This window comes from Melitaea cinxia, chromosome 22 (genome assembly GCF_905220565.1).
Source record: "Melitaea cinxia chromosome 22, ilMelCinx1.1, whole genome shotgun sequence".
In the NCBI taxonomy this organism is placed as follows: Eukaryota; Metazoa; Arthropoda; class Insecta; order Lepidoptera; family Nymphalidae; genus Melitaea; species Melitaea cinxia.
The window spans coordinates 11,940,792-12,012,880 of record NC_059415.1 but is presented as its reverse complement, the minus strand read 5'-3'; the positions used below and the strand labels follow the sequence as shown (position 1 = coordinate 12,012,880).

Sequence of the window (72,089 nt, the reverse complement as noted above, 5' to 3'; positions counted from 1 at the left end):
CTTTAATTTATCGGTCATCGGTGTGAAGTGTTTATAAACTGTGAGTGCAATAGACAATCAGTGATGTGACAGAACGTTAGGTATATAAGACAGTGATTTGACATTTGAACCCTCTTTCCCATACTTCTTCTCGTCGTACGAAGTGTTTGCATAATAATGTAATTTTGTAATACAGCAATCTATTCTCTCAAATCTTTCATTTTCTTCATTTCAACAAACAACAATGCAATAAATACAAGCAACAAACAATACAACGAAACATTTGGCGCCCGAACAGGGACTTCAAAACAAGATCCAAGGAACACATGGCCGACGTCTTCTGCCGAGCAGTGATGCACCTCGCAGCATGATAAGATAAGTGCCCTATATTCATCCAAACCCATGATTCCCAATCCTAATCAATCCTATTTTTAATAATCATGATTACCAATCCTAAATCCTAATCCATCCTAATCTCTTAAATTTATATTTCCATTTCTACTATTTCCATTTATATTTCAAAATTAGCATTCCGCTATTGCAAATTTACAATGATTTTTGGTTTAATTTCTTAATTGCCATACTACAATAAACAAACACGTGTTCTTATATTCAATTTTCTTGTTCGAATTTCTTCATTTAATACAAATTTACAATAATGTTTTTCAACTTAACCTCTAAATTTCTTTCATCAATGCATTACAATTAATATTTCACAATAACTTCTTATTCCAAATTTATTTCATTAAGACATTAAATTTAATATTTTATAACAGTAGTTTTCAATTTACTTGCATATTATTTTTATTCTAAATTTACTTAATAAATTAAATTTAATGTTTTATATTACTAGTTTAACCGCTTCAGATTTTTATTTCTTTACTTCAAGGTGTCACACCTAATACAAATGTTTTCCATACACTAATACAAATGTTTTCCATACATTAATACAAATGTTTATTCAATACTTCATTCAATTTAATTACATTTAACTTTTTCTAAATTCCATTACTTAATACAAATTAAACTTAATATTTTATTATATTAGATTTCGAGTCAACAGCATCAAATTTTTTATACAACTACGATAATACAAATGTTTATTCAATACTTAATTCAATTTAATTACATTTAACTTTTTCTAAATTCCCTTACTTGATACAACATTAACTTAACAACATAATTCAATTCATTTCAAAAATTAATTCAATTCATTTCAAAATTAATTCAATTCTAAAGGCCTTGAGCCTCAATCCTATTTATTGTGCGATGCTTAGACGATTTGGCCGACTATTTCAGCGTTGCGGTACATGAAGCGCACCAACGTGGTTGGGGCTTCTGCCATCTTGTCTTGCCGCTTCGCGCCGGTCTTCTATGTGTCGTCGATTGAGGAGCTTCAGCTAAGACATTTGCATCATTTCATTTTATTTTCTTTCTTTTTGAGGTGTCTTGTAATTAATTAACTTAAATTCAATAGTAGTTTATATTATTCTAGTTCATATTCATATTCAAATTCAAATAACTTTAGTATTCATCCAGTTCATATTCAAACAACTTTAGTATTAATCCAGTTCATATTCAAACAACTTTAGTATTAATCCAGTTCATATTCAAATAACTTTAGTATTATTCATATTCATATACAAATAATTTTAGTATTATTCTAGTTCATACAGTTTCCTATTTTCAATAATTACAAAAAATATTTTCTATCTATATTTTTCACAATGTCCGAACCTTCAGTATCAACTATGAACAAAGAATCCGGGATAAAGGTTTTAATTGTAAAGCGCAGTTCTATAAAAGGACAAATTACTAAATTCAAAAACTATTTAGACAAGATTACAAGGCAATCTCAACTGACGGGTATCGAAGTCGCTGAGCTTTCACTGAAGCTCAGTCGCTTTGAGAATCTGTCCGCTAAATACGATGAGCTGCAAACTCAAATTGAACTGATAAATGCTGACAATTTAGACGAAGAGCTCGATGAGCGTGAACGCATTGAGCAGGATTTCATATTATGTACCGCGATGGCAAAAAATATCATTGAAGAACAAAATGAATTAAAGAATTTAGAACAGGATAAGAGACGCCGTGAGTCCTTATTCCAGGATGCTCAATGTGGTCGCGATCATAATAATGAAAATTGTATAACCTTGCCGCAAATACAAATTGCAAAGTTTGATGGTTCGTTCTTCCGTTGGTTAGAATTTCGAGATACTTTTAATAATTTAGTTCACAACAATAGCCGCATTTCATTAATTCAAAAGTTTCATTATTTAATTTCTTATTTGGAAGGCGATGCAGCTCGGGTAATTTCAAACATTGAGGTTTCCGCAGCCAACTATAATAGCGCTTATCAATTACTTTATGAACGTTACAATAACAAAAGATTACTTGTAAATTATCACATTAAATCATTATTCAATATTGAAAAAATAAACCGCGAATCGGACACTTCATTACGCTCTTTAGTCGATCATGTTTCAAAAAATTTACGTGCTTTAGCTAACCTAGGTCAGCCTACTGATCACTGGGACACGTTAATTATACATTTGGTTTCATCTAAACTCGATACGCAAACACTTGTTAAATGGGAAGAGCAACGCAATAGTTTAGGTGAAATCCCTAGTTTAACCGAATTCAATAAATTTTTGATTGATAGGGCTTATATTCTTGAATGTACGCGTCACAATAAGAATGATCAAGGTTCTAGTTTTCATAATAACATTTCAACAAATAGCAATAGTAAAATGCAACATTCAAGGCCTGTCAATTATCATCATAATCATTATAATCATCACAATCATCACATCAAGCGTGATCGACTAATTTCAAATTCATTTATTGCTACAAATCAAAAGGACAATAGCACTTTGTCTAGGTGTATTGTCTGCAATCAAAATCATAGGATTTATGATTGCCAAATATTCATATCTAAATCCAGAGAGGATAAATTAAACGATATTTCCAAGTACAAATTATGTATTAATTGTTTAAGGCAGGGTCACCCTTTAGTCGAATGTCGATTAGGGCCATGCAAGATATGCAAGAAACAACATAATACTTTATTACATCCACTTGACACGCCAAAGGTCAACAGTGCCTCTAGTGAGGTCTCTGAAACTATAACAAATTTTGCAAACAAAAATTCAAATAAAGTTTTATTGACTACTGCCCAAGTATACATTTTGAATCCAATCACTAAAGAGCCTCTTAAGGTACGGGCCTTGTTGGATTCAGGCAGTCAGTCATCCTTCATTACAAAATCTCTTCAACAGAAACTTGCAATTAATTCAAATCCAATTTCTACAAATGTTATTGGTATCGGTCACTCAGATAAACAAACAAAAGAAAGCTGTGTGATCCAATTAAAATCCATTTATAATAATTATAAGACTAAATTAAATTGTCTTGTGCTTGATAGGCTGATTGGGAGTCTGCCTAAGGCACCTATAAATATACAACAATTAAACATACCATCGCACTTGCATTTAGCTGACCCCAATTTCAATCAGCCAGCTCCTATTGATATACTAATAGGAGCCGATCTTTTCTGGCAACTTTTGAAAAACGAACGTATTTCTTTAGGTGCAAACAAGCCTACATTACAATATTCCAGTTTCGGTTGGTTGATTGGTGGTCCTATTTCATATCAAGCTAAACAAGTAATTTGCAATCATTCAGTTATCAATGATAACCTCCCAAATAAAAACAAAATTAACAATTTAATAACAAAATTTAGGAAGCTAGAAAAGCTTCACCAAAAAACAATTCAAAGCGAAAAGGAATTAGCCTGTGAGAACCACTTTCGGTCTCACACTTCACGGCTTCCTTCTGGCAGGTCTAGTGTCAGACTTCCATTACGCAATTCACCTGATTGTCTAGGTGAAACATATAACTTAGCAAAAAGGCGATTATTCAATTTAGAAAAACGTTTCAAAAAATATACTTCATTAAAATCTCAATACATACATTTCATGAGAGAATATCAAAATTTAGGCCATCCGTCGGAATCTACAGTTGCTTTACCAGATCCTTCTTATTTTTGTAATCATGCTGTCTTTAAAACATTTAATTAATCTACTAAGCTTAGGGTCATATTTGATAGTTCCGCTTTCTCTTCTTCTGGTTTTTCAATCAATGTTTGCTAATGGTTGGATAACACAACATTCAGGATTCTCTTTTCTCCATATTAATTCGAGTTAGTTACGGTCGATTTATGGAGAGAAGATGAGTCCCTAACATTCAAAGCAATTCCACTAATACTGTCACTTGCGGTACCGCAAGTGCCAGCTATTTAAGTACGCGATGTCTAGGCCAGTTAGGAGATGAATGCGACGATAGTTTTATCAAAATTATTATACAAAAGGATTTTTATGTAGATGACCTATCTAAAGATGCCTTCATCATGATTTTGCATAGATTTGTTTCGCGCCGCGGTAGGCCAGCGGACATCTATTCCAATAGCAAACGCAATTTTGTAGGAGCGGCAAGAGAGCTCAGTAAATTCACCGATATACAAAACATCGCGTTAACTGAATTTACAGCTCAGCAAGACATCAAAATTTAAAATTCATTCTGTCTTACGCTCCTCACTTCGGCGACATATGGGAGGCCGGTGTGACCGGCAAAACATCATATCAACAATGCATCACACAAACAAACATATATATAATACATAAACGAGTCACGGGAATTTTCATTTAACTTTGAAGAAATTTTAACTTTTAAGGCAATTTTAACTTTGTTTGCACGAGTGGAGGCTATTTTGAATAGTCGTCCCTTGCGCCCATTATCCATGTTCCCTTGACGATTTCCTTTCCTTTCCCCAGGGCACTTCTTAATCAGAAGACTACTAAATGAGCTGCCGGCTCGCGCCTTGGAGAGTGAAAGGGAGCCACAATTAAAACGCTACGCACGTCTCAAGCAAATCATACAACAAAATGAAGACAAGACTAAGCTTAAGGTTGGAGACTTGGTGCTCCTCAGCGAAGACTCACTGCCGCCTTTATATTGGTGTACTGGATGCCAGTAGCCAGACTATATCCGGGGCCAGACGGGAGCTCTCGCGTTCGGCCCACTACAGGCTGTTATCGCCGCCCTCTGGTTCGCCACCCCCCCTTACTCAACGATCAAGACACAAAGTTGAAGAATATTGATTCTTCAACGGGGGGAGTATGTTAAGGAACGTCTCACATCTTGCGTTGCAACTCTTGGTTCACATCGTGTGGTCCGCACTTTAATTTATCGGTCATCGGTGTGAAGTGTTTATAAACTGTGAGTGCAATAGACAATCAGTGATGTGACAGAACGTTAGGTATATAAGACAGTGATTTGACATTTGAACCCTCTTTCCCATACTTCTTCTCGTCGTACGAAGTGTTTGCATAATAATGTAATTTTGTAATACAGCAATCTATTCTCTCAAATCTTTCATTTTCTTCATTTCAACAAACAACAATGCAATAAATACAAGCAACAAACAATACAACGAAACAACATGTTTTTTTATTTGACTTAATAGTTTGAATTATTATTATTATTTTGTTTGATTTATTTTATTTTACGGTATTTGTTATTTTATAAAATATTAAATTTTCTAAATACATTTATGTACTTAATAAAAAGCAATCAACAAAATTAAAAAAAAAACAATAATTAGAAAATATATATAAAATTCAACATATTTTTTTTTCGAATTGTGTTGCTTCTATACTATCCGATGCCAACGCGGCGGCGTTGTGTGTTTGTTAGTTTAGAAATCGTGCGAAAATACACGATTATCCAATACTGAGAAGTATTGGATAAAACATCACGAAATATCACAAGGAGGGTTTTATTTCGTGTCACTATGTGTGGGTACATTACAATTACATTAATTACACACCCCCCGCCCTAATTATTAAACTGAAACCCAATGTTAAAAATGATTGTTTTGTTTCAGATCGCAAAGAAAATAGGTACGAAAGTGGAAGAAATTCTCGGAGATCTCTACGATATAGACAGACTGACGGCTCACTTCTAGTTATAACCAGATCACTTTGTATATATTATAAGTTAAAGTATTGATAAAATACATTTGAGTCGTTTTATTTACCTCAATATATTTATTATAAAAAATAAAAATAAAGAATTCCCTTATTTATTTTAAACTTTATTCAAATCGGCAGAAATAAATATTTGCACCAATATAAATATCAATACGGAGGGGAATCGAACCCGCGACTGAAAGACCGCTTTCAGGCGGCTACATGTAACACTTCACTTAAGCAACTGTACAACCTGTAACAGAAATGTAATAATAAAATAACACTGAATAATATTGAACGCAAATAAAATAATATATTAATGGTATTTGTTTGTTGTTGTTGTATTGTAAAGAATATAGCCACCCCTCTCTTTCCGCGGGTGTCGTAAGAGGCGACTAAGAGATAACACAGTTCCACTACCACCTTGGAACTTTAAAAGCTGACCGATGGCGGTGGTAGCGGTCTAATAGTTTTACTTCAGTCAGTCAGTTCAGCCTATTGCAGTCCACTGCTGGACATAAATTATCTCCAAGTTCGCGCCAGACATCCCGGATTGCCGCAATCCTCATCCAGCCTACACCGACAATCTTACGTAGATCGTCGGTCTAACGGGCCGGAGGACGTCCCACACTGCGTTTGCCAAGACCCGGTCTGCACGCCAGGACACGTCTGCTCTACATAATCTAATTTTAATTAGTTTGGTCGTAAAAAAATAATTATAACTAACTATAACATTTTTCAAATTTGGCGGAAATCGGAAAAAGTACGTACACATATACACACACACACACACACACTGGTAGAATAACACTGATTCAAAGAAACGGGGATATTGCTATAGGTATATAATTATAAAATCATTATACAATATGCCTACTGTTGTCACCAGTGGAGACAATAAGGGCGAGGAGTTATCTCATTAAAAAAATTTTATTTTTTATATTTATGTCACTAGGTCGGCAAACAAGCGTACGGCTCACCTGATGGTAAGCGATTACCGTAGCTTATAGACGCCTGCAACACCAGAAGCATCGCAAGCGCGTTGCCGACCCAATCCCAATCACCCCAGGAGCTCTGGTCACCTTACCAACAGGAACACAATACTGCTTGAAAACAGTATTATTTAGCTGTGATCTTCTGTAAGGTCGAGGTACTACCCCAGTCGGGCTGCTCCATATTTTGAGCAGGAAATTCCTGCTGTGCCCTACCTCAGTTAAAAATTTTAGCACTGCTACTCCAAGGTCCAAGTGTTTCGACTACAAACGGCACAATGATATAATTTGGAATTAGTAACGAATTTTTTTTTGAATTTGTGCCGATATCTCATTTCCGCTGCGCTTAAATTAATAAAATAATAAATAATATTGAAATCACATTCATTGTTTACACTAAAAGATTAAAGATACCTAAATTCCTTTTTATAATATAAACATGACTTACCATTATATTACTACAATTTTACTTACAATACATTTACGCTTCAGCCTGTAATATCCCACTACTGGGCATAGGCCTCTTTCCCCATGTAGGAGAAGGATCAGAGCTTAATCCACCACGCTGCTCCAATGCGGGTTGGCGGATATATTCCCTACTATGAGTAACGATCGCTTTCAGGTGTACATTATAACAACCGGGACCGACGGCTTAACGTGCTCTCCGAGGCACGGTGGGGAGACCCACAAGGACTGCACAAACACCCAGACCACGGCAAACACCTGTATGGCCAATACAAATGTTTGTCATGTGCGGGAATCGAACCCGCAACCGCCAGCGCAAAAGGTACAATCCATGGCTGTGACCTGCTGCGCCAACGCGGCGTCACAATACATTTAGGTATATAATTAAAATGATAAAAAATACTAAGCCACTACTTTTACAAAGTTACAGTCTTAAAATTTAGAACGCTCCGGAGAAGCGGAAATTGAAATGTTTTTGTCTTACCGATCAGATCTTGATTAGACAAGACAATTGCTAAGAACAATACCAAGCTACCGTGTACCGACAAACCGACAACGTTATTAAACTATTGGAAGCAGAGAGCGTTCGTATACACGGTTTAATGAAAACAGTTTTAAAAGACTTCAAAAAAGGCAGAAGTTTTCAACTCAACAGTGTATATTTTTTTATTTTTGGTACCTCATAAGTCTACTGGTGGTACTGAATGTGATGATTTTTTTAAAATATTTTACAGTCACAGTAGGATTAAAACGGATTTTATGTATGCTACCATGGCTGTCCGCTTGTTAGCTTCTGTCTATGTAATTAAAATAAAACAAACATTTTGAAATTCTCGATTCAATTAGGCTTTAAGATCACTTTAAATTTGTCTAAAAATTTTCATCTAAAATTTTGTAATAAATTAATTATTGTTAATATGAATGTATGGTTAATATTTAAGACTATTTCATTGTCATATTAATTTAATTAAAAAAAAAACAGTTATTATTTTAATTCGATTTTAATAAATCCTTGATTAAAAATAACTATAAATATAAAACAGTTATTTTGCGAACCGTACTTCATCTGTCGAAATATAGTTCCGGTAAAAGTTATATATTGTTTCTTATGTAAAGCGCATTAGGGACTCTTTTATTTTTCTTTTGATAAGTATTTACTTATGCAACTCGGCTGCAGGTGGTCGTTATGTATGTAATACATAATCAGTGATTGTATCAAATTTTAAAATAAGTCATCTTTACAATCTAGACTTATAATATAAGTAGACCGATTTGATTTTTTGTTTGTAATCGATACACTCAAAAACTACTTGGTTTATTTGATAATTTTTTTAATTAGGAGAATAAGTACGTTATCACTGAATGACATTTAAATTTTTAATTATTAGAAAAGGAAACAGTCAAAATTGTTTCGTCAACGTGAGCTAAGCTACGACGCAAAGCTAGCGTATAATACAGTGCAATCTCAGGCGACGAACGGGGGTGCGTAGGAGCTACTTAATGCGCCACCAGTAACGCCCCTGTGGTCTTGTCGGGCCGGGATGGGAAGCCGGTCCTGCTAGACATGGCGTCGTCGGGATTGTTTAGAGGTGAGCCGGACATTCCCCATGGAGGAGAAGTCTGGTCTTTTCGCCGAGGCCAGCCTGTCGCTGGAGGGATCCTGTTGCCTGCAGATCCGGGACCCTCCAATTAAAGCGGCTGAAGGCTCCCGCAGGTGTTTGGTCGGTATTAGTACCCCCAAGTGCTGTAGCCGACATACGGTCTAGGAATTTCCACCCGGGCGTCCTGGATATCACCCGTAAATGGGTTCCCCTGCAATACCAAAATAATAATAAAGTGCAACAGCAAGTAAAATTTAAAAAAGGCAAGGATTTTTTTTAAACGGAACGTGATCAATAACACCTACAGAACCCCTCATTTGAAGTAACGCAGTTAGGAGTCAAAGATCCTACGTAATTACTGGCTGACCCCGCAAACGTTGTTTATCTGTATATGTTATTAATCCCCTTAATCCCCCCCGTTAACTTAGGGGTATGAAAAATAGATGTTGGCCGATTCTCAGACCTACCCGATATATACAAAATTTCATAAAAATCGGTCAAGCCGTTTCGGAGGAGTATTGTAACTAACCTTGTGACATGAGAATTTTATCTATCACTAACTAACCCCGCAAACGTTGTTTTGCCATATATGTTATTAACCCCCTAATCGCCCCCCGCCCTTATAACTTAGGGGGTATGAAAAATAAATGTTATTCGATTCTCAGACCTACCCGATATGCACACAAAATTTCATGAGAATCGGTCAAGCCGTTTCGGAGGAGTTTAACTACAAACACCGCGACACGAGAATTTTATATGTTATATAATACAGGCATTAGTTGCTTACCTTAGAAACAGACGATCGTGTATGCATGTTACAGATATTCATTTCTTTATTTTATCAGTTTTTATGTACTTTTAGCTATAGTAAACATTTTATCAATAAAGAAAGTACATTCGTGTCTAACTATTTTTTTCTATCTTTTATCTTATCTACCTTTTTGTATATCTTGGGAAATCAAGAGTTAAAGAGACAGTGAACGAATAGTATTTCTGTATTCAATGAAGGGGTGAATAGTGTTAGAAGTTTTAGAGTGCTATTCCCTCCCCTCACATAAGTTGAATGTTACAAAAACTACACAGATGAGATATACAGAATTTTAAAATTTGCAAAATTGGTCACAACAGTTTTTATTAAATTTCGCTTTGAAAATTAAATTATTTTTAATGATTACTAAATTTTATTCTCCGAAGTCAAACGTTGGCTTTTGTTACTGTATATATTTTTTTTTACTTGTATAGAGGTATATATTTTTTTAGAATGACATATAAATAATGCGTAAATTAAAAAAATATGTATACAAAAACCCGACAGCGTAAAAAAAAACTCCAAATAGAAACTGAAAAGAAAAAAATAGTGTGTGTACTTATGTACGCACGTAAGAAGTTATATTTCATTGGTTAGCTAACTTCACGTTGCTAACTTTTTCTTCGTTGACTAGCTAACTTCAGGTGTCGGTTTTTTTCGTAACGGTGTGCGCGCGCATCGTAAAAATTTACTCTCACAATTTTTCCCTAACACGCCTAAAACAGTATAACTTCAAAAACTTTTTATATTTAAACTTAAAATCCTCATGTTGGGACCGGAAATTTGACACTTACGTTACGGAGACAATATAATAACGTATGATATTATTTATGACTGATCTGGATCTATTTAGTTATACCTATATGTTATTTTAACTTTTTTGATAGCTTACAGCTTAAAATAACTATATCTAATACTAAATAAAAAACTTAAAGCTAATAACAAGCTACCTCATATATTTGTATTTAAGTTTATTCATAAATTAGTGCTTTATCAGAAACAGTTTAATAAAATATTTTTCTTCAATAACTTTAGACTAGCTCGTTGGCGCAGTTTGTAGTGGAAATAGTTGAGGGTTCGATGCCCACCCAGAGTCTGGGTGTAATATATATATTTATTTTTCAACTAGCTGTGGCCGCGACTTCGTCCTCGTGGAATTTAACAAAATAGTTGTCGCAGCCTAAGTTACTCCAGTCTCAGTATCTGCCAGTGAAAGTCCCGTCAAAATCGGTCTAGCCGTTTCAGAGATTAGCCGGAACAAACCGGCAGACAGACAGACAGACAAAAATTCTACAAAATGTTATTTTGGTACGTGTACCGTGTATGAATTTAGTAAAAAAACGGTTATTTTAATATTACAAACAGACACTCCAATTTTATTTATTTGTTTAGATATATAAATGTATTATTTATAAATACCTATGTTTATCAGAAATTTTCAAGCATTAACTTGCTTACTTTAGGAACAGACGACCGTGTCGTTGTGTTGATATTTATGTAATGACTTCAACTCTCTAAATAACTTCTCTTTATAATTATGTCTTACATGAAATAAAAGTTAGAAAATCGGTTGTAAATACACATTGTATAAATGTTGGTAATTTGGAGCAAAGATATAAAAAGATAATAATGAGCTGTGGCTTGGATTTTTCATGGCTAATAACTCAAATTAGTCTGTGAATATTTGACATTTCTGTCACACTTTTGATTGTTGTTACAGCATTTTAGCGATAGAATCATTATTAAAAATCTATAGCCTTTTCACGGGTGTTCGATAAACTTTATCCTATAGATAAGTTACGACAACAATTTATCAGCATACCTAGTTTTTGCTACTAAAATCTATTCGATCTTTGTCTTATAGTACGGAACGAAGATTATATAAAACCTGCACTTGACCAATTTTTTCTCTCTCATTGTAAGAATGTTCACGCAACGAAGTTATTTGCACCGTCTATTCATTAATGTACTGTATTGAGATCGAAAGTTTGCAGTTTTGTTTTTGTACGAACGTTTTTGTAACATTATGTATGGACAAATAAATATTGAATTGGTTTATAATTAAATCGGATGATTTGTTTGATAACTTTTGTTACATAACATATTAATGTTAATTAATTTTAAAACAGTACATTCAAATTGAGACTCAACATATTAATGTTGAGTCTCAATTTGAATGTACAATGCGATATTTTCTGTATTTGTAAACAGCTTTTGAAATTCATCATTACAGCCTATACAGTCCACTGCTGGACATAGGCCTCCACAAGTTGACGCCAAAAATAACGTGAACTCATGTGTTTTGCCCATAGTCACCACGCTGGGCAGGCGGGTTGGTGACCGTAGTACTGGCTTTGTCGCACCGAAGACGCTGCTGCCCGTCTTCGGCCTGTGTATTTCAAAGCCAGCAGTTGGATGGTTATCCCGCCATCGGTCGGCTTCTTAAGTTCCACGGTGGTTGTGGAACCCTGTTATCCCTTAGTCGCCTCTTACGACACCTACGGGAAGAGAGGGGGTGGCTAAATTCTTTAGTGCCGTAGCCACACAGCACAACTTTGAACTTTGAACACACACGCTTTTGAAATTACCTATTATTGATTCACTAAACAAATATGATCTTAATTTGTAAAATGTCAGTTCATGTGTTTTCGAAGTCTACTTCAAGAACGTAATTGTCGCTTTTCATTTTTAATGCATTTTTAAGACGGTTTTGATTGAGAAAATGTTACTTTTTTCTGTAGCAATAGATATTACCAAAGATTATTTTTAGAGTCCATTGGAGTCATGAAATAAAATGAAAACATTTATTTCCTCATAAGGTGATATAAACACTCAACGAAAGTAAAAAAAAAATGATATTTACAAAAATAATAATACAAATAAGAAAATAAAAAAATTCGACAATGATAAAAGAAAGTTAAGGTAGCAAGAAAATCAAACAATAAAATAAAAATTTATATCTTAACATTGGGTATATTACAAACTTAAGTAATATAACCAGTGTTATGTGCAACCTTAACTTAGTCAAAATAATCAACATATTAAGTTATTTAAAATTCTAATGTCTCGGTAGACTACCTTCCTATTATGTCCTCGGCTTTATTAAATATTACAATAAATAAGATAAACTAATGTCCCTAGTGTAGGGCGAGAGAAAAAAAAGCCGGAGGAAAAAACTCTTGGTACCCTTAAAAATTTAAAGTCATATACAAGACAAAAAGTTATAGTATGCCCATGAAATGATCAGGACAAACACAAGACAGCCAATAGTGTATGTTGAAACCACCACATGTCACCTGCTTACAATATTTTAACTACATCTATTTACAGATTGAGATCAAAGACATAGCCTGGTCGAGCTTTATTCAATCCCATGCCTTTTCATCATTAAGATATTCATTGATGTTATAATAAGCTTTGCTACATAAAGTTCGCTTAGTAATTTTTTTAAACTTCAGTGAAGGCAGAGATTGAAGCGCAGCCGGAATCTTATTGTATAATAAGATAGACATTCCTATAAAGTAACTACTTTTTTTCCTGAGCCGGCATTTAGGAAATATTAATTTGTGGTCGTTCCTGAGTGTTACATCATGTGAGGCATGTCGATCACTATGACTAACAAATAAATGCCTATTTTTTCCCTATGTACATTATATTTTCATAAATATACTGCAATTTAAAGGTCAGGATGTTGATCTCTTTAAATTTCTCTTTCAGATATTCTTTACATCCCATTTTGTAAATATAACGGATAGCCCTTTTCTGCAGAATAAAACTGACATTAATATCAGCCGCATTGCCCCATAGCAAATGCCATAAGACATTATACTATGGAAGTAGCTGAAGTAAACTAATCTAGCTGTATCGACATCTGTTAATAACCTTATTCTTTTAACCGCGTACGCTGCAGAACTCAGTCTATCCGTCAACTGACAGATATGGAGTCCCCACAGCAACTTTGAATCAATGGTGATTACTAGAAAAACGGTTGAGTTAACTAAGTTGAATTTACCACCATTGAGTTTTGGATGCATATCAATTTGTTTTACATTTGGAGCAGAAAATTTGATGCAATTAGTTTTTTACTATTGAGAAGTAAGTTATTCACACTAAACCAGAGCACCAGTTCAGAGAGAGCATTGTTTACATCATCATAGTTGGTTTCTTGTCTACGTAATTTAAATATTAATGAAGTATCGTCAGCAAACAATACAATCTCATGCTTCTTCTCTACTAAATACGGTAGGTCGTTTATGTATATTAAACACAAGAATGGACCAAGAATTGAGCCTTGTGGGACCCCCATCTGTATATGAGACCCAGACAACTTAGTACCATTTACTTCAACCCTCTGAGTTCTATCACTAAGATAAGAACTCAGAAGTTTTAGTGCGGTATTTTTAATGACACAGTGACAAAGTTTCCTGATTAATGTGTTATGATGAACACAGTCAAATGCTTTAGATAAATCACAAATTACACCTAAAGCATCACGCGACTCCTCCCAAGCATTGACTATCGAAGTAAAAAGCTCAACATCAGCCTAAGTTGTTGAGCGTCCTTTAGTGAACTGCTTATTATGTAAGAGACTCCTTAAGCATTGATTTTATAATGTCCCCGGTACAAAAAAAAAAATATGAGGAGTACAATCTACTGAACGAATGACCTCGTTACGTTTTTGTGCGCAACCTATTCTGAACACCTTTCACTTTTCAGGCGTGAGTATTATGATGTCATACGCCATCTATCGAAACCCTATTGGGTTCCGATAGATGGCGTTATTTGATTCGTTTATTTACCATTTGATATGGTATTAATCTTTTTCTTAGACTAGGGAGTGTTTTTGTGCTTTTTTGTGTCATATGTCATGTGTGAGCTGACACACACACTTTTTTTATTTTTTAATAAGGCTAGATTATTCAAAATATTTGAAGTTTACTTGAAAAAAGACATTTTTGATTTTTAATTTTTACTGGAAAATATTTTAGACGTTTTATTTTATTTAAACTTATTAAAATGTTACTAACTAATCTAGGTATTAGTAGTTGAATTATACTGACCTTAGTTTTGTACATATAATAACGCAATATGTAGAGAAATATCTACATTTAAATTAGGGTTTTGCAAATATTTTATTATTATTTTTTTTACAAAGGTGGCAAATATGCGTATTGTTCCATGAAGTTATGGGTACCATAGTCATAGTATCCTTGGATCTCTGGCCACCTTACTCTCCGCAGTAACACAACACTGCTTGAATGCAGTATTATTTAGCTGTGATCTTCTGTAAGGTCGAGGTACTTCCCCAGTCGGCCTGCAAAAGATTTTGAGCAGGATGTTTCCTGCTGTGCCTTACTGGTATATCGATTTATGGTACAACAAATAATTTATAGTTTTTTACTAACATTTTCTAACGTTATAAAAATATATAATAAACAAATGTAGCCAAATTTTTATTTAGAGTCATTTCGCTTTATTTAGCATACTATATCTATACAAATAAATAAAATTTGAGTGTCTGTTTGTAATATTGAAATAACCGCTTTTTACTAAACTAACTGTCAATCATTATTATTTATTATGTACGCATTTAAGCTGTTACAACTGCTTTTAAATGTAAAATTTATTCACTCATTAGGATTAATCGTTTTCAAATATAATATTGGATACACCTGAAATTTATAATTTAAAATATTACGCTTCAAGCCGTAAGATCCTCCTGCTTAGCATAGGCCTCTTTCCCCAAGTAGGAGAAAGAGCAGAGCTTAATCCACCACGCTGCTCTATTGCGGGTTGGCGGATATATTCCCCACTATGAGTAACGATCGCTATCAGGTGTACATGATAACAACCAGGAGAGACAGCTTAACGTGCTCTCCCAAGCGCGGTGGGGAGATCCACAAGGATTAAAAATCAGACCGAAAATAAATATTTGTATAAACACAAATATTCACTCGGAGCGGGAATGGAACCGTCGGTCTTTTACGCGTCGCCGACATGACAAACGCACCATTACACCAGAGCGGTCGTCATTAATCGTTTCAGCCTGTAATATCCCACTACTGGGCATAGGCCTCTTTCTCCATGTAGGAGAAGGATCAGAGCTTAATCCACCACGCTGCTCCAATGCGGGTTAGTATATATATTCCCTACTATGAGTTACGATCGGTATCAGGTGTACATGATAACAACCGGAACCGACGGCTTATCGTGCTCTCTGAGGCACGGTGGGGAGACCCACGAGGACTGCACAAACAGCCAGACCACGGCAAACACCTGTATGGCCAATACAAATGTTTGTCATGTGCGGGGATCGAACCCGCAACCGCCAGCGTAACAGGTACAATCCATGGCTGTGACCGTTGCGCCAACGCGGCGTCTATCAAGAGCGGTCGTCATTAAATATTACTTTAGTCAAAATCAAAATTAAAAATTACTTTAGGTAGGTTTCAAAAGCACTTTTGAATCGCCATTTTATAAAATGTATGTACACAATATATAAATAAAAACTAAACGCCGCAATATACGTACGCTATCATATCATAAAAAATGGCAATCCGAATTTCGTCGGTTCACCTAACAAATAAATAAAATTGGAGTGTCTGTTTATAACATTAAAATAATCGCTTTTTGCTAAATGCATATGGATGTATACACGGTACATATAACAAAATGACATTTTTTAAAAATTTTGTCTGTCTCTCTGTCTGTCTCTTTGTTCCGGCTAATCTCTGAAACGGCTGGACCGATTTTGACGGGACTTTCACTAGCAGATAGCTGATGTAACGTAGGCAACGTTTATTTTAGTAATATTTTTATTTTGTAACTCTGCAAGCTGAACAAGATTTTTTTTAATAATACGCGAACAAAGTCGCGGTTACAGTTAATTCTAAATATAACTTTTATTTAAAATATAATAATTATGTTGTTTCATTTATTACAAAAATTAAGTTAAAAAAAAAAAACAAACAAAATAAAGCATGTATAGAAATGTAAGTATGCGTTGAATTCAATGCTTTTAAAAAAAAATTCAGCATGAGTTAATGACATAACAACCACAGACACCTGTAATATAACAGACAATACAATATCCATTTTCAATTAAAATTACCCATACAGTAATAAAAACCCAGAAATACTTATAAATACAAACGGAAAACATACCAAGTTATGATGGTGAGATGAAAAAAAAAAATTGGAGCGCTCTAAAATGTCTGAACCTGTCACTTTAGTATAAAATGGCGCGTAGGTTCTTGTTACACCACAGTTACTTTAACGTTCTGATACAAACCATCAAAATGTTCACTCTTGGAACATATGTGAGTGTTTAAAGTATATACATATATGTATAATATTTATATAAATAAAAATTAATCACCGAAATGTATGCACAAGCATAACTTTCGAACGAGCGCACTAAATCGGATTTTTTTGTGTTCCTTATTGGATATGGTGTAAAATAAAATTGAAAACATCGGTATTACGAAAAAAAAAAAAAAAAAAAAATATAATTTACATTTCTGTACGAAGTTCGCTAGTTTTTAATAAATTAAATCTGTGGTGTTACGTGAAACGCGTGCGGTGAAATTCATGTGTTACAATTATGAATATTCAATTCATTGCCAGAATTTATTATATTGATTTCAATGAATTTCATTTAAATACTTAATTAAAACGGTTAAATCGGGCGGTAGTTTAATTCTTTTTATTCGTTTTTAGAGATTTATCGTTTTTATATTTTAATTTCTCGTAAACAAACCGTTAATTGCAGAATTTAAACTGTACAAAAAAAAAAAACTCAGATTCATATTACAGCTTTAAGTTCCTTGTACTAAAATTAAAGCATTAAGTATATTGCAAAAATATTGTACATACTTGTAGTTTAACATAATTTTAATTTAGAGTCAAAATCAAGAGGTTATTAATAAGTAAACGACATACTACAATAGGCTAATTTTCCCTTTAGCATTAGGAATTTATCAAATCTTTGCGATTATATGTCAAAATGAAAGGAATCACAAGGCATAGTAAAAGAGATTTAAGTAAAAAAAAATCGCGATGCTTAAGTCAAAAAAAAAAAATACTATATATTTTAAAAAAATATTAGTAAATTCCATGATATTTTTCTTCACAACACAAATCGGTTATCTATAAACGTCTAATCGCGTTAATAATCTATTTTCTAATAATTCTCCATCGCTTACAGTTCTTAGCCGTCATGGCGATGACAACAATGGCTGATCAACAACAATGGACGCCGTACAACACAAACCTCCAAGCTTCCGTACAACAACAGGATCAACAGGTGAATTAGAATCATATGTCAAAAAGAATATATTTTTAAATCCTGCTTAGGTCTGCATTACAGATTTCGCTTCAGCCTGTAATATCCCACTACTGGGCATAGGCCTCTTTCCTCATGTAGGAGAACTTAAGTAAGGAGGCTTAACAGATTTAGTGTATCCTAATTTAGTCTAGATTGTAGTTTATATTATCAATAGCTGAAGCAACGCCGTTAATAACGTTGTCGCTTTGCAAATATGCAAGTCTGATGACACTGATGTGTAAAAATGATAACACAATGTCAAGTGTTAAGGGGCTACACTACCTCAGCTCGAATTCAGATTTCACCCGTACTGACACACATGAGAATTGAGAACTCTTGGTTGTTCATCGCGCGAATTACATTTATTTTCTCCCCACAAACATTATCAATAGTTATTTTTTTAAAAACGCAATATAAAATGTTTTTCATACTTATTTCAATTAGGGGAACACCGGGCAAGATGGGGTAGTTAAGGTTTTAAAGCTCCAGAAATCGTAGGGGTACATGGTTTCATTATCATATTTATTCTTAATCAGGCTTGTAGTTATCAATCTTACATATTAAATTTAAATCAGGAACACAGCACCACAGAACTGTTAATAATATAACAAAATGTAAAATATGACATATCACCCCATCATGCCCGATAGGTCGGGTAAGATGGGGTGGGCCTAATGGGCAAGATGGGGTATAGCCATTCTCTCGACTATTCAGGAGTGCAGAACTCGCAAATGAATGTTGCTTCGGCATCATTATCATCCATTCCTGTGCAGCCATAATGTAACCATTTACCACAAGAAGAATAAGCAATCCAACCTTTCTTTGAGTCGAAATATAACCCTGTAGAATGTAGGCATGGAGTTTTCGGTTTCAACGTCACTCGTTTCAGAAAACGACTGTCTAATACGTTTCTTTGGATTATATTTCTTTGAGTCTTGAAATAGGGTTTGTTTCTTTTTCTGTTTTCGCTCCTTTTTTCTCTGTCTGATTTCCTTGTTTTGCTTTTTTAACTTTTCTGTCACATTTTTTTTAAAAAAATTCTTCTAACTTAACTCTTAACAACTTCTGTTTATAGGGTGAAAAGGTTATGATAGTAGTTTTACCGCGTTTTTTCGTCACTTTTAATGTCTTCTTGGTCACTTGAAGAGACAATAGTTGCTTTGGGCTGGCTAATGCACTAAATTAGGCCAATAAGAAAATCTAGGGGAAGGACTGAAATTTAAATATGTGTTAATTTCAGTTGCACTAGCTGTCACAATTGTTGAAGTAGCAGGATCTGTAACAACAACTGCAGTGCTCGTTGATGTTTTTGTAAGAGGTGCTGCCACAGTATCTACAGTTAAAAAAAAAACGATTTCTATGTCTAGTAAATAATCCATCAAGCTCATCCTCTTCTTCTTTTTGCGAAAATACTGGTACCCAAAGGTACCTATACATTCTTTTTTAGCCTTTTTTCATTCCAATGTAGTTTGTGGGACTAAGAAAAATTTTGCAGCCAACCTATATCCCATTTCTCGCTTCAAAACAACTTCTATCGCCTTATTCAGTGCTTCCTTTGACCGTTTTCCTCTTCCTGAGTTTCTTTTATAAACATATATGACTTTTTTTAAATATAAACCATCCTAAAACAATATATAAAAAAATATAAATAATCAAAATCGTGTCAGGCAATATGGGGTATCAGATACCACCCCATCTTGCCCGTTGATTCCTTTCAAAATTAATATTCAAACAAAAAAAAATTGAATAATGTTTCATAACAAAACAAGTTATTACCCGTTACTGCAATGTACTGTAGATAGAATTAACCGAGGTGCCGCTTAAAATTCACCAAATACAAGTTCCATGCCCTACGAAACGTACATATAAGAAATTTTAATACGAACAAACGAAATCTACTTTTCGACGATAACTAAAACAAATGAATAGCCGCTGTGTTAGTACTCGTGTGACTAAGAGCTGTCGTGGCGGCCAGTAGCGAGATGGTAGAGCGAATGAGATTGATCAATTTAAATCACCTGAAAAGTCTGATGCCCCGTCTTACCCACCACCCCGTCTTGCCCGGTGTTCCCCTACCATGCTTAATCCCAAGTCCATAACTTCTATATTTACTGAGATAATAAGGTTTTAATACAAAAATAGAGGTATCTTTGCGATTTTTTTGTATCGAGAAAATTTTATGGAATCGTGTTTTCGAAACATATGAAAGATAGTTTATGTCCTGAACTTTACCATACATAAATTTCAAACTTAAATATTCAGTAGTTTGGAAGATATGGACATCCCGCCGAGTGGAAAATAAGCAATTTGAGGTAGCATACACTCTTAAGTAAGTGTTACTAAAATGAAGAAAAGCAAAGGACAAAACACCCCGAGGAACACTTGCAGTTATAGGAGAAACGAATGATTGTTTCCCATCAACATCCTTACAGAATACCTAGATCACAGCTAAATAATATTGCTTTTAAGCAGTATTGTGTTCCTGTGGTGAGTAAGGTGGCCAGAGCTGCGGGTGAGGCTTACGATGCTTCTGGTGTTACAGGCGTCGAAAGACGGTAAACGCTTGCCGTCATTTGGTCATCTTGCTTTCTGACCTAGTGATGTATTAAAAAATTTAATAGCTATTCTCTACTAAAGTTAAATTCGTTTTTCCATTTTACTCGCTAACCCTAAAAATAACATAAGAGAAGTATTCCAGCTATTTAATAACTGGGAATGGAATTTGAATTGATTTCAAAAATATGAAATCTTGCTCAAACTGTTCTATTAAATAAAAAAACATATAAAACGCGAATCTATTTGCCATACGATGAGTTCTGTACTATTTATTTTTAGTTTTTTCCACCTTGTGACCATTTTCTTGTTATGATGCTTTAATTAGTTTTGTTAACCATTAAAAAAAATTATAACACGAACATCGTTAATTATTTTGTTAATTATCAACAATTCTACATATTTTACTTATTGTAAGGACTTCCAGATATATCGAAATATGGCAAATAAAATAGAATATAATATCTAGTATTAAAAATATTAAAAAAGTCAAGTAGCTTTAAATTTTTTTTTATTATTGTAAATTTTTTAAAACTTTGTTTTTAAAATAACTGCTATAATACCTGCTACTTTGAACTCAGAATATGGTACATGGATATATATGGTAGGCTATGTAGAAGAAGCGTAATTTCTGAACGTTTACTGATAGTGTTACACAGCTTTATTATTCAACAACGATACTCTAAAACGCATGATTTTCTTGTAAATATAGGTATACAAATTTTAACGCCGAATGAAAACGCCGATCGTAAAGTGGCTTACGTCGTGGGTACGAAACGGTAAAATCATTTTTATTACGAGCTACAGGTGCTGTTTTAGATTCATAATTTCTATATTTATTACTTTACTCGTTGAGAGAAACCAGTTTTTTTTTGTATATTTTCCTTCCATTACCAAAGAACGTAAAAAATGATATTTTTATGTGATGAAAGAATAATAAGGTTGAAAGTATGTATTGCTTTTTACCTCAATGTGTATTTAAAAAAAAAAAAAAAAAACATATGGTAGTCATGCACTGGAGATTAACCTTTGTTAATATTCAGTGTCATAATTTTTTTAAAAATATATTTGCCTAAATTGTTGTTTTAAAGTTAAAGATAAAAAAAATTACCCAAATGAGGGAATGTTGTGGAAATAGTAAATGATAAGAGATTGATATTTTTTTTCCAGAGACGTGTCAACAGTTCATTTTATAATAATATACAAATACACACTTGTAGGTTTAGAGAGTACGCAGTTTTATCAAGTGTTTTTGTTGATGGTAATAATTAGAGTTACGAATTAAATGGTTAAAGCGGATTGATCGCATAATTATAATTTTCGGCTTAATAAATATCTACATAGCTAAAAGCAGGGCCATCAGCCAATTCTGTAATGTATAATTACGCCCTATAATCACTCAGACAAAATCACGTTACCATTTTTGTATTCTATAAAACGTATAATAAATCTGTAATAGTTTTTTTACAACAGTTTATATCATAGCAATCGAATGACATAACATTTACAATATTGAACTCCGATTAAATAACAGTTATTTAATAAAAAAAAGGTGCAAAAAATAACTCTAAAATTGTATCGTCGGTGCTCCGCTAACTATCCGTAAAGCGGAAGTGATGTGCGCCCATTTCGTTCTTTTTCGCGCTTTTAATAAACTGGCACAGAATAAATAAAAAGTAGTTTACTTTCGCGAAACGATCGCTAGTTGGTTGAAACTTTTTCGGTTATTCTGTTAAAAAGTTCGAAATATGAATTTAGTTATTTTCTATTTTAATTCTTACTAATGTTTTAAAAATGTTTAATTCGTGTATTTTGAAGAATTGTTTCGATATATGTAACACGTTAGTTTATGTACACACTGTTTGACTATTATGAATGCGAGTTTGATTGTCTTAAAATGAAAAATGAAAAAGTTTGGATAGATGCTTAGTCAATGATGATAGAACGGATGAATGGATCTCGATGTATGCACAAAGATGGATCTGGAATAGCTCAATGGTAATTATTTTTCCGGAAAAACGTACTCAAGTAATAGATTTACAAACAAAGTGGCGAACAAAAGCTAGTAGTAAATAAAATTGTATACTTTTAAACATTCTGTTCTAAAGTTTAAATAAACTTTTAATTTGATTTCTTAGGCAGACAACGCTGTAGACATCCACTAGTATTTTAACATAAAAAATAAAGTCAGACGTGATCGAGTAACAACAGTGATTACATCGTAGACAATCCAATTTTTTATGTAGTAGAATTTTTTGAGTGAGTTCCGCTATTGTCTATGTAATATTAGTATTTCTAAGAGTAATAAGAATACTTTTCTAGGTTAATGTAAGATAAATTGCTTCTCAATATAACCCTTATATATCATCATACTGGCGTAGTGTTTAGATTAACTGGCTGGTACTTTACTGGTCACGGGTTCGGTCAACAATGGTATCTAAATCTTTATTTATTTTATAGGTAGCTAAGACATTGTGTTGTGTGCATTTTTCAAACCCCCAACACAGTATTCACTTCCTACCATTCTTCCTTTATTATGTACTAGCTGCTGCCCGCAACGTCGTCTGCGTGAACGCTAAACAGCACCAAAAATACCTACGATTATACCTTTTAAAATAACATTCATTAACCCGTTTCTTCTTTACATTTCATATTTACAGAAAAATCTCATAGGTGGCGCTGCTTTAAAATTGTCTTGTCTACTTATATTTATTTAATAATGTTTATCGGCCTAAGTTAGTTATATTGCGTGATATTTATAGTGTGAAGCTAGCTTATAGCATGGTTATTATTAACATAATAACAACAACATTCACTTATGCGTCGTTAGATAACGCGTTGTCATAGAATGCGTTGAAGAAATAAAGGCACACTTCTCGTTCCCCGTAAGCGATAGCGTGATAATATGTAGTCTATATGTTGACCCGACTTCTTAATAATATTCGTGCCAAATTTGAAGTAAATGCACGCAGTACCTTTTGAGTTTATCCCGGACAGAAATTCTAAAAACCATAGTTTTGGCTTCGGTATCGATTATAGATCACACCCCAAGTATTCTTTTTAAAAAATATTCAATGTACAGACATACTACAGTACAGTACATGAATTTCCTACCATTTTATTATATGTATAGATTTACTTATTTTTATTGTCACCGTTGTTTGTTTTTTTTTACATCGATAAGTTAAAAAAATAATACAATCGATTTGAGAACCTCCATCTTTTTTGAAGTCGGTTAAAAAAGTCTAAGTATCGGTTAAGATAATTTTAACAAGTATGTTTTCTTTACAGTATCAACCAAGCGAGCTCTCCGGTGGCTTTGATTTTAGTGGAGGATATGGCGGTCAAGTGGGGTATGGTGGTCATGAAGAATCTGGTGGACATGGGGGCTTCGGAAGCTTCGGAGGCCACGACCTGCAATCCCACTCCTATCCCGTCCACCAACACGTCGACGAAGAAAACCCAGAACCGATCAAACATTACAAAGAGGTCGTCGTCCCTATCCCAAAGAACGTCGAATTCAAAGTCAACCAGCCCATCCTGATCCCAGTACCCCATCCCATCCCGATCCAAGTACCTGTCCCTAAGGCAGTAGTTATCCCTATCATAAAGGAGGTATCCATCCCGGTTGAGAAATCCGTCCCATATCCAGTTGAGAAGACTGTCCATGTTCCTAAAATTAAGGAAGTGCCTTTCGAAGTCGTCAAGCACGTCATTGTTCCCGTGGTAAAACCTATACCTTTCAAAGTACCAGTTTATGAAACAATTATTCACTCTAAAAAGGGATCGCACAAGATTCGCTAATTAGTGTATTGTTGTTATTTATTTTGTTGTTTTGTAAACAAATGTTGTTATATCTCTTTTTACAATATATTTGTCTGTACTAACTATTTATCCTGATTATCCTGGTGCAAGCGTAGCATGTTTCGAATGTTGACGATTTTTCATTTGTTGTTTTTGTTGTTGTCGTTTGTGTAGTATGATTGTGTTGTAAATATTGTTGACTAGTTCATAAGTGGTTAATAAAATTGTTTATATACACTACTTACATTTATTTTGAACGATTTATAAATAACCCAAGAAACGCTTAAATGTTACCTAAATGTAATAAAATTTTAACCAGCCTATGTTTAGGAAAATCGATTTATATTATGTAATTATTAGAGAAATACAAAGTAAAGTAATTATATGCTTTGTGTATATGTTTTTTAGAACATCACACAAAATTTGTACTATGAAATCGTATCTATGCGGTCTCCAGATTTATAATCCATCTTAGTAACTTTTTAACTTAAAACCTGAAGCAGTTTTCCTCTTGATAGACCATGTCAAAGAAGCGTTATTATCTACTTTAAAAATATTGTAATGAAATGGTAAGGAAGTCGTAATTCGTAATTAAATCCTAGAAAAAAGTCTGTTTGTCCAAACATCGTGTCTTATACATAAGCAGAACACTAACTATTAAACCCAACTGGGTCAAATCACGGTTTGATTAGTTCATTATAACATTTTACTGAACACTTAGCAGGAAATATCCTGCTCAAAATCTTTTGCAGGCCAACTGGGGAAGTACCTCGACCTTACAGAAGGTCACAGCTAAATAATATTGCTTTCAAGCAGTGTTGTGTACCTGTTGATGAGTAAGATGACCAGAGCTCCTGGGGTTAATTGGGGGTAGGGTTGGCAACGCACTTGCAAAGTTGCAATGCTTCTGGTGGTGCAGGCGTCTATAAAGTATAGTAATCGCTTACTATCAGGTGAGCAGTACGCTTGTTTGCCGTCCTAGTTGTATATAAAAGAAGATTTATTTGTATTTAAATGTAAGACTATTTCTGTCGTCGGCGCCTTGTTAAAATATATAGCAAGATGGCAATGTTATACATTGCTATTAGTCACAACGTGCCGCAGTGTAACAAGAAATAATAAATACTAAAATATTGTTACGTACACAAATTCTTTTATCATTTCATTGTAAAAGATCTTTAAAACTTAGCAACGGATTTTGATGCGGTTTTCTTTAGTAAATAGAGTGATTCCAGAGAAAGGTTTATACAAAAGTATAATACATGCATAATATACTAGAGGAACACTGATAGTTTTTGCAACCGTGTGAAGCCGGGGCGAGTCGCTAGTTTTAGATAAATTTCACTTCACTCGCAAGCCGCGATGAAATGCGAAAAAGTTGTTTCAGTATAATATAATTGAAGGAAAGGATAAATTACAAGGAATTTGATAAATTACTAACTGTTCTTATTCGTAACTTGGTTAAAGCAGTTATTCGATTAAAATTCAATATAATTCAAGCAGTTATTTTACTCTCGGAAACGGAAGTTGTTTTCAATAAAAAACAAAAACAAATTATAACGATCGTGTAATAACTTCGTAATGTAAATTACAAAACTCTTAAACAAAGTTTCATCTCTCCTTTCACTCCTTAACATTGGAATTTTCAATAAACGAGTGTTTAACAATAATTTAAGGAATATTGGGTTTCCGTATAAACTTTCATTGCTTTACGAGTAATATTACAAAAAAACCCTTCCTTAGTGCATGGAGTCGTCGGAGTAGAGCAACAGGATCGGAACTAAATGGTCAAGGGTTCTAAGCCGAAGGCCAGAAAATTTGACATTTTCATGCAGGTACTTATTATGTAAGAATAGCATTTCGGGGAATTCTGTATGTTTCAGAGAATAATTTGAAGCTTGCCAACTTGTAACTGGTTTTATTTGTAACTAGCTGTGCCAGCCCGCGACTTCGTCCGCGTGGAATTTTACAAAAAAATTTCGACCAGCCCGTTGGCGCAGTTTGTAGTGACCTTGCTTTCTGCTCCGAGGGTTGTGGGTTCGATTCCCACCCTGAGTCTGGCTGTAATATAAATATTTATTTATATATGTATTATTTATAAGTATGTTTATTAAAAAAAAATATGTAGCTATACTTGTATATTTTACTGTTCACACTTTTTTCATAAAGGGGGCCTTATATGAAAAACGATTGTTAAGGACTAAACTCGAAAAAGGAACAAAAACAATAATAATAATTGTATACATGACTATCCCGGTAGGATGGCGGCAAGAGTCAGAGTGAAATAACTCTATGTTTATCAACTGTCACCTCAAAAAGAGACATTAAGCTGCCTACCTTTGGAACACACGATCGTGTAACTAAGTTCATCACAAAAAAAAGAATATGTCAACATAAATTTGCAATTACCATTTTAAAGTAATGGGACTTTGAATAATTAAATATTTATTAATATTGCAGGTCATTCACCCTCTTTGTTGTGATAATCTTTTCGTATGATTGCGGGATTTCATTTCTCTGGAATTTCCCACGTATTTTACGACATTGACTTCGTGATAAATTTTAAATATATTTAAAAATAGCAGATGAAAAAGAGAAAATGTTTAATTCAAAAAAAAAAAAAATTAGTTTTAATTTTCTTCAATCAGTTAAGCGAGAATTTTCTACGTCGAATAAGTAAAGATAATAATGACCTTATCCTAAAATTTTGTTTCGTTGATTTTCTCTATAAAGTCCCACTGCTAAGTTGCGTCAGAACTTTCGACTAGGTGGACCGATTTTCATAATTTGTTTTTGAACGAAATGTGTTGATCTGATGAGTACTTTTCGAGTAATATTTGATAACGCGCATTTACTTGACTATTTTTTCGTCTATGAACGTTGTATATAGCTTTTCGATGTAATTGAATCCGTTTTTTTTTTTCGTTTGTAACACAATTAGATATGTAAATCTCAATGTGCTATAAAGTATTAAATAAAGAGATTCCAAAATAGGTGAGTATACATAATTAAAACAGTGCTGATGGAATTGTATTGCTCTATGTATAAATAAATCACAATTACTCAGATTCTCGTGATAATGAACCACGTACTTAGTTCTGTAACGGTATCTCGCGAATTTAGCATAATGAGAATGTTTATATAGTTAATGTTGTAATTAGTCAAGAATATCTTTCTTGGAAAGTTAGTAATACTTTTTTTTAACCGACTAGAAGAGACAATGTGTGATGCAATGTTCACACAATCTTTTGACTATCGTATATGGAGTTTGCAGAGCCAGACCTAAGGGGGAGGGGGATACGAACCTCATAGCCTTCAATTGAAAGAAAAATTCGTAAGTATTTTAGAAATATTTAAATAATAAGATTTATAATTGAAATCAAATATCATTATATGGAATCAGCTGTCACCTACGGTATTTTCGAACCAATACGACCTAGAGACTTTTAAAAAAAAAGACATTTGAAAGGCCGGCAACACGCCTGCTAATACTCTGATGTAGCGGGTGTCTAGAGACTTTAAAAAAAAAGACATTTGAAAGGCCGGCAACACGCCTGCTAATACTCTGATGTAGCGGGTGCCTATGGATGTTGCTTTTAATTACCACCAGGTGAGCTCCATATTTTGAGCAGGAATTTCCTGCTCAAAATATGGAGCAGCCCGACTGGGGTAGTACCTCGACCTTACAGAAGAGCACAGCTAAATAATACTGTTTTCAAGCAGTATTGTATTCCTGTTGGTGAGTAAGGTGACCAGAGCTCCTGGAGGGGATTGGGGATTGGGTCGGCAACGCGCTTGCGATGCTTCTGGTGTTGCAGGCGTCTATAAGCTACGGTAATGTCTTACCATCAGGTAAGCTGTACGCTTGTTTGTCAACCTAGTGGTATAAAAAAAAGAGCTAACTGTCCGTTTGCCTCCTACTCTATAAAAAAAAGATTATAAAGGCCTAATATTACGATATTTATACAGAAAACAGTCAGTCGTTATACTCAGACTTCAAAGATAGTTACATCAAAGTTTCGTAAATCTTTATTCGCTAGCAGCCGACAAATTACGACTTTTAATCAAATTTAAAATTGTCGCTTTCGTATTCAAAGAACGAAATAAGATCAGACGTTTGAGCAATTAGATTGAATCTGAACGGTATTATGTCTCCGATCGAACGATTTATAGATAAAGATAGATAGGGTAGATTTGTTTTATCTTGTAAACGAAAGACAGAGCGCAGATCTTCAAAAGATAAAATTAAACCTCAGTAATGTGAAACTATAAAGGTACTTTATATAATTCAAATTTAATCAAAGTTCAAGATGGTATCTTAAAATAGATACTAAGAATAATAAAGCTGGGATTAGATCTCTACATAAAGTTGTGTTCAGTTTCAATTATATATAACTAAATAGAGATTTGTAAAATTGTGATCTAAAAGTAAGTACAGTCACTAATCCAAAGCTTCTAATTGACTGACTGACTCAATAAGCTTTTAAATATTAGGATATTTATTAGTATTAATATTGAATATTTATTTGTAGGTTAAGTTATGGATTGTAGTTAGACATTTTATTTCATTTTGATTTAAATTTTATACAATACTAGTGGCGTAGCGAGCTTAACTCGCGCCCGGGGCATAACACCGGGGCATATTTTGTTTTGCGGACCATTTAGCGCCCCTTTGTGAGTAACGCCCGGGGCATGATGCCCCCTGCCCCACACCCTCGCTACGCCACTGAACAATGCTAATGTTAAATTTGCTCAAGGTGATAAAGAACATAAAAATAATTAAACATCATTTTCATGACTAGTATGGATTCGTTGTGTCACCCATTGTTACATAAACGATTTGAACACCATATTTGTTGTGTCTTTGTTTTTTATTGATCCTGTAACTTTTATTTGCTAGTGACTATTTAGACTTGAAACTAACGACAGGTCGAATCTGTTTCAAACATGAAGTTAAATTCCATTTTAAAGTTAATAATAAAACTGTTGGTCCTAATGATACTAATCGTGATGCTACTGATAATAGTGATGTTCTTATGCAGTACGAAGTATTGGCGAGATGTGCATAACTATATAAACGCAAATATAACGATAACGCACATCCCTAAGAGATCGGAAATGGAAAATTGGACGATTGTCGAAGAAACAACGGAATTTAACGACTTTACGACGAGTGTGTACGAAACGACAACTGATGTTAACAACGAAGATTATTTTGATTTTAATGACGTTGAAAATGGCAAGACGAAGAGAAGCGTGAAAATCGTAGAAATAAAAGACTATAGTGAAGTACCGGATGAAAAGCAAACAGTCAATTATTATTTCAATATCGATGAATCTAAAATAGATGAGATGAATGATCTGGTCGATGAGAGTAAGCTGACGACAACAGATAAGAAAGACGTTGAAATGGTTCCAGGGATTCTGTTAAGCACACAAACTTATTTGGAAAATGTAAGTATTATTTGTTAAGTGACTTAAAAAAGGCCGTTCTTAATTCGATTGCTTTCCACCAAGCAAACCAACGTTACCAAAATCAACTTTTTGTTGAGTGAATCGATTTTGGTAGTTATTTTTATATTAGAAAACAAATACTTGTCATTGGTCGAATGTGTCTATAATAGTTTTTAAGTTACTCCTAGTAATGTGACCTAGTGGTCGCCCAGTGGTCGAAATTCGACCATAATTCGACCATAATCGACCATAAAAGAGTATATATGTGTGTGTGTCAAATACATAGTAGTGTGTGAAATGCTTCTTTTATTGATTTAATATATTTTTATTTATAATTTAAAAAAAATATTAGTAATCTATACTCCATCTTAACGTAAACTATAAGAGTGCGAAATTTCATACTCCTCCGTCCGTGCAATTTTCGTGAAAAGGGATACAAAGTTTTTGCTTCACATACGTATTAATATATAAATTTGGTTGACTTAACTATATTAATGATAGCCTCATTTCATTACAAGTCGTTGTAAATTATAGTCGTTTCGTTGAGAAAAAAACACAACTACTCTTTTCATTCTGTTTCAATATCGGATGACGGCCTTTTTGAAACTAATTGGATGATTACACTGGGGAGTAGGGTTGCTCGAGTCTGGGATTAAATCCTTGGAAATCCTACACTCGTCCTTCGGGTGAGGTTAAATAAGTGATTGATAAGGGATGGTAGTTATGTCATGTAATTTCAGATAATATTACTTAAACTTTTTTTAAATATAATAAGTATAGTATAAATCAGATAAATATATATAACGAAAACAAATAACTTAAAACCTCTGTACTCGTAGATGCATAAGTTTCCGTCTGCGCTAAGTAAACGTTTTCTTTCTGGGTTATGTTATATGCATGAATAATAAAATCCCTAACCTATTTTGCAATCGTCTCAAAATAAATTTATAGTGTTAATTAAAAAGAAATTAATAGATAAAGCGTATTATTCGGTGCAGGATTATATTGATGGTAAAGCTCTATGGACTTAGTTTAGCTGTATTTCATGCAAGATATTTCTAATTTTGTAGTAAAAGACTGATTACATATTATTTTTAACCGACTTCCAAAAAAGGAGGAGGTTCTCAATTCGACTATTTTTTTTTTTTAATGTATGTTACATCAGAACTTTTGACCGGGTAGACCGATTTCGACAAATTTGGTTTTAATCGAAAGGTGGTGTGTGCCAATTGGTCCCATTTAAATTTATTTGAGATCTAACAACTACTTTTCGAGTTATATCTAATAATGCGTTTTTACTTGACGCTTTTTTCGTCGACCTACGTTGTATTATACCGTATAACTTTCTACTGGATGTACCAATTTTGATAATTCTTTTTTTGTTGGAAAGAAGATATCCCTAGTTTAGTACTGCGATAAGGAAACCAGGATCTGATGATGGGATCCCAGAGAAATCGAGGGAAACTCTTGAAAATCCGCAATAACTTTTTACTGAGTGTACCGATTTTGATAATTCTTTTTTTGTTGGAAAGAAGATATCCCTAGTTTAGTACCATGATAAGGAAACCAGGATCTGATGATGGGATTCCAGAGAAATCGAGGGAAACTCTTGAAAATCCGCAATAACTTTTTACTGGGTGTACCGATTTTAATAATTTTTAATTTAATCGAAAGCTGATGTTTGTCATGTGTCACATATAAATTTTATTGAGATCTGATAACTACTTTTTGAGTAATCTTTGATAACTCGTAGTTACTTGACTATTTTTTCGTCGATATACGTTGTATTACTCGTCGATGTAATTGAAGTCGGTTTTTTTTTTCGTTTGCGAGCAAACACAATTATTAAAAGAATAATTGCGGAGTTTCTTACCAATTTTTCTTTGCAAAATCTACATTTCGAAGCTTTTTCGAACCTATTTGAATAAAGTTATTGTGATTTGATTTGACAATAGTCCAACTTTTGAATTATCACTGTGCAAATTATTATTATGTTATACAAGTTTTTAAATTTTCACGGCCACTATCAACACTTTTACGGGACTTACCGCAATTTGCTACAGAATAAGATCTCGATTTCCATTTTTTTTAATTTTTTTGTTGTTATCCTGTTCTACTTTGTTTAGTTTATAAATAATATTGTGGCATTAGGAGAGAAATTTATAGAGAGTATACTAATATTGTTTGATTCATATTTTGTTAGACTGATTATTACATTACGAGTACTAATACTCAAATCCTCACTAAAGGAAAGATGAAATGGGTTAGATTTATCGGAAATCGTCGGCTGCTTAATTACGTGGAAAAGATAAGGCTCTGATGGACCTTATTTTTATATCGACTTTAGGAGTCCGTTGTGGCCTTCGAACTTTGTGCACTAGTCTAAAAATGTGGTATTTTCCGATAAAAACGCCGAATTAAACATTTTCAATAATTAAAAAAATATTTATTAATTAAAAACATGCTGTGTGGCTACAGCATTAAAGAATATAGCCAACCCCTCCCTTCCCGTGGGTGTCGTAAGAGGCGATTAAGGGATAACACAGTTTTATTACCACCTTGGAACTTAAAAAGCTGACCGATGGCGGGTTAACCATTCTACCGCTGGTTTTGAAATACACAGGCCGAAGACGGACAGCAGCGTCTTCGGTGCGACAAAACCAGCCCCGCAGTCTCTAACTCGCCTGCCCAGCGTGGTGACTATGGGCAAAACACATGAGTTCGTGCCATTTTTCGCGTGAACTTTTTGAGGCCTATGTCCAGCAATGGACTGTGATAGGCTGAAATGATGATGATGATGAATCAAAAACATTAAATGTTTTATTAAATAATTAAATTAATAACTAAAAACCGCTCTGGTGTAGTGGTGCGAGTAGTCGCCTAAGACACCGACAGTTTGCGGGTTGGATATTTGCGCTCGGATATTTGTATATCTGCAAATATTTCTTTCCGATTTGGATCTCTGTCCTTGTCTCTCCTCACCGCTTTTCTCTCTCTCTCTTTGTGATCTCTTGAGAATATCGGCTTAAAAAGGAGTTCATGTGTAATTCTGGATTTCTAGTTATCTGCGAACCACGTTTTTTTAGAAGCAGTTCACTTCAGTGAAAGAGTAACGAATATTCATTCAACCACCCATCCTTACATCCTCAAAAACATTCACGTTTATAATGGGCTAATAGGATTAGTAGGACAAGCTAGCTTAACTGAGGTAGTGCACGGCACGAAATATCCTGCTCAAAATCTGGAGCAGCCCGACCCGAGTACCTCAACTTAATAGAAGATCACAGCTAAATTATACTGTTTTCAAGAAGTGTTGGAATCCGGTTGGTGATTAAGGTGACTAGAATTCATTGGGGATAAGGTCGGCATCGCGCTTGCTATGCTTTTGGCGTTGCAGACGTCTATAAGCTACGGTAATCGCTTACCATCAGCTGAGCCGCACGCTTGTTTGCCGACCTAGAATATATATAAAAAACACACTATTATTTAATGTAATAATAACGTAGTTGAGTATTTTTTGACTAATTAGAATATGATATTACTACATTTTAATATTATTTTGCTTCTGTTTTTTTTTAATTTAAATTACAATAACAACCTTGTTCACATAAATTATGACATCGTCTGCAAAATGTATATTTATTTTTTTCATAAGTAAAATTTTAAGGGCATCCCCTTCAAACTTTGAGATTGCTGGTTTGGAAGAAGCTAGAAACGCTTTCTTAATTGCATGCCCAGGTCAAAATTTTCCAGTTTCTCCAAATTCACAGAGGAGCTGGGAAGACATAAACTGCAAATTGACTTATGAAAATCTTTTAAGCTGTAGTACAGGCTCGGCGCGTGCTAGGCTTTTGGCCGTGGGTACGCATGAGGCCGGCTACTGGCTTCACGCGTACCCTTCGACAAATACAGGAACATTTCTTGAGCCTGACACGCTCCGAATCGCAACCTGTCTACGGCTTGGGGTTCCGGTCTGCGCTCCTCATAAATGTCCCTGTGGCAGTGATGTCGATAAGCTAGGACATCACGGTCTGTCATGCCTAAAAAGTGCAGGCCGCTTCTCGAGACATGCCGCACTTAACGATATCATACGCCGGTCCCTTGCCACCGTCAACGTGCCAAGTCTACTTGAGCCGACTGGTATTGCAAGAGACGATGGCAAGAGACCGGACGGTATGAGTTTGATTCCATGGAAGATGGGCCGGGTGCTGGTATGGGATGCAACCTGTTCAGACACGCTGGCCCCTTCCCATCTACATGGAACCAACAACAGAGCTGGTGCGGCTTGTGAAGCGGCGGAAAAAACAAAAGCAGACAAATACAGGGGTCTAGGCTCCGAATATGATTTTGTCCCATTCGGTGTCGAGACCCTTGGTCCGTGGGGTCCTAGTGCTATAACCCTTTTTAAGGAAATATCGAAAAGGTTATTCGACGTCACAGGAGACCGAAGAGCTGGCAGCTACTTCGGACAAAGAATTAGTCTAGCTATTCAAAGGGGGAACGCTGCCAGTATCTTTGGAACCTTGCCTAAAGGGACTCCTTTTAATAATATTTTTTAATTATTATATTATGTATATATATATATACTTAAGGTTTTTTAGTTTAATGTTATTTATCTAATTATTATTATTATATTATAAGCTTTATTTTATTTGTAATTAAAAAATATGACATTATATTAAGTTGAATGAGTTTAGTGAAATTATTAATCATACTCGTTATAGACTTTTTTGCTTATATTGTTGAAATAAAAATGTACATGACTATGTATATTATTTAATGTACTTTAGACTTACAAGCTTTTTTCCGTAGCGGGCACATATAGCTAAATGTTCCTAGAAAACCGTTTGAGATTCAATAGAAAAAAAACAAAACATTATAAATAAATAGTACTCATTTTTTAATTTTGTGTTGCATTATGAATTAAATAAATAAATTAACTGTTTAGATCCAACGCTACCTAGCAGAAAAGAACATTTCTTGGCGATCCAAAATATACTTAATAATTATATTTTGGAAACATACAGAGATTACACAAAACTACTATACTACGATAAATATCTAAATAGTCCATAGGAACATTTATCATGAGTGGGAACAGCATCCATGATGGCTAACGTAATAGCCCGTTACTGTGACCAATACGGCAAAACGTCTGTTAATCTATATTAAAATAGCCACTTTTTACTAAATTTATGTATATACATATACGGTAAATATACCAGAATAACATTATTTTATAATTTTTGTCTGTCTGTCTGTCTGTTTATTCCGGCTAATCTTCAGCTAAATCCGGCTGGACCGATTTTGTCGGGACTTTCAGCTGATGTAATAAGTAGTAGCTTAGGCTACTTTTATTTTAGATTTTTTGTTTATAACTGCGAACTGAACAATAATTATTTTGTTAAATTCTACGCGGGCGAAGTCGCGGGCAAAGCTAGTTTAAATACAAATTATAAAATTTTATTAAATATTTACAAAAATAATGGTCAAGTCTTAAGTTCTAAGCTCGAAGTTTATATGTACCGAGAATAGCCTATCGTCCACACATTGATCATAATAATTCATCAAAGTCAATTGTATCACGAAATTCTCAAGGTAAGGTCACTCCAACAATATCAAAGGAATTTGAGCTTTATGTACTTGAAATAAAATTTAACAGTATATTTCAAAACGTACTTAGTACTAAAACTACGAAGAAGCTTGCATTTGTTTGTTCTCATGCATGACGTGTTAACGTTTTTACTCATATCAAAACCGATTTATTAATAAGAAAAAGATGAAATTAGAAAAAGTTCAGTTTTTAGTATTTACGTTAATGAACGTTGTTCTTGTTAAGAGTGAATGTGATTCGTATTTTGATTGCCTCGGATCTTTTTTTGATAGTTTCTTTGTGGATGATAGTAATTTCAATGTAACTAAAGGCAGTGGTGTCGTGGTATCAGGCTTCGAGAATGTACATATTGAAGACGAAAATTTAAAGAGCATTTTAAGTGGCGTATCAAGTTTTCTCAAAGAAGAACTAGGCCGTAATCACAGTTTTGGACACCCAATCAACATTTACAAAAACATCGACAACAAAACATCGATACACGTGAAAACAGTTATTATCGAAGATGCCCTGGATAATATTGATGAGGAATATTTAGCAACAGAGCCTAAAGATACAAGTGTTGAAGATGATTCTTTCCAATCAGCCAATACATTTGTAGGTGATTCTGTTGAATCGTATGTAAGTGATTATATAGAATCAACTGTAGATGACGATGATAGATTGAGAATAACGGAAGGTGATGACATTGATAACGAATTAAATAATTATAAAACTAATAAAAAACCAAACAGAGTCCATGAAAACGAAATACCGGACATTTATTTTGAAACTGATGATGATATCGATGACAACAGTACAGACTATCCCGTAGTTGACTATATAGATCTTTATAAAGATACAACAAATGAATACATAGAAATAAATCCTACAGATAAACCAAATAATTTTAATGAGAAGAATTATGAATTTTATCAAGTTAAAGATACTGAAACAATTCAACGTGAGAATAACGATAACAATGGCAGTATTTACGTAAGTAAATTGCGCTTTGCTAAAATAAATCTTAATTAGAACTGTTTATGATCGCGATAATCATCAATCACGTACTTGCTTTTGTAATGCTTTTGAATTTAATATAAATGGGCTTAACGAAGCAACGAAATGTCGTAGTAACTTTACCCACAGTTAACTCGGTATGAAAGTTGAGCAATAATTTATTTTATCCCACCTCAATTTGTCAATACCATGTTTTTTGCAAAGGTTGTAAGGTATAGAACATTATATCAGATTGTCAAGGTTAAATCAAGTCGTATTTACTAAAATAAATGTATATGATACAGGTAGTTTGCTTTTCTTGAAAAATTAATATATAATTAAAATGTAATGTGGTTTTTATAATGCTTGTTATTGTTTTACATATTTATATACAATTTTATTATAGTTTTGAATTAATATATTCCTTTTGAAGTTATAATTTATTTAATAATAAAATATTTTGATATTTTTATGTCAAGGGACAGTAGACTCTTATTATAGTTTTGTAACTTTACTATCGACCTGCCCTGGCTTCGCACGACTGCAATGCTGATACTAAATAGTATCTACAACAAAAGATACGTTAGAAACCTCTAAAATAATTAGTGTTTATCTACTATATTATGCATTTATTATACATATAAACCTTTCTCTTGAATTACTCTATCTATTAAAAAGAACCGCATCAAAACCCGTTGCGCAGTTATAAAGATCCAAGCGTATAGACAACGGGAAGCGACTTTATTTTATAATATGAAATGAAAACAAAATATTCGCACCATTCTCATTTAATAATAAGATTTCTTTGTAATTACTTCTGAAAATTCAAAATCGATATTAATATTTAATTTCTAAAGTCGTACAGCGAGAACAGCGAAAATATCGAACAGCGAGACATTCATTTGCCTAAAATTACTAAGGTATACTTAAAAATCAATTCATGATTCAGGTTGTAACATCCCACTGCTAGGCTTCTTTCTCCATGTAGCATAAGAATAGAAGCGTAATACACTAGGCTGCTTCACTACGGGTTGGCGTCTATATTCCCTACTATGACTAACAGACAGACAGGACAGCCATCTTAACGTGCTCTCCGAATGCATGTATGTAGAAGAAGAATCCATTTAATCCAATCTCTCTTGTTCGTCCCTCATATCGGAGTATCGTGGTCAGCATCAGGGTTGGATCTGGAGCGGATGATTCGCCTCCACCGGTCGCTGTCCACGGCATCTATTACGACCGTGTAAAACTTAGTGGTAGATGAGTTTTTGATTTGGTCTGCCCATCTCGTTGGTGAACGACAGAGCGATCTTTGTTCTCCGTATTCCATTTGATAAAAGTTTTTAATAACTTACTTATTCAACAAGTACATAGCAAAAACAAATTGTAACGATAATGACTACATTAGTATAAATATAAATAGTTAAGCTATATTTAACAGATAAATTACATTAAACTAAAAAAAAATCTTAAGTATATATATATACATAATATAATAACTAAAAAATATTATTATATTCAACAAGATACAGGCTGATCAATTAAAAAATATTTAATAAATAATATAGATACTATACGACGAAATATAAAAAGAGATTTAGAGTTTAAAAAATATATTAAAAGCTACACCATTTCAATTTGTTAATGGCTATTATCTTGTAATAAAAAATGTTTTTTTTCCGCCGAATTTTTTACGTCGAAAATTGTCAAAACATATTCGTATAATCCTTTAAACTTTTGAGCGTGATGCTTTAACAATAACGAGCTTCAATAATCGGATCTTTTGATACGCGTTGAGTCGAAATATTTTGCGTGAAATTAATCAGAAAAAATATGCAATAGACTTAGTTACAATAATACTATAACAAATCTAATTATGTACATTAATGATTAGGTATATAGAAATATCATTTGTACCTTATAACAGATACTGAAGCCAGATAAATGAAGATTGTATTTTTTTTAGTCCTTGAGAATAGTACATACATATATATAATCACGCCTCTTTCCCGTAGGGGTAGGCAGAGACCACTTCTTTCCACTTGCTACGATCCTTACATACTTCTTTCGCTTCGTCCCTAAAAAAAAAAAATTCAACTCATAAATTGAGAATAGTAATCTGTGGTAAACGTTGTTAGTCTTACCTAAAGTATTTTCGTAGTAAAATTTCTTTACGCTTGCTTGACTTGGGGAGTTGGCTGGTGAATGCGTAACGAGAGCGTTACGAAAAGTATGATCGGGCGAGGCGAATATATCTGCCAACCCGTATTGCAACAGCACGGTGGATTAAGCTCTAGTCCTTCTTCTACATGGGAAAAGGGCCTTATGCCCAGTAGTGGGATATTACGAGCGATGTGGAACAGGGACGACTACTTAACACATCTGTATAGTATAACTTAGTAACATTTAGTACACTATTTCCTTAAAATAGATTTATATTTACAACATATAAAATGCGTATAAATTTAAGCTGATTTGTAATTTAAATTTAACATAAGGTAATTATTATAGTTTTAAAATATTATTTACAGACTAATTCTTATACTAAAACTAACGAAACCCAGCCAGCGAGAACCGCTGTGGCTTTGTTGGATATTATTTATTAGCAGAATTAATAATAGTACATATCATGTAATTATATATTTGAAAATAAATTCGATTTAATTATTAACTAAATTTATTTAATGTAATGAACGATAAGGAAGACATATAATAGTCGTTTTCAATAATATTATTTGGTTCTGTTTACTGTTACTAGCGATATTTATTTTTGACACAATTTGTATGGAGCTAACGTCAAAATTCTATGTCTAGTAAGTAATAAACTTTTTTTATTTTAGATCTAATCTCTCTTAATAAGCTTTGTTAAATTTTACATTTACCAGAATATTCAAACTTACTATTTAAGATTTATTTATGTTAAAAATAATTTAATCGCGAAAGTATATTCTGTTCAAAATTATATTAATGATAAAAATGTTTGGATTAATGACGCGGTATTTCATGAAAGATATTGATAATCATTATATAGTATAAAACAAAGTCGCTTCCCGCTGTCTGTATCTTAGATCTTTAAAACTACGCAATGGATTTTGATGCGGTTTTCTTTAGTAAATAGAGTGATTCCAGAGGAAGGTTTATACGTATAATACATGCATAATATATCAGAGGAACACTGATAGTTTTTTGCAACCGTGTGATGCCGGGGCGAGTCGCTAGTTTTATAATGGAACACAGTATTTTTGAAAAAATAACTGTGGGTTTCTTTCTGATTCTTCGTTGCAGAATACATTTCGAACTGATTGTACTTTGTTGATTAACGTTAAATAATTAATTAATTAAAACTAATATAACGTTAATTTGTAAAATACCGAATCAACAGTGCTTTCGAAGCCTACTTGAATAAAGTAATAAATAAAATTAAATTTTATTTCCATTAACGAAATTGCAGGTCGAAACAAGTATAGTTATAAAATCTAGCAAAACATGCGACTTTCCTCTCAAAGCCCGTGTAGCGATAGTTCGCATCACGCGAGCCGGCCCATCAATCACCCGCTGGATACTTGCTGAACACGATAGGATAGCGTACAATGTCTGATAAATATGGAGGTGACATTTGAAGCTATAAAAGACAAAGGGTTTCACCAGTTATGGCTGAGGTTTATCCTACCAATAAGTTACGATTAAATTTTAACAGCAGGAGGTAGATTATTTCACCTCAATTAACCAAGTACAAGTTTTAGATACATATTTGCGGAAAGAAATACACATTAATAAAGTTGAATTCGATGGTTAAAAAACCTCATATTTGTTGGATATCGTCATCCGTCAAATAAATCCATAACTAGTGAAACAGGCCCTAATATTACATATTGAGGTAGGACACAATAGGGAATATCCCGCTTAAAGTCTGAAGCAGCCGACTGGGGAAGAACCTCAACTTTACAGAAGATCACAGATAAATAATACTGTATTCAAGTAGTGTTGTCTTCCTGTGGTGACGGAGGTAGTCAGACCTGCTGAGGACGCGCTGTGCTGATAGGGAGTGATGCTACTAATGTCATTGACCTCCATAAGCTACGATAACCGATACTCAGCTACTACTAAAAAATCTACTTGGCAACGTTGAGTTCTGTTATTTTTTATGACTACATTTGTTTTATTTTTGTTCCAATTCGATTCAAAATATACTTTAATTAATAATACTAAGTTACTATTAAATACGCATATTTAATGTACTAAATAAAAAAAAAAGTTAAAATTACTTAAAACTAAATCGCAAAACTAAAAACTGATCTAATGACTAAGGTACTGTTTCTACTTTAGTGATTAATTTTTGTATTTGGCTCAAAATGGTATATTGTATATGTGGTTAAATTTAACGCCTTTTTGTTTTCAAAATATTATTCTAATTCTATACATGCCATATCCATTAATTTTTCTTCATAAATCCGTATCAAAAATGTTTCGCTCACGAATTTTCAGGGTCGTCTAAATAATTAAGGGCGGGCTTTTGTTTGACGTTCATATTTTTTATATTAACTGCTAAATGTGTTGTTTTTTTTAATATATTATATTCTATTTTATTTAGGTGTTAATGACTAGGCTTATAAATAATGTAAACTTCGTCGACTATACTAAATTAGTTTATAATAATAGTTATCCAATTGATGGGTTAATAACTTTTATTACTCATTTGTGTATATAATAAAATGGTAAGGTAGGTATGGTATGTGTACATGAGAGATAACTAAACTTTTTAGTATTTTAGTTTTTGTGTGAGTAATAGAACTAAAAATTTTTTTTTTTATAATTTCTGTTTGTTTGTTTCGGGACAGTAACATTTTTGAAGTTTTCCTAGAATTGTACTTTATTATAAGTTTAGGTTTTGCAAATATACCTATGTTAAATGAATATATTGTTGTTGTTCACGGGCTCTTTTCCGCAACTCGACGTCTTGGTGCACCTTTTTTGCGTGATCGGCTGGTGGGCACTATTCGTGCCAGCCTAGCTCCTTAAGGAAGCCTAGCAGACCCATCACGTTGCCGACGACTTCCTGGAGCAACCTCGGTGTCCCAAGGTGTAGTGCCCTGTAGTTCGCCACACCACCGCATATAAGCCGCCGCAATAAATGAATATATTATATTGCTACAATTTGTAAACGCAGCGTGGACGTCCTACGCCCGCTACCGACGATCTACGTTAGATTGCCGGCATATGTCTAGCATTAGACTGCAATAGACTAAACTAACTAACTTACTGACTTGAATACATATATCTTAATAATATTTTATTTAATATGTTTCTTCATTATATAAAAATACGATTTACGTCACGATGAGAAAAATATGTCAAAGTATGAAAGATTACACTATTATATATTGATAATTTTGTTTAGAGAATAGTCAGTTAAGTTTAGAAGATTTAATTCAAATCTATTCAGTAGTTTTTGTAATGTAGTGATGACTAGCACGCACAGCAGCAGTTCGCTATTAATTTTTAACATATTTTTGACAAATGTACAAATAAAATACCATCTACGTAAGACTAGATTTATTCTAAAAGAATTACAATAGTTAAAATATCTAATTTACTGCGTAGTAATAAATAAGTATAAAATTCGAAACAATCGTTTCAATTGAATAATTACGTATGCAAATTAATTGCTCACTTAGTCAAGGCTTAAAGAACATAAAAATAATTTTATAGTTAAATATTATAATTAAGTAATGAGTATAACTACAATTATCTTATTTAATAGTTTTAAATAAGTATATGTTTAATAACGGAACAAAAACGTCAATAAAAACGTTAACGGTATTGAAATATAAAATTAAAATGTGACGCCATTTCGTTTAGCACGTGTTGCGGGAAACTATGAAATCGTGTAATTATTGTACATAATACATTTTGCCATACGTATATATATATATATATATATATATATATATATATATATATATATAGAATATGAATATGTATAGAAGTAACATTGAAATTTCCACAATGAGTAAAAGATTAATATTGATTGTATATAAAAAATAATGTATTCAGTTCCTTTATCTACTAATAGATGGCGTTGCGTGACCGAGTCAAATACTATTGTATTTAGTTCCTTCATTTACTAATAGACGGCGTTGTGCCGTCTGTTAGATTGCGCTGTCAAGATTATTTCACAGATATACATATGAGACCTCTGATTGAATTTATTTTGCCTTTAAACATTCGAGTAACTATACAAGTTTTGAATACGGGTTTAAATATACGAGTTAAGTTAACTTGTGAGTATTTTATTTTTAATTTTAACACAGATCATAAAATGTGTCAAAATTTTAGTTGAGTTTGGATTCTCGATCGTCGTTTGTGTATTCTCAACCCGACATGACATTAGCGTAGTGATTTGTTTCTGAATTATAATTTGCATCTGAATTAATTGATTGCTGAGATGGCATTTAATTAGAAAAAATAAATAAAAGTAGAGAAAAGTAGGTCATACACATAAAGATATTTGAATAAAGTGACTCGAATTATTAGAACACTTCATTTGCCAGTCAGATTATGGTTGCCGTTTTATGTATAGAAAATAGCCTAAACTATGAAATGTCTAATCATTATTGTGAGAACAAGACCGTTTTCTATATATAACCGGGCACGAAACCCAAAGAAGTTTCGCGTCTTCTGCAAATCGCCAAAAAAGTGAAACGTCAAAAAAAATTGTTTGTTCAAAAAATATATAATGTAAACATAGTATGTAAGTATGTAGGTAGTAAACTGCTTAAAATCTGGAGCGACAGGGGAAACACCTCGACATTACAGAAGATCACAGCTAAATAAAGTTGCTTTTATGCAGTGTTGTGTTCCTGTGGTGAGTAAGATAATCAGAGCTACTTAGCTCTCAGAGCTACTACGGGGTATGGGGTAGGGGGGCGAAACACGCTTGCAATGCTTATTTAAGCTGTGGTAATCACTTACCATCAGGTAAGCAGTACGCTTGTTTGCCGACCTGTACTCGTATATAAAAAAATATAATATGTACACATTAAAAATTAAAATTTTATTCATTAAAATTTCCCTGCGCATTTTTGCGAATGCGCCGATGGTTTCTGTAGTGACATTAAACATAGATTAATACTTAAACAGAGAACAGATAACCTAATGGAAGTCAGTTAAAAAAATTTGGAAATTGAAACAGTCTAATTCATGTCCTTAGCAACATATTTAGGGATACGTTTTAATTGTATTATTTATTTTCAGATCGACAGATGCACGACAACGGAAGGTGGTCCTCAACTTATCTTCCCCTGGATTGCGGCCATATTTATTAAGAGCGACACAAATCAGTTCCAGTACTACTGTGATGGAGCATTGATGTCTGAGAATGTTGTTCTTACTAGTAAGATAAATTTATATTACCTTTGACAATTGTATTAGTAAACAACAACAAAAAATAACCGACTCCGATTTACACGGGAAAATAATACAACGTAAAAACACCATCAACGTAGGTAACGTAAGGTAAGTCCCTACTAATATTATAAATGTGGATGTAAGTTTGTTTGTTACGCTTTTACGCGAAAACTACTTAACTGATCATCATGAAACTTTGTACACATATTCTTGAAGGTATTAGAAGTAACATAGAATAATTTAAAAAAAAAATCAATGCGAGTGAAACCGCGGGTAAAAGCTAGTAATAAAATAAATATAAATAAACTATAGCTTTACGTGCTTTCCGAGCCACAGTAAAAAGACTCACAAGGCTAGACACCCAAATAAGAAATAAATATTAGTACAAATCAGCACGGCAGGGAGACTGACGAGGACAGACGCTCAGACAAGAAAAACATACTAATTTATTAAATACATTATACTAAAAAAAAATCATCATAAGTTAATAACCTCGTGAGAAGCTGCCATAAAATCTGGTCGATAGTAAGTGAATATTACGTCTCGCTCGTTAGCAACGACCGTGGTTGTTGGCATCATAACACCCGCTATAGCACCGTTCATTGATATTGTTTCAGCGATAAATGGTAGCTGTTGGAGTATCCGCAAACTTTTGATTTCATGTTCAGGATTTGGTCGTGCAGGTTTTTACTTACTTTGACGATAGACGTAATGTAACATACTGTTGACGCCATAACACCAGAAGCATCGCAAGCGAGTTGTCGACTGTCGACCCTAGTCCGTGACTCCGTGACCGAGATTCCGTGTTTTTCCCCTCTTTCGCGGACCACCATTTACCACCACTGGTCTACGATGATCGACGCCAATAATGAATGAACTTTTTTTAAACTAAAATTTAAAAAACACATAACGTTTCTTTAATAGCGTAAACAAATATAATATTATGATTATTAGAATCCAATTAATTTAAATTATATATAATCAACATTTCAAAATACTTAACCATTATCCAAGCAAACAAATTATCTCGAATTGCTTTCCACAAAATAAGTGAATAAAAAAAAAGTCTTTTACACCTAAAATTGAACGAAAATAATTTGGAAAAGAGAAAATATTTATTACAGTTTTTACTAACAGCGTTAGGACAATCGGCGTCCGACGCTTTTAGAAAAAAAAAAAAATGTCACGAAAAAAGCGCGAAGGCCGCCATATTGTTTTTTCTCTTTTCAACGGATTTTTGATGCTAATTTGATTAAAATCTCTGTCTTTTCAATGCGTTTTATATGACGTTATAATATGTTTTATTACGTGGAAATGATGTATGAGATCTTTGTACAGAGCAGACGGTCATATTTTCTAAGGAAAACGGGTGATTATGTCATAATTTCAGCTTTAAAAGAGACTCCTCGGCCCGGATAATTGTGTATGTCTCTTATCGGATTGTGATACCGTGTTTAAAAAGTTATTTTACTTTTAAATTGTTACAACATAATGGTTTGTTTTATTTACTTAACTTTTTAATTTAATTTTTGTTTTTTTTTTATATTTTTTATTTTAATCTTTTAAATAAATAAAGTTACAGAGTATTCTCAAACTAAATAAATATGTATAACGAGGTTAGCAGGTAGCATAAAAGACATACAAAGAATATTCCTAACTAGTATAATGTAGCCGAAGCCACGAGTGGAGGCTTGTCTTGTACTTTTAAATTTTCCCACATTGGCCCAATAAAAATAATAAAATACCTATAAATATTTTTGTAGAGAATTTATGATCACCAATCATCAATTTTATAATGATTAAATTTATAATGACCAATAAATACTATAAAGCTTTGAGTCATGGGAACTATGATTTTATTTAAGGAAAATTGTAAATAACCGTGATATGAGCTGTCTTACAAACGTGTATATATTATATTCCTATATTTTACTATCCTCATTTCTTAAAAATGGATATAAGGAATTTAACTAAAATGATGCAATTATAAATTCTAAACGAGGTCAAAAACATAATTCAACATTTAATAATAATATAAATTAAAAATAATATAAGAATAGTAATCATGAATTTAAAAAAAAGACAAGCTGGTGTAATATCCTCGTAAAGGAGTGTCAGTTGTCTACAAAGTAAAACTTGGTAACTGATTTTCAGTGACATTCCAAATTTTTATGTTTTAAAATTTTAATTATAATTTTCCGTTTTTGATAATTATAGTACATACCTTTGTAAATTAATTATATTCAGTACTTTATATATAATTAATTACTATCCCAAATTTATTATTGAAATGAAATCAATTCAAATGAAAATATTCTTTGTTCAGCACTTTAAAAGCGCTTTTTTATCTTTATTGTACAGTAATATATTTTAAATAATGTGAAGCTACCATTGAATTTAAAATGTAAATTCAGTTGAAAAGAACGCAAGAGAGTCAATTTTTACTCTTTTCTTGACAACGCTTTGGCGGAGAGGTCACAGAAAATGGCTGATGCTAGTCTCATATTCAAAAATTAATCGCTAAATGTATACAACACACACATAACTCAAAAAGGCTAGACAAAATCTAGCCATATTTATTCAGTTTTCTAACGTTTTACAAAATATTTTTATGCAATGAAAAATCAAGAAAATTACGTAGAAAATTGGAAAATTACAGAAAATGTAAGAGTAAGAGATCCGAACTACAGATGAACTTCACCCATCTGCTTAATGGATGAGAATTATTTACTTTTATTTTTGTACATTAGAAAAACAATCACGAAAGGGTGGCCAAAAAATTGCAGTTCAGACTATACATATATTTAATTAAAAATGATTTTTTTTTTATTTAAATCCATCTACTAGCATAAAGAATAAATTTTAATACCTACCAATAATATGCCTATAGAAAAATGCAATCGTTGGGTTGTCTATTATTTTTCAGCTATATAACTATAGTATGTACGGGTTGACGCACATTGAGCAATATGATTAACAGTGTATGTACCTATTATTTAATTTTTTTTTTTGTCTTTTGTTTTTTTTGTTCTCACGCACTTCTGTACCCCGCGATAACACCATTATTCACTCCCATAACTAAACTGGTAGATATCTCTTTTAGAGATAAATTTGACCTTGCCAACTGCCATTGTATTGATATTATAAATAAGGTATCATATCTTTTGTCTTTAGATTTTTTCAGTCAAAATAGACCTAAAGTCACAATCTTGAATCGCGTTTCCCAAGCTATGGTATACGTATCCCCGTACTATATATTACATACAGTAAAAATTATTTTGATAATGGTGGAAATTTTGAAAATTAGTTTTATCTAAAATACGAGTATATAGTTCCAATGAATCTTATGACTTATAACTGACTTGGGTGCTAGATTATTAGAGAAACGACACATATTTTTAGTAGAGGTAAGAAGCTATCAGGCTAGGGGTACTCAAAATCATAAATCGAAATCAAAAATTACTTATTTATTTTCAATATTTACTTTACTTTAAGTAGTCTTCAATAACAGTTTGAATTATCATTATATAATATTTATTTTTTGTGCTGTGTGGCTACGGCACTAAAGAATTTAGCCACCCCCTCTCTTCCCGTGGGTGTCGTAAGAGGCGACTAAGGGATAACACAGTTCCACTACCACCTTGGAACTTAAGAAGCCGACCGATGGCGGGATAACCATCCAACTGCTGGCTTTGAAATACACAGGTCGAAGACGGGCAGCAGCGTCTTCGGTGCGACAAAGCCAGTACTGCGGTCACTAACCCGCCTGCCCAGCGTGGTGACTATGGGCAAAACACATGAGTTCACGTTATTTTTGGCGTAAACTTGTGAAGGCCTATGTCCAGCAGTGGACTGTATAGGCTGTAATGATAATGATAATATTTATTTTAGTTCATTATAGTTAAAAGTGAAGCTACCACCGATTCGGAATGTATATTACTCTGAAAAAAAAACTGGTACATAAATGAAAAATAAAAAATTTGGGAAGCATTGAATACAATACATGAAATAATATCGTACACAAAAATGAATTAATTATTATTTTTGTAGCGGCGCGGTGTCTCAAGTACTCAGGAACGTGGGCGAACTCAGACGACCTGATTGTTCTGTTGGGAAAAACTTCTCTTCACTCGATGAATGAATACGAAAAAGTTTTTAAGGTAAATTATTTTTAGTATTTTTTATTTATTGTAGAATGTTACAATTTTTTTTTAATATTAGCTGTGGTGTCCATAAACAGCTAACGTATACGAACTTCTTTTAACGTTTTCTTTGTGGTGTTTGTGTAAATGTGTATCATCTGTGCCAACAGATCATTAAAAAATATTTTTCACAACATATTTCTTCATAATGAAATAAGTATTTCGGATTTAATCGCCAAGGACCATAGGACCCCTCCTCCCCCAGTCTTCTAATGACCATGATTGCTGTAAAGTATCCGAAAAGTCGGACGTCTAAAAAAGTTAATAAACCGCTATAAAACCCGAGAAAGTTGTTTCATTTTAATGAGTGAATATTACTTTTTAAGTGTTAGTTTAACACAATAAGCAAAAATCTCAGTCTTTCTTTCTTTCTAATAAACTTTTTTGTTTAAATTCATTGCGTTTTTTTTTGTAATATATATTCGTGGAGCGCGTGGGGGTTTTGACCTACGATCTCTCAAGGGGTACTTAAAGACGAACATCTTCCGAACAATCCCATTTATTTGAAGTGTCATAGGAGAACGCTAACTGCTGCGTACATAACTCAGCAGCTATATTTAATAATGTAAATCAAGATCCAAATAATATATTTCAACCTATTGTAACATTTATCGTGGGTCTGGTTGCTCTGGCAAAAATTACAGATTTGGATTCATTAAGGTTCAATTATTTTATCAAAGCAACTGTCAAAAGACACCTTTTCTTTTATCTTCTTTACCTCCCAAATTTGATGTAACATTTGAATACCTAATTCAAAAAATATCTATAATCTAATTACTATGAACCAATTACCCGCTCCGGAAAATTTATTAAAAATGCTATTTTGTACTTGTAAAAAGGGATGTGGAGCTGAATGAACCCATTGAAGACCTACTTATCGGAATACAGTTAATAAATGCAATCAACTTAAATGAAAATTCGTATTTTTTTTTTTAGAAATTAATTGTACGTAACACAAAGTAAAATGCTCATAAAATAAAAACTCCAGGGTCAAACTAAATCAAATTTTTATAGGAACATATGATATATGTTATAATATCTTCGAATAATTTTTAAAACATAAAAGTGATTACTGTGTGGCTACGGTACTAAAGAATATGGCCACCCCCTCTCTTCCCGTGGGTGTCGTAGGAGGCGACTAAGGGATAACACAGTTCCGCTACCACCTAGGAGTTTGGAAAGCCGATCGGTGGCGGGATAACCATCCAACTGCTGGCTTTGAAATACACAGGGTGAAGACGGGCAGCAGCGTCTTCGGTGCGACAAAGCCAGTACTGCGGTCACCAACCCGCCTGCCCAGCGTGGTGACTATGGGCAAAACACATGCGTTCCCGTTACTTTTGGGGTAAACTTGTGGAGGCCTATGTCCAGCAGTGGACTGTATAGGCTGAAATGATGATGATAATGATGAAAAGTGATTATAATTACTTTCAGGTAAAGAATCATATAATACACGAAAACTATACTATAGATGGACCAGAAAACGACATTGCAATTATTATATTGGAAGAACCGGTGACTTTTGTTGATGGAATACAGCCTGCTTGTATTGGATTTGAGGATTATGAAGAGTCACTCGTACGTATGAATGATATACTATAAATTAAAAAAGTATTTAAAATAATCATTCGACTCCACTGCGTTTATTTATTTTCCAAACATTCGTCCACTAATATTAAATATATAAGGTTAATCGAGTCGAGAATAAAACACAAGCCCTTTCTTGCTTCTTAGAATTCGAACGTTACATTACAATTTTATATCCACTAACTTTTTTCACGAAACATAGTAGCCAATTAAATAATATTACATTTAAATGTGTTCGTTTGATGATGTAAAACAAACAAAAATATCCCACCTTTATTACAGATTCTTTACGCTTCAGCCTGTAATATACCACTACTGGGCATAGGCCTCTTTCACCATGTAGGAGAAGGATCAGAGCTTAATCAACCACGCTGCGGGTTGGCGGATATATTTCCTACTATGAGTAACGATCGCTATCAGGTGTACATGATAACAACCGGGACCGACGGCTTAACGTGCTCTCTGAGGCACGGTAGAGAGACCCACAAGGAGTGCACAAACACTCACACACACCAACAGATTCTTTAAATTTTGCAAATTTGAAACAAATTTACTCAAATAATAGCAATGACCATATCTATGTTGGGTTACCCCTGTTACGATGAAATGTTGTACTGACTGGACACTCACAATAATAACAAACGCCTGTACTATAACAAATCCAGTTGCTTATACAAATATTTGTCAAGAGCGATAAATATATTTACTACTTTCACAGATAATTTCCATCTTCGTGCATTGACAAATTTATCCGTGCGAATGGCCTGAAAACTGTCAATTTCTATAAAAATGCAAACTAGAGCGGATAGAAAAATAACGATTAAACCCAGAAAATTGGAAGATTCTAGAAAACGTAGCGATTATTTCTGCTTATTGTATTTAAAATTCACAAGACTGGATAATGTCTGTTAGCTTAGCTAATTTATGAATAATAATTTATATTATTATTATTATAGTATAATATAAGCTTATTCATCTTCCAGCTGCTCTAGCAGCAGTGCTCTAGAATCTCCAGCATGTCCTTTTATTATTTCCTGTTTTATATCAAAACTTTGGGATTGAATTCAATGGTTTTGTTCTTCAGACTACCGGTTGGGCGCTCGACGGCGACTTGACCCCGATATCTTTACACGCGGACGGAAATGAGAAATGTATCGGTTTTAGCGGAAATAACACGTATTGCGCTGTTTACGGAAGTGGTGAGTTTTAACTGATTGCGGCGGCTCAAAGGGGTACTGTGTTTGATCTATATATTGTTTCCATGTTTTTCTGTGTATCCAAACGGAAAACTTTTGATATACTAGGCTTTGCTAGTTTCGTATTTTTTTTTTTTGGTGTTTGTATGAGTTATATACTCATATGAAAAAAATTGAAAATTTTGAGGACGGTATTCTATTTCTATGGGTTTTATTTCTAAACGAATTTAATGTCTAATTTTTTTTAAGTTTATCTACTTGTTTGATAATTTTCAATTAGTGAAGTTAATATGTAAGCTTTAATTTTTATTTTTTAGTCACTGTCTAATCTATAATCTATAATATATATAAAAGCGAAAGGTCACTCACTCATCACGAAATCACCGAAACTATAACACCTACAAACTTGAAATTTGGCAGGTAGGTTCCTTATAAGACGTAGGCATCCGCTAAGAACGGATTTTACGAAACTCGACCCCTAAGGGGGTAAAACGGGGGTTGGAAGTTTGTATGAAAGTCTTATGTTTTTGAAGTAAGATACTTGAAATTTAAAATGTAAGCTCTATAGATGGTGAAAAGGTGTCCAAATAATGTATCTTTAGAAATTAACTCCCTTTTGGGGTTAAAACGGGGGATGGTAGGCTGACTCCCTCATCGCGAAATCTCCGAAACTATAATAGCTACAAACTTGAAATTTGGCAGGTAGGCTCTTTATAGGACATAAACATCCGGTAATAACGGATTTTACGAAACTCGACCCCTAAGGGGGTAAAACGGGCGTTGGAATTTTGTATGAAAGTTCTATATTTTTGAAGTAAGAGACTTGAAATTTAAAATGTATGCTCTATAGATGGTGAGAAGGTGTCCAAATAATGTATCTTTAGAAATCAATTTCCTTTTGGGGTTAAAACGGGGGATGGTACGCTGACTCACTCATCGCGAAATCTCCGAAACTATAATAGCTACAAACTTGAAATTTGGCAGAAAGGCTTCTTATAGAGCGTAGACATCCACTAAGAATGGGTTTTACAAAATTCGACCCCTAAAGGGGTAAAACGGGGGTTGAAAGTTTGTATGAAAGTCCTATGTTTTTGAAGTAAGAGACTTGAAATTTAAAATGTACGCTCTTTAGATAATGAGAAGGTGTCCAAATAATGTATCTTTAGAAATCAACTCCTTTTTGGGGTTAAAACGGGGAATGGTAGGTTGACTCCCTCATTACGAAATCTCCGAAACTATAACAGCTACAAACTTGAAATTTGGCAAGTAGGTTCCTTATAGAGCGTAAACATCCGCTAAGAGCTGATTTTATGAAACTCGACCCTTAAAGGGATAAAACGGGGGTTGGAAGTTTGTATGAAAGTCCTATGTTTTTGAAGTAAGAGACTTGAAACTTAAAATGTATGCTCTATAGATGGGAGAAAGGTGACCAAATAATGTATCTTTAGAAATCAACTGGAGTTAAAACGGGGAAAGGTAGGTTGACACACTCATCACGAAACCTCCGAAACTATAACAGCTACAAACTTGAAATTTGGCAGGTAGGTTCCTTATAGGGCGTAAACATCCGCTAAGTACTAATTTTACGAAAATCAACCCCTAAGGGGATAAAACGGGGGTCGGAACTTTGTATGAAAGTCTTATGTTTTTGAAGTAAGAGACTTGAATTTTTTTTTTTAAATAAATAAATATCTACACAATACACACAAATTTAAAATGTATGCTCTATAGATGGTGAGGAGGTGTCTAAATAATGCGTCGTAATCTATATATATAAAAGGGAAAGGTCATTGACTCACTCATGATGAGAACTCAAAAACCACTGGATGGTCTATCCATCCTGGTTGGACAAAGATAAAGTTTGGCAGGGATGTAGATTATAGTTAGCAGACGTCCGCTAAGAACGGATTTTACGATATTCCATCGCTAAGGGGGTTGATAGTTTGTATGAAACATATACAGCCTGAAAATAAAACCAAAAATGTGGTGTATAGAGAGGTTTTATAAAAATAACTATTAAACTATACTAAATTGTGCCTTTTAAAAAGTTACTCAGTTTGATAAGCATTTCAAGTGACTGAAATAAAAACATAATTTGCGTTAAACATCTTAATAGTAATACATATCTTCATAACCACGAGGACGTAATCGCGGGCAACAGTTAGTGTATTATAAACAAAGTCCCCAAAAGTGTATGTGATCGATTCGCTCAAAATTTACTGAACGGATTTTCATGCGGTTTCACCATTGTAGAGAGGGCTCCACTATCGGCAAGAGGAAGGTTTACGGAACGGCTAAGCCGATTTTGATGAGAGTTTCACTGGAAGTTTGCCGGCAAAACTTTGTGACACACTAATTTCAACGCGGGCGAAGCCGCGGGCACAGCTAGTATATTATATATATTTTTAATTTTTGTTAAAAATAATATACATAATGGCTACTAATACAAACACTTTTTTGTTTGTTTATAATGAATACTGCTAATAAATATTGCCCACTTATATCTCTTTATAAATAATGCATGTATCTTGGCTGACTATATATATGTCTCTGTCTGGAGTCTTAGGTAAGGACGTAAGTCTTAAAGGTTTCACAAATAAATATTTTTGTTCAGATATAGGAGTATGCCCGAGTTACGGAGGTATGCATGTAGCAAGACATGAGAACCGGTGGCATCTTCACGGCATACGGTACGCGGACCCGAGCGACCGCGGCCCCTGCTTCGATAATACCGTCATATATACTGATTTGAATTCTTATATTAATTGGATTGTGAATTATATTAAATAAATATATGTACTTTATATAAATTTTATTATTTCAATAAATAAACAAACGCCTCACATTAACGGCTACGAACTAGGATACTATATTCTTGTGGGGATCTGGAAATACAAACGCCGCGACCGTTGCAAATATATCCGTGGCCAATACAAATGATCGATCCTGCAATCACCAGCGCAACTGCTATGAGGATATTACATCAAATTTACATTGAGGTATCTTGCTCAAAATATCAATTTAGACTTTGTAAGATCACAGCTACTTGTTCAATTAGTGCATGCTCAAGTAGTGTTATGTTCCAATAGCAAGTACTGTAGTTAGAGTTTATCCGGGGGGGGGGGGGGGGGGTTAACAGGTGTAGTGTAGATTCTGCAGTGGAGATTAAAAATCGAAATCAAGAATTACTTGCTTCAGGCAGACTTCAAAAGCCTCTTTGAATCGTGATTTTACAAATAAAAATATATTTCTTTTAGTAAAAAGTGGATCCGATCCATCCATCGATCCGGAATGTAGATTCTGCAGAGAAGAATTGGACCGAAAGTCAGTTAGCGTAACATTAAGTTGTCTATCTTAGGAACAAACGACCTTGTATCTCAAAGATATTTATATTATTTATTATAATATTAAATTGCGAACATCACTTCTCTAAGCACGTCGTAATGATTTGCTTGTGAACAGTGAAGATTGCCTTTGTGCATTGTTCCTACGTAATAAAGGCATATGGTTGTCAGTAAACAATATCGCTTATTGATAGCTATTTAAATGTGTGATACATTTTTATGTAAAAGGTCAGTCATACTGCGTAGTTCCAGAACTGATGTCGGTTATTTCTATTACTTTAAGTACGAGTCCTCCCATGATCATGGTTGCTGTAAAGTGTCCGAAACGCAAAAACCCAATAAACCGCGATAAAATCCGAAAAAGTTGTTTCTTTATAACAAAATGATATATGTTTTGAAACAGACGGACAAAACATAGAGGGCGCTGTGACAAATGCCTTTTTAAGGACACTAAAGATCACACATTTGTGATGATTTAAATAATATAATATATAGAGTAGTCCCAATATATCTACTTTATACCCAGTAACCACTTCATTACAGCCTATACAGTCCACTGCTGGACTTAGGCCTCCTCAAGTTTACGCCAAAAATAACGTGAACTCATGTGTTTTGCCCATAGTCACCACGCTGGGCAGGCGGGTTGGTGACCGCGGTACTGGCTTTGTCGCACCGAAGACGCTGCTGCCCGTCTTCGGCCTGTGTATTTCAAAGCCAGTAGTAACCACTGCTGGGCAAAAATCTTTTGTCCGATTTTGGAGAAAGCTAATAATTGAAGAATAAATAAATTGGAAGAATTGCAGAAGAAGAATTTTATTACGTTGCTCCCTATAGAATGACCGCTAATTACCGTTACCTTGTTACCTTTCTGGATTAATTCCATATAAAAAATCTCATTTTAAAGTATAAATAATGAATATTCATTTGATTAATATTATTCAAAAAAAAAAAGAAAAAAAAAATACTCGACACGAAATTGCAAAGTTGGCATGGCATGTTGATTAATATTACGAAGATTTCATAGCTTTTCGGGTTTATAATTTTCTATTGCTTCCTTCCACTGATTTGGGTGTGGAATGTTACAAGTGAATAGTAAATTGCAACTAGCATGTTAAGGTAAGCTATAGAGCGCTTTAGAAAGACGCTAGCGCCATCTATGACCATCGATGTAAACTATCAACGCGTCCTATCCCATAATTTTGTGTTTTAGCTATTTTGTTTCTCAATATTAAAATACAAACCAACAACTACTGAAATTTATACTTGTTGTATTAATAATAATAGTAATTTAGAACACGTTTTCGTAAACTACTAAATAAGAACGCCATCCGACTGTATGAATGTTAATAGCAATTTGTTAAGTTAAGGACAACTAAATTTGAGAAATAAACAACAATCAAATATTAAATTGGTTAGTCATTAGGTATTGTTTATTATTTCGTTACGCTCAACGAACTGTTGTTCAACTTGTAAACAATGTAAACTGAAATTTGAAATTTGTTTGATCAAGTCCCTCGTGGCTTTGACCGGCCTTGACTTTTCATGTTTGTGAGCAATCTCACAAGTCGACAAGGGATTATTGCTGTATCTTAACGAATTATAATGTAATTTTTATAGTATAGCCTTCTACAATAAGAAAGCCAATACAGTATTATAAATACATTTTTTTTACTTAGTTAAAATACACATATAAACAACTAACCAGTGACATATTCACACACGTAGATACGGAAATTAAATCAGTATAATAGTATAAAAAAACCAAATCTGAGAAAATTTTTATGTTTTCGATTTGTTTCAACTAAATAAATTCTACAATAAAAATGGACGTTTTATACTTATACGATTTACTTTTAACTAGCTGTATCCTCCGCGCGTCGCTACGATTTTATTTTATATTTTGGTCGTACCAACTCAGAAACCTTCGTGGGCTCATGCACAACACTTTGCTTAAGATCATGACATGATCAAATGCATAGTTTACGATTCTATAAAGGACATACATACAAACATTCATTTTTATATACATAGATTTAATCATAAAGAAATAAAATGGCGTCAAAATTAAAAAAAAAAGCAGAAAATGAAGTGTAGTTGTTGTCTTTTACCTAATCAAAGCAGCAAAATATTTTACTTGACTGTCTATATCCATATTAGGTATTTAAATATTATAATTATTGGAACTTCTTAGAAGTCATTATTATGTAATGCATAACTTATCACGATTGGTATGTAATTTATTTTTTGTATGGTATTATGAAAAAACGGGGCATAATTTATCACTTCAATAATGACATCGTTCGTCTGTCGTTAATAGTCGTGTTGAGACAGCCAGACAAGGGTTTTCGTTTTTTTAATATTACTAAGAGTCAATATCAGCAGTCATAAGTAGAAAATAATATTCTTATCACATTCAACTGGTTGTCAGCTTAGTAGGACGAAATAATATATCAGGGGTGGGGAGATATACACAATACAAGTACAAACGCACCAAGTTTGCACTGTAGCAGACATTCATAGTCGCATTTAAAACTTATATATAAATGGTACTGTATTATATAGTTATGGATCACCATGGTCAAGGATCAACTCTCGCGGTGATAGGATTAAGTCCCGTCTAAATGAGAGTATGGTACTTAATGAGTTTTTAGTATAGTATGGAACAATTTCTGTTTAATTATAATAATAATATATTCTTTTATCATAGATCAGATTTTTTTTAAATATAATTAGGTCAGCAACAAAGTTACGAATCACCTGATGGTACGCGATACCTTAGCCTATAGACACCTGTAACACCAGGGCCATGGCAAGTGCGTTGTCGACCCTACCTCCCCAGGAGCTCTAGTCACCTTACTCACCACAGGAATACAACACGGTTTGAAAATAGTATTATTTGGCTGTGGTCTTCTGTGAGGTCGAGGTACTTACCCAGTCGGACTGCTCCATATTTTGAGCAGGATATTCCTACTATGTTCGATCTAATTTAATAATAATAAATTCCAAAAAAGGACAGTTTGTATTTTATAAATTATTATTAAGTGCGTAAAAAATTCAAATCAAACAACAAAATTTCCAATGACTCACGCTTCGAAGGAAAAATATTCATATTTAATTGACACGTAGCAGATATTATGGATGCACGTTATCGCGTGTGTAATAAAATTAACATAACAATCTGTTTATGTAGTTTTTTTTTTTTTTTTCTTTATTAAAGAGCTTTGCCGCTACTGCGACTATGTCGCTCTGTTATTATACATTTATGTTAATACAATTACATGATTGATTGAACTTCATCGACCAATTTATACAATTTCTTTGCCGAAATAGATTCTGGTTTTGTCAATATACTATTACATTCTCCAACATTCGTATAAAACAGTTTATATGGGAAAAATTGGCGTCTTCTGGTTTCGTTCTTAACACATTCCATTAATATATGATAGGCATCCTCTACTACTCCACAAACTGAACAATTAGGGTGTGGAGTTATACCCATCAAATGGCCAAATTTATTGAATGGAATATGTCCAGACCGCAACCGTAAAGCGGTGACAACGTCTTTTCTGTTCAATAACACTGTGTCTATCCAAGGTACATTGGGTGGGTGAGGTTGTATGGTCCGGTACCAGATGCCTTTGTCTTTCGACCTTTTATCAAAATATTCTCTCCACAAATCATTGCATTTATTTTTAACTATGTGTAAACACTCGGAAAAGATAGGCCTAACAATCATTTCTATACCATCGCAAGCGCCATACTTTGCTAGAGTATCCGCCATATCGTTACCTAATAGGTCAATATGAGATGGAATCCACTGCAAAAAAACTGTTTTAGACTGTTCTCTCAAACTACATATTTGTTTTAAAATTCTGTATGCTACGGGAGTACTTCTAGCGTTAGATGTACATCGAGCTATATGTTGAAGAGCGCACTTAGAGTCTGAGAAAATAACGAATTTGTCGTAATCAATGGAGGATACGTATGATAAAGCTTCAGAAACAGCCAATAGCTCAGCGTGCATGATAGAAATATTACTACTAATTTTAAAATAAATTGAATCTGAAGATTCAGCATCAAAAAATGCTGCACCTATGTGTAGGCCATCCTTAGAACCGTCAGTGAAAATTTTGTAAAATCCGTTATACTGTTCGTTAATAAAGTTCTTACAGTGGTTATTTAAATATGATTACTATAGTTTCTTTTAGGTTTATTAATATTCATTATATCTATTTTAATTAAATTTGCTATTTGAATATTGTTTGGCCACGTATCAAGTGAGAAGAAATCCAAAGATTTACTTTTATTGACCTCAACATTTTTTTAAATATCGTAGACCTCTATTAACAACGGCTTACGCTTTCTTTTCCACGAAGTAACTAAATTTGAAGATATAAATTTGTCTAATATTTGTATGAGTGAGCTATTGGTCATAGACATCGATTTCAATAAAAATTTACCCGCTAAATAAAATCTTCTGAAACAAAGAGGTTGTATACACAAATCTGATTCCATTACGTGAGACGGTGTACTCCTAATGTACCCACCAATTAGTCGCAAAGCTCTGTTTTGCATCCTATCTAATTTAATCAAATGAGCTACACTGCTATCGTTATAAACAAAACAGGCATAATCTATTCGGCTTCTTATAACAGACAAATATAAGCGTCTTAAATGTTTTGGATGAACACCCCATCCATAGCCAGCCAAAACTTTAAAAATGTTAAGAAAATTCGAAATCTTGTTACATAAATCATTAATATGTATGCCCCACCTTAGCGATCTATCTAACCATACTCCCAAATACTTTGCATGATGTACTACGGACAGTGTGGAACCGTTGACGATAATGTTTACTGGATATCTATTAAGTCCCTTTTTAAACACACAAACTTTACTTTTTGACGACGAAATGTTCAACCCTAAATTACCTACCATAACGACAAATTCATCAACTGCCGCTTGAAGTTCTCTCTCAGCCTCACCAACACTTTGACTAGTAACATATAAAACAAAATCGTCAGCATATTGAGAGATATGAACATAGTTATTCATTACTTCACATATATTTCTTGTTGCAATATTGAAAAGCAATGGAGATAATGGATCTCCTTGGGCTATACCCTGGCTAGTCTTACGAGAAATCGTTACATTGTTAGTTCTTATTTTAAGGAATCTTTTAGACAAAAAGCTCCATAAATAACGACAAAACTTTGTGCCTACACCCAAATTATCTAAAACGCGCAGCAATGAACAAATATCAATATTATTATAGGCATTGTCAATATCCATGAAGCAGCCAACAGTTACATAATTATTACAAAAACCGTTTTGAATTCTAGACACAAGTACACTAAGGCTATCAACTGCAGACCGCGATTTTCTAAATCCTACCGTGTCTGGAGAGAAAAGGCCGTTTCTTTCAACAAACCATTCTAACCTTTTATTAATAATTGAATGAAGAATTTTACATAAACACGAAATTAGAGAAATTGGCCGAAAAGTATCTGAACCTTGCTTAGGAATAGGAACAATTGAAATATCACGCCACTGATAGGGTATAACATTTGATACAAAAATTCTATTATAAAGATCAAGTAGTATAGTTTTAGCTATTACTGGCAAGTATTTAATCATAGAAAATGAAATATTGTCGTACCCTGGTGCAGTATCATTAGGTTTAATACATGCTTCTAATTCATGTAACGAAATTTCACATTCCAAATCGTAATTAAATGAAGTAAAGTTTGGTGAATTTCGGCAAGTAAAATCAGGACATAAACTATGTAATAATTTATTAACATTCTCTTCACTGATCATGGATCTTTGAATTTTATATCCTTTAATCCACTTCATACGGTTCCACACTTGCGAAGATGTTGACAATCCGTGTAAAGATGAACAAAATTTTCTCCATGCCGCACATTGGGCAATTCTAATAAGCTTCAAGGAATGTTTTATTTTATCGTTTAGAATATCTAAATTACGTGGAGTAGGGTTACGACGAAAATTTTTTAATGCCAACCGACGAATAGCTACGGCTTTTGAAAGCTCTGGAGTCCAGTAGGGTTTTGGAATGAATTTACTGTGTGGGGTAAGACAAACTTTAATGTAGGGAATATATATATCTGCAGCCTCGTTCACATAGCCAATAAATAAATCGTAATCTTTTTGGATATCATGAGTAAAATTAAATCCAATAAAAAGAGATTCTAAGTATGTTCGATAACCAACCCAGTCAGCGCGTTTGAAATTACGTTTCTTTAAATGATTTAACTCACAATGTATTGTAGTATTTAATTTAATAATAAGATGATCACTGCCCAGTGATTCATTCGAAACTAACCAAGAAAAATCCATAGAAATATCTGATGTTTTTAAAGTTAAGTCGGGTGATGACTTGCGTAAAATATTTTCATTTAGTTGAAGTCGAGTAGGGCTACCGTCATTGAGAAGGACAAGACTAGTTTCAAGTAATGAATCATGAATTTGCGTACCTCTAGTATCCGTTTTAACAGACCAGCTTGAATAGTGTCCATTAAAATCACCCATCAATATTGATTTCATGTTAACTAAAGAAAACAAATATTCCCAATCTCTCTGTGTTGTCCGAATGTCACTAGGGCAATAAACAGAGTAAATAGTTTCAATTTGTGCACAATTAAATATTTTAACACCTATTATTTCAATATCACTATTACTGACTTCTACATTATGTATGTGAGCTTGGACAGATTTATGTGTAAAAATTGCAACACCCCCATAAGAATTATTTCTATTCTTTCTAAAGATATTGTAGTTATTAATTTTGACAAAGGCATCAGGTTCGAACCAGGTTTCACTTACAGCAGCAATATGAACCTTTTCTCGAATTAGCAGGTCTTCAAAAAGCTTTAATTTTGGTTTTAGACTTCTACAATTCCACTGAATAATGTTCAAGCTAATTAATTTTTTAACAATACTATCCATTACTTTGTATATAATTAAAAAAGGTTTTAATCAACGAAAAGTCTGAAAAGATGTTTACAATAGCCAAAGTGATCCACTCAATTATTATTTGAATCATATTTTTAAATTTAGTCGACATACTTATATTCTTTTCAAATATTACACTTTTAAGTTTATCAATCAATTCACGGTGCAAATTTATATTTTCCTTCGTTACATTCTCCTCACTATCATTATTAATACAGTAATCACTTTTAACACTATTATCAGAATCAGAGGCTACTTCTATGTCTGCATATACATTTTCAGCACATTTAATACGTTTTTTCTTCTTTTTCTTCTTGTTCATTGTGTTTTGTGTCCCAGAAGTTTGAGGGATTTCCTGATCAACAGATTCAATTTCAGGATAAATTACTGGTACTGTGCTTGTTGGAGCGTAAACATGCTTTGTCGTAGGTTTTGATTCACAGCAAGCTACGTTGGTGGTTGGCAAAATTGGGGACTGGGGGACATACATACTAATAGCTTTCAAATATGAACAGTTGAATTCTGTCATTATTTCTCGAATCTTTTTCTCTTTTTTAAATATAGGACAAATTTTATCCAAGGGCATATGATTACCCTTACAATTAATGCATATAAAATTATTATTCTCACAATTTGGATGATTTCTTGTACACTTAGGGCAAATTATTTTGTTGGATGGACACATTTTTGCTGTATGTCCAAACCTCCAGCAACGAGAACACTGAGTGACTGGAAATATATATTGTTCTACTTTAATTCTCAGATCTAGAAGATATACATACTTCGGTATATTCGGCCCTTTAAACGTTAGTTTAATGGTTTCACTAGGGACCCAACCATCGTCTGCTCGACGATTCAAACGTTGTACGGCTAAAACTTCAATATCACAAAGTAAACTATGAATTAATTCTTCTTCTGACAGTTCTTTGTCTATATTTTTAATAATTCCATATGATATTCCTACTTCCCATGATTTTTGACATCGCCATCCTAAATCTTTAAATACTTGACATGCTAAAAAATTTTCAGCACTAAATTCTGTATCAAATGTTATTCGAATTTTATACGGATTTATGTATTTAACCTTACTGACATTCACGATTTGGTTCTCTCGCAATATTTTTGCTAATGCAAATTGTTTAGGTAAGACTTTATTACTCGTAATTCCGATTTGAATAAGATTTTCTTCTAAATTATTATCGAAAACCCTCACCTTTTTCTTAGCATGTTTAGTAACTTCTTCTTCATCGAACAACCGCGGTGTAGTGGTGCAAGTAGTCGCCTAAAACATACATACATGGACAAAGAGGCCTAGCCTAGTCTGATATTTAGGCTGAGTGCGAATACGAATTATCATTAGGGGTTGTCCGTTCGTTACGTGAGGCTCGAAAATGGGGAAAGGTTGGGAAAACGGGTTTTTTTTTAACTGAGGTAGGGCACAGCAGGAATTTCCTGCTCAAAATATGGAGCAGCCCGACTGGGGTAGTACCTCGACCTTACAGAAGATCACAGCAAAATAATACTGTTTTCAAGCAGTATTGTGTTCCTGTTGGTGAGTAAGGTGACCAGAGCTCCTGGGGGGATTGGGGATTGGGTCGGTAACGCGCTTGCGATGCTTCTGGTATTGCAGGTGTCTATAAGCTACGGTAATCGCTTACCATCAGGTGAGCCGTACGCTTGTTTGCCGACCTAGTCACATAAAAAAAAATACATAATATGTTGCCACGGCCAAGGTTAAGCAATCCATGCGATAGTTCAAAATAACGGAAACTCAAAATGACAAACTATATGAGATAGTTAGATAAGCTGTTTTCATTCAAATCATAAATATTTAATAAAATGAGTGAAGCTTAAAAACTTATATTTAAAAAAAAAACGAGTGAGGTTTAGGCCAAACAACTGAAGTAAGTAAACTTATGTAAAATAGGCCGGCACTGTCTTAGAACGAAAACGACGAACGTTACGAAACGTAACTGGCTATGAGAGAAAGAGAGAAAGAAAACGTGTTCCGCACCTATCTCTCTTGCTCCGTTCGCCTCACCCGATCACACAATTCGAAACGCTGTCGTAACGCAATCACCACCTTACTGCCCAAGTCAAGCCTTCGTTAAAAAGTTTTATTTCAAAAGAAACGATCTGAGGCTACAAGTAAACTATGCTTGCTACCCTCTATTACCCTAAACATATCCGGGTACATATATCGAACAAATTCTCTCAAAATGTGACTATTTTAATCTAGTCAAGACGTCTGGCTACGACTTTTCATCCCTTAAAATAAATTTCTTATACTGCCCATAAAAGATAATGTATCTGGTTTGAATCCGTAATCTTTTGTGTAAGTTACGTCTCAAGTTCAAACCTACCATCAGAATGTTTAGAATATTAAAAAAGACTGTACAATGTACATAATACAATTTCCTTTTAAAAATAATTACATTTATCATTTCCATATGCAAATGAACAAAGAGAATCATTTGCATATTCAAGAATACATTACAAATAAAAACCTTTTATAAAAGGCCCTTACTACGAAACCTTAATTCCATAAGACTGCCGAAAATCTGTGGGTTTTAATAAATTCAAAGCAACGTTCGTCTGTAAATCATCCGCTAGGCGTCGCCGGGATTCATTTGTATGCAAATGTGAAGGTCGGCCTACGTTAATGCATTAAGCACGCGGGATGCATATTAATAAATATATAACTATTTTATTTACTGATCGAAATTTTCTGTATGCATTTATTTTTAACCGATTTTAAAAGAAATAACTTTTGTATTCCTTAATATACATTAGTATATTTTCAGATATATACTATATTATGAGCAGATACGATTATTTGTATAATAAATATATATTAGTTTATTTTTTTGTGGTTTTCCTTATGGATGTCTTGTCTTCCGTGTGCGTGCTCGTCACGCGTGCTCTCCGAGGTATGGTGGGGGGACCCACAAGGACAGACATCCAAACCGATAACACATATTTGTACAGATATACAACACGAGCGGGAATTGAACCCGCAAACCGTTGATGTTTTAGGTGACTACTCGTACCACATCACCAGTGCGGTTGTGAATACTATGCAAAATACTAATTTATAATCTAATCCTCACAATATTATTCATTTTTAATATTGATAAATAGTACGCACAGATCGCTGTTTTATTCAGATAATTGTGCGTAAGATAAAATTTATTTATTTATTTCATACATACAAGTTTACAGAGCTTTGCTCCAGACACAAGTCGATCAAAAAAAAAAAAGGGTAAAAACCCAGGTATAACAAATGAAGAAAATAATGATAAATGATAAATAAGTTCAGTTAAGTGAAACGATGGCATTTAATTACAATTTACATTTTATTAATTTGTAAGACAAACAGTATTAGATTACCTGATACGAACTGAATGATATTAAAAATTTACATATATATAAACTACTGATTGTATTGTATAATATATATATATATATATATATATATATATATATACTAGCTGTCTCGGCAAACGTTGTCTTGCCGCTAAACGCTATTTAAAAATAGGGGTTGATCGTAGAGGGTTGAAAATTTAAGGTATTTTGTAAGTTTTATTGTAAGTTTTAATGTTGTATTATAAAAAAAAAAAAAAAAAATTATCTAAAGATTAAAAATTTTTTTTGGGTGGACTACCCTTAACATTTTAGGGGGATGAAAAATAGATGTTGTTTGATTCTCACGCCTACCCAATATGCACACAAAATTTGTAAATTGTTGTACCATATTTGTTATTAAGCGTAGAACACAATACAACAATAATTGTACGTTTGTATTACATTGCTAATTGGATTTTTTAATATCTAAATATGTATTATTGTTGGTAAAATCTGGGTAAAAATAATTAAACTTTAATTTTACAATACTATACATATTTACATTTTATGTCTTAAGAACTAATTAACTGGATTAATTAAAATCTTGATATTATTCTTCTAACATAAACTAAAAAAAAGGTATAACTACAATGTTATCATAGAATAACAATTAAATCTATACTAATATTATAAAAAAGAAAGATTTGTTTGTTTGTTTGTATTTAATAGGCTTCGTAACACTGAATCGATTGGAAAAATTAATTCATTGTTGGGAAGCTACAATATCCGCGGGTGATATAGGCTAAATTATATTTTCAAAAATATTGGGAGAAAAAATATTTTGAATTTTTTTTACGACTACAAACTTATTTGTGAATTATTGTTTTTCTAATCTGTTTTAATACATAAACTTACATTTTTTATATTTAAAAAGGAACACGTCTTTTTTTCTTCTAACGAACAAGGAAAACTTAGACCGTAATACAAATTGACTTTTGAGTCGAGATAAAAAATAAAAAATATATTAAATTTTTAACATAAGAATGATTCATTTGAAGTCGAATTCAAAGATTTCATTTATATATTGAAAAAGTTTTTCATATTTCCATAAGTTCTGGTTTCCGGGAAGTTCGGAAGGCGCCCGAACAATGGTTACGTGACCAACGTCAGTTCGTCCTGAATTATTTATATTCAATACCCGTCTTTAATATAGAGGACACATCTTTGGTGAAGTACGCTGTGAATCTGCATACAAATTATAAACTCTGCACGTTCGAACATTTGTTAGACTCGCGACAAACATTAAGACTATTTTGTCTTAGGAGAAATAATAACCTACGTAGACGCTTACAGCGCTTTGCTCCAAGTACAAGTAAGTTACACAAAAAAATTACATGCTAATATTAGAAAGAGAGTTAATATTTGGAAAAATAAGATATAAAATCATATCAAAATACAATAGATAAAATGAAGAATAATGTCTCCACAAAACAAAAATGAAGAATCATCATTACAGCCTATATAGTCCACTGCTGGATATATGCCTCCACAATTTTACGTCAAAAATAACGTGAACTCATGTGTGTTGCCCATAGTCACCACGCTGGGCAGGCGGGTTGGTGACCACAGGTTTGGCTTTTTCGCACCGAAGACGCTGCTGCCCGTCTTCGGCCAAATGAAGAATAATGTCTCCAAAATACATCAGTTCTGCGAATTCGATTAGAAGAAATTATAAATGCGAAACTTTGTAAGAATGGAATTTTCTTACCCTTTTACGAAAAAATTTCATAAGGGGATTGCAATGATATGAAGATAGCTGTGATTCTTTAATTCCTACTTTTCCACAAGATTGGAATTTACGAAGATTAGTTCGCGAGACACAGCTAGTATAAGCATTGTTATAACTTAATAATTGTACCTTGTCTTTTAATTATGATTATGTTAGAATTCATTACCTGTTTCGCCTATTTATAAATATCATTATGTAATGTACATTGAAGCTCCACTTTATTATTATCATTATGACCGTTATGTAACGACGCCAATTTATTCTTTTTGTCTACATATTATCATTATGTAATGTATGCATTAGCTTTTTTCTTTCAATTGTTATTATATTTATTCGCATTAGCTTATTTTTTGTCGCAAGTCTACTTAATGCGTCACGGCGCAAAACCATCAATCGTTACAATAAAACGTCAATTAGTTCTTAGAGTTGTTCACCGCGAAGCAGCCGCTTGACCGTTGCTTTCATACACTTTAATTTTTCTTTAAACCGAAATGGTGTTAGAAGAAGTAAGGTGATAGAATGTGGTGGCGAGTTTTGACCTTCTGTGTTCTTGTTACCATCGTCCTGTTCGTGGTGGTGAGCTGCCTCAACGGACGTCCGGTCTACCACCTATTCTTTCATAGATGCTGCAGTGATGACATAGAGAACGATCAAGTGATGTTCGAGAATTTCGGTAACAACTTCTTGAGAGAACGTTTAGTCGGTGCCGATATTATTGAAGTTGATAATTCGACGCTCTACGATCCTGAAGAGGCAGAGGCTGTTTTTGAAGATATTAAAAGTGTTTTTAATGTGCACGATCCGGGAACGAGAATTGTTACAGAAACAACAATAATGGACAGTGAAAGTGAAATAGCGATTTTTGAAAATACGACATACAGTGATATAGAATTTACAACGACTTAAGATCCTATTGAGATTAATGGAGTGAATATTGTTGAAGTGTACCTTAATTTAGGTTAACTACTATTTTAGGATCGATTATCTGTATGTTGGCACTATGTTATTGTGTTTTTTGTATTACATTAGTAAGTGTCATTCGTAGCAGTTATGGATAATCAAGTATATATATATTTTTTAATGGAGTTGGTAGTCAAAGTCTGCTATCAATGGTATCATAATGGTCTATTATACAACCCGATCTGTCAATCGTAATAGGATAGTGACGTCATAGTGACGAGGTGACAACGCTAAATAGGCAACAATAATAGGTAATATAGGTATATTATTAGTAAACGTTTGTTTCTGATGAAATCTATAAAGCATAGAAGTATTGGAAATAGCGTAGACCCAAGTAAATAGATGAGAATAAAATGAAATAATGACTCATATAATAGATACAATAATAATTTCTGTCCTAATATGGCGGATTTTTTTCGGATTTGCACAACTACTTACAACTTTCTTGTCTATATATATATATATATATAAATGAACGTTTGTTTGTATGTCCTTTATAGAATTGTAAACTATGCATTTGATCATGTAATGATCCTCAGCAAAGTGTTGTGCATGAGCCCAAAAAGGTTTCTGAGTTAGTATGACCAAAAAAAAAAGATCAGCCATTATGATACAATTATGACCGTAGTTATTGAGGTAAAGATCTTATATAATTTTGTAATTAAATGTGTTCTTAAAGAGATATTAAGATACGAATAGAAGTACAGATATGAAAACCTTGATTAAAAATACTGTACCAAAATTGTACCAAAGATTTAAACAATTTTGAATCAAATGTTGTATAGCGGTACAATTTGCTTTTATAAAAATATTGCCATGAATTAATTTATGTAATAATATAAAATTTATATACATATTTAGTGTCTTTTTTTCAATTAATCGAAATTATTTTCGATGAATGAATTCTTTTTTTAATATGCATACTTTAAAGCTAAGTGAGAAATAGTAATAATGAAAATTGCAATAAGAGTTGACGAGGATAAAAATACGATTATTAGGTTAAAAGTTATCATACGTGGAAAATGATATTTTTTTTCTTTGAAAATAAGAAACAATTTTAATTTTCATTAATTGTATTGTATCCGCCAACCCGCATTATAGCAGCGTGGTGGATTATGCTTTGATCCTTCTCCTACATGGAAAAGAGGCCTAGCCCAGCAGTGGGATATTACAGACTGAAGCGAATTGTATTGTCAGTAAGATTATTAGTTATTACTTAATGATCGCCATATCATTAGCCAATCGATTTAATTATTAAATCTTTTATGAAACTAATGAGTTTGTTTTGTTCTACTATTTATCTTGAGTTTATTCATCATCATCATCATCATCATTTCAGCCTATCACTTTTGAAACACATATACCGTTAAGTTGTGACAACAACATTGGTGCAGTGGTGCGTATGCTGTCTATGCGCCTAAAAACCGGTGGTCATGGGGGTTCGATGCCAGCTCAAAGTGGAAATTTGTATTAGTACAGTATTTATGTTCGGTCTCATTTGTGTGTCCCGATTGTTATCTGATAGCAATTGTTACTCATAGTACTTAATATATACGCTAACCCGTGGAGCAGCGCAACTCTTCTTCAACATGGGGAAAGAGGCCTATGCCCAGCAGTGTGATGTTACAGGCTGAATTAGTCAATAATGTCATTATTAATAACACAATAAATTTCTTTTAAATGTTTTCTAAAATATGATTTACAGATAAACAAGTTCAAGGATAAATAAAGTAGGCTAAAAGAATTTTGGTATCTCATAGTCTGGAATAATAATAGACTTTATAGATTTGTTATGAGACTCTCGTATTTGTGTCCTTTTATTATTATTTGTAATTGTTCTAGGGTAGATAACTACGTTGAAGTTCATATTACTGGAAACGGGATTAATTTTGGGATTATTATATATATATAACTAGCTGACTCGGCAAACGTTGTCTTGCCTCTAAATGCTATTTAAAAATAGGGGTTGGTGGTAGAATGGTGAAAATTTAGGGTTGTATGTATTTTTCAATGTCAAATCATAATAAAATAAAAAATAAATAATTTATCTAAAAATTACAAAAAAAAATTTAGGGGCGGACTACCTCTCTGTCTGTCTCCTGTCAAAGATTTTCATTGTAATATGAAACTTTGAATAGTTACGGGTTTCTGTAAAGAACTATAGAGTATAAGAACTATAGACGGCGCCACGGTTCGCTTAAACCGAATATAAAAATCATCATATCAAAAATTTCGATCTAGCGGGTACATCGTTCCATAGCTTAATTGGCTAGAGCGCCGACACGGTCAGTCGGAGACGCGGGTTCGATCCCCGCTGGAGCGGTCAATTTTTGATATGATATTTAAAAATGTTTAGAATTCCTAATGTGTGGGTAACACAAAAATAAAATCGTACATATTCAAAAATCTGATTAATTATAGATACTAATAAAAATGAAATTGAATCAATGAAATGTATGCGCACTCAAAACATTTTTGTACAAGCGTATAATATGATCATGTAAGAGGCCAGATCATATGACTTATGTAGGTTTGGTACAGCGTTATATAACTGAGGATATCAGGAAAACCATCAAGCAATTTCCTGTTCAAAAAATTTAGACATCAGGTAATTTCCGTTCAAAAAATTTAGCAGGCCGACTGGGGTAGTACCTCGACCTTACAGAAGATCACTGCTAAATAATACTACTTTCAAGCAAAGTTGTGCCCCTATGGTGAGTGAGGTGACAAGAACTCCTAGGGGGACTGGACATATGTTTTTTTTTTTTTTATATAACTACGAGTAAGTCGGCAAACAAGCGTACGGCGCGCCTAATGGTAAGCGATTACCGTAGCTCTGTAAGTTCGAGTCCCTAGCGGGCTGATCCAGATAAATAAAAATGTATCTTTGTTTTTTATACAACTAGGTCGGCAAACCATTGTAAGGCCAACATAATGTTAAGCAGTTACTGTAGCCTATGAACGCCTGTAACTCTAGAAACATCGCAAGACTGATCCTATCCATCCCCTTCTCGGGAGCACTGGCCACATTAATCACTACAGGAACCAATATTATTCAGAGCATTGTCATTTATCTGTGATCTTCTGCAAGGTTCAGGTTCTTCCCCAGACGGACTGCTTCAGATTTTGATCAACATATATTCTGCTCTGCCCTATCTCCATAAATCTTTCTGATCTCATGATAGCTGTGCGTTTATTTACATCAGGAAGAAATAAGTAGATCTCTGATACATAATATACATATAAATAAATATTAATCATGCAGATTTTAACACTACATAATGTATGAAGTATATAAAGCATACAAGTTACATCCAAATCCACGGTGGCATATCGAACGGTCTTCATTTGTGATTCATCACGCTCGCGTCGAGGAAAACATCGTGAGGAAACTTGGAAACTTTGTTAAAACTCGACTTAGAATTTATTCACGGCACCCCTTCTATGTATATAGCGACATGGTGTAACATGTTCGTACATGTTCGCTAAGCTTAAAGAAGATCATTGGTGATTTTCAATTAAAATATTCATTTTTACTCCCTTGTTGGTAATATTGATAATGCCGATATTATTCAGATTTCAAGAAAATAATTTCAAGTTTTGTACGGGATCTTCTGTATGTTAACAAACGTTATATAAATACGACAAGGAATTATTATGTTGTAACTTCAAGATTCTGCCTTCATATAGTGAAAAGTTCTGTTTTGGGTAAAGGCATATGCAAGAAAAAAAAGGAAGGAAATTCTTTAACCGATTTTACAATTAGCTATAAAAGAAATTTAATCTTGTATTAAAATATTTTAAACGGCCAATAAATTTTACTCTTATTATTATCTATACAAATAAATGTATACACGGTAGATATACCAAAATATTTTTTTTTTTTACAATTTTTGTCTGGTTGTATGTGTGTTTGTTCCGACTAATTTCTGAAACGGCTGGACCGATTTTGACGGGACTCACTGGCAGATAGCTGATGTAATAAGGAGTAACTTAGGCTACTTTTATTGTAGAAATTTATTTATTTTATAGGTCTGCGAACTGGTTAATTTACAATCCAACTCGCTAGTACATTCACAATAACTCTTATTAACTAATGGAAAAATGTTATATACTTTGAAAAATGAAGAGAAAAGGGCGTTTGAAGCTTACTTTAATATTGATTTTTTTTTTATTTTGACCGTTATTTTGTAAGTTTAAAAATTGTTCTCCAGGCAGCTTAGTATTTCAGCATGACATTGCCTACAATGCCACTAGCGACGATAGCTTAAAATATAATAATCAAATATAATAGTTTTTATTTTTTGTCTGTTGCGCTGGCGGTCGCGTGTTCGATCCTCGCTCACGACAGACATTTGTAACGATGTTTGTCGTGGTTTGGGCGTTTGTGCTTGTGTATTGTGTTTCCGGACCCCCAACAGGAGAAAATGCTACTGGGGGCTGTTGAGTGTGAAGCGTTTTTTTTATTTGCTATTTTTATTTGTGTTTCTATTAATAAACTAAGCTAACAATTGTTTACATTTTATTACAAAATTAATTAAGTCATTCGACCAATCAGAGTGCAATCAAAACATCGATTAAAATTCCGCGGTAATACGCACACGGCGAATGAATAACAAAATATGATCAGATCACCCAGAACTCTCTAGAGCATTATTGATTTTAATGGTACATGGTTATT

At 33.4% G+C, this 72,089-nt stretch overlaps 5 protein-coding genes across 5 annotated transcripts in view; 3 read left to right on the top strand and 2 right to left on the bottom strand.

Annotated features, from left to right (window-relative positions):
- Positions 1–6,055, top strand: part of LOC123664631 (cleavage and polyadenylation specificity factor subunit 1) — a 62,964-nt gene extending 56,909 nt beyond the window's left edge. The window contains exon 25 of the mRNA XM_045599149.1: positions 5,927–6,055. Within this exon, the coding sequence (XP_045455105.1) occupies positions 5,927–6,007 (81 nt within the window). The 3' untranslated portion in view covers positions 6,008–6,055. The remainder of the gene's footprint in view (positions 1–5,926) is intronic.
- A 12,055-nt stretch (positions 6,056–18,110) lies between these two features.
- On the top strand, positions 18,111–24,560 carry LOC123664630 (MAGE-like protein 2). Its single transcript, XM_045599148.1, has 2 exons — positions 18,111–18,182; positions 24,048–24,560. Exons 1-2 carry the CDS (start codon positions 18,111–18,113, stop codon positions 24,558–24,560), a joined length of 585 nt encoding a protein of 194 aa, XP_045455104.1.
- A 4,995-nt stretch (positions 24,561–29,555) lies between these two features.
- On the top strand, positions 29,556–53,799 carry LOC123664629. The gene is made up of 8 exons (XM_045599147.1): positions 29,556–30,014; positions 35,854–36,568; positions 43,559–43,581; positions 43,858–43,996; positions 48,061–48,170; positions 49,647–49,790; positions 50,884–50,998; positions 53,610–53,799. Exons 1-8 carry the CDS (start codon positions 29,556–29,558, stop codon positions 53,783–53,785), a joined length of 1,881 nt encoding a protein of 626 aa, XP_045455103.1. The 3' UTR covers positions 53,786–53,799.
- Positions 53,800–57,529: 3,730 nt separating this feature from the next.
- Positions 57,530–58,402, bottom strand: LOC123664548. The gene is made up of 2 exons (XM_045599080.1): positions 58,101–58,402; positions 57,530–58,064 (listed from the first exon to the last, which is right to left on the bottom strand). The coding sequence occupies exons 1-2, from the start codon at positions 58,361–58,363 to the stop codon at positions 57,614–57,616; spliced, it is 714 nt and encodes a 237-aa protein (XP_045455036.1). The 5' UTR covers positions 58,364–58,402; the 3' UTR covers positions 57,530–57,613.
- Positions 58,403–60,911: 2,509 nt separating this feature from the next.
- LOC123664627 lies at positions 60,912–63,499 on the bottom strand. Its single transcript, XM_045599146.1, has 3 exons — positions 63,491–63,499; positions 61,429–62,596; positions 60,912–60,958 (listed from the first exon to the last, which is right to left on the bottom strand). The coding sequence occupies exons 1-3, from the start codon at positions 63,497–63,499 to the stop codon at positions 60,912–60,914; spliced, it is 1,224 nt and encodes a 407-aa protein (XP_045455102.1).
- Between the last annotated feature and the right edge of the window lie 8,590 nt (positions 63,500–72,089).

Bases quoted from the DNA above. Each gene is read 5' to 3' on its own strand.
- LOC123664630 (XM_045599148.1), top strand. From the start codon at position 18,111: ATGGCTGATCAACAACAATGGACGCCGTACAACACAAACCTCCAAGCT. The intron at 18,183-24,047 runs GTGAATTAGAAT...TTTTCTTTACAG, and splicing joins TACAACAACAGGATCAACAG to TATCAACCAAGCGAGCTCTC.
- LOC123664629 (XM_045599147.1), top strand. From the start codon at position 29,556: ATGATACTAATCGTGATGCTACTGATAATAGTGATGTTCTTATGCAGT. The intron at 48,171-49,646 runs GTAAATTATTTT...AATTACTTTCAG, and splicing joins AATACGAAAAAGTTTTTAAG to GTAAAGAATCATATAATACA. The intron at 50,999-53,609 runs GTGAGTTTTAAC...ATTTTTGTTCAG, and splicing joins TTGCGCTGTTTACGGAAGTG to ATATAGGAGTATGCCCGAGT.
- LOC123664548 (XM_045599080.1), bottom strand. From the start codon at position 58,363: ATGCACGCTGAGCTATTGGCTGTTTCTGAAGCTTTATCATACGTATCC. The intron at 58,065-58,100 runs GTATGGCGCTTG...AATGATTGTTAG, and splicing joins ATGGCGGATACTCTAGCAAA to GCCTATCTTTTCCGAGTGTT.
- LOC123664627 (XM_045599146.1), bottom strand. The intron at 60,959-61,428 runs GTATGTCGACTA...TTATTGCCCTAG, and splicing joins AATATTTGAAAAGAATATAA to TGACATTCGGACAACACAGA.